This window comes from Dermacentor albipictus, chromosome 6 (genome assembly GCF_038994185.2).
Source record: "Dermacentor albipictus isolate Rhodes 1998 colony chromosome 6, USDA_Dalb.pri_finalv2, whole genome shotgun sequence".
NCBI classification, from domain to species: domain Eukaryota; kingdom Metazoa; phylum Arthropoda; class Arachnida; order Ixodida; family Ixodidae; genus Dermacentor; species Dermacentor albipictus.
In genome coordinates, this window is record NC_091826.1 from 64,764,816 (window position 1) to 64,829,358 (window position 64,543).

At 47.0% G+C, this 64,543-nt stretch overlaps 4 protein-coding genes across 8 annotated transcripts in view; all 4 read right to left on the reverse strand.

Annotated features, from left to right (window-relative positions):
• Positions 1-4,722: 4,722 nt before the first annotated feature.
• LOC135912329 (uncharacterized) lies at positions 4,723-20,565 on the reverse strand. 4 transcript variants are annotated; one of them, XR_010567615.2, is made up of 7 exons: positions 20,133-20,565; positions 17,355-17,482; positions 15,996-16,288; positions 11,539-11,850; positions 10,514-10,593; positions 6,939-7,080; positions 4,723-4,892 (listed from the first exon to the last, which is right to left on the reverse strand). XR_010567615.2 is itself a non-coding variant. In XM_065444737.1 (6 exons), the coding sequence occupies exons 1-5, from the start codon at positions 20,478-20,480 to the stop codon at positions 10,517-10,519; spliced, it is 1,122 nt and encodes a 373-aa protein (XP_065300809.1). In that variant the 5' UTR covers positions 20,481-20,565; the 3' UTR covers positions 6,836-7,080; positions 10,514-10,516. The 4 variants fall into 4 exon arrangements, 3 of the variants coding, with proteins under 3 accessions (XP_065300809.1, XP_065300808.1, XP_065300810.1); XM_065444737.1 differs by lacking the exon at positions 4,723-4,892 and having other exon boundaries at positions 6,836-7,080; positions 17,355-17,446; XM_065444736.1 differs by lacking the exon at positions 4,723-4,892 and having other exon boundaries at positions 6,836-7,080.
• Positions 20,566-28,063: 7,498 nt separating this feature from the next.
• On the reverse strand, positions 28,064-42,311 carry LOC135912331 (uncharacterized). The gene is made up of 6 exons (XM_065444739.1): positions 41,858-42,311; positions 39,819-39,910; positions 38,366-38,655; positions 35,414-35,691; positions 32,238-32,317; positions 28,064-28,518 (listed from the first exon to the last, which is right to left on the reverse strand). Exons 1-6 carry the CDS (start codon positions 42,110-42,112, stop codon positions 28,476-28,478), a joined length of 1,038 nt encoding a protein of 345 aa, XP_065300811.1. The 5' UTR covers positions 42,113-42,311; the 3' UTR covers positions 28,064-28,475.
• A 13,623-nt stretch (positions 42,312-55,934) lies between these two features.
• Positions 55,935-58,891, reverse strand: LOC135912297 (uncharacterized). 2 transcript variants are annotated; one of them, XM_065444687.1, is made up of 3 exons: positions 58,684-58,891; positions 57,455-58,029; positions 55,935-56,946 (listed from the first exon to the last, which is right to left on the reverse strand). In XM_065444687.1, exons 2-3 carry the CDS (start codon positions 58,006-58,008, stop codon positions 56,100-56,102), a joined length of 1,401 nt encoding a protein of 466 aa, XP_065300759.1. In that variant the 5' UTR covers positions 58,009-58,029; positions 58,684-58,891; the 3' UTR covers positions 55,935-56,099. The 2 variants fall into 2 exon arrangements, with proteins under 2 accessions (XP_065300759.1, XP_065300758.1); XM_065444686.1 differs by having other exon boundaries at positions 55,935-56,949.
• Positions 58,892-61,004: 2,113 nt separating this feature from the next.
• Positions 61,005-64,543, reverse strand: part of LOC135912328 (venom serine carboxypeptidase-like) — an 8,662-nt gene continuing 5,123 nt past the window's right edge. Inside the window, exons 4-5 of the mRNA XM_065444735.2 lie at positions 62,982-63,312; positions 61,005-61,820 (exon numbers count right to left, since the gene is read on the reverse strand). Of these exons, the coding sequence (XP_065300807.1) occupies positions 61,015-61,820; positions 62,982-63,312 (1,137 nt within the window). The 3' untranslated portion in view covers positions 61,005-61,014. The remainder of the gene's footprint in view (positions 61,821-62,981; positions 63,313-64,543) is intronic.

Sequence of the window (64,543 nt, forward strand, 5' to 3'; positions counted from 1 at the left end):
ATCGATGGGGGACGAGGGTGATGCCCGAAAGTGAGCGCGCGGGCGATGGCATCGGCCGTCTCGTTTCCCTCAAGGTCCGTGTGAGCTGGAGTCCAGATAATCGTACGGTGTGAGGGGGCACCGAGATAGTCGTTGTTTTGCAAAACTTTGTAGGCAAGATAGGTTATGTACCCCTGCTCAATATTGCTGTAGGCACCCCTCGAGTCGGTGATGACGGCCCGCGAGTGCTGGTCCGCGGCGACTAGCGCGATGGCAACCACCTCCGCGTGTGCAATGGTGTGTGCACGGAAAGTGAGTCCGTTTACTGCACTGTTTTGGTGTACGACTGTGTACCTAGCCCCATGGTACAGGCCGGAGGCGTCCACGCAGAAGACTCCGTGTTTGTGTCAGTAGTGGCGAGCCAAGGCTTCCGCCCGCGCGAGGTGTCTGCCACTATGGTCCTCTCGTGTCATGTTGGCCGGAAGAGGGCGCACGTGCAGGGCATACCTCCACTGCGATGGGATATGTACGCGCTATTCCGTATGTATTGAATGATGGATGTGTAGTGAGGCAAGGAGGCGGCGACCCGACGGCGTTTTAGAGAGTCTCGTGTATTGATTCGTCAAGTGTGCCTCTCGCAGCTACTTAAACGTGTTCACCATCCCCAGGCCCAGGAGGCGCTGGTTGGAGGTACTGACCGGGAGGTCGAGGGCACGCTTGTAGATTTTACGGAGAATGACTTCGAGTGCATTCTCCTCAAATTTGCGTAGGTGGAGGTATGGAGCCGAGTATAGGATTCGACTGCTTACAAATGCATGCGCCAGCCGCAAGGCGTCTTTGCATCGTAACTCCACGCGCATGTTTGAAACCACCGGACCATCCGGCCCACCTGGCCCCCACCTTACGCAATTTAGCCAATGTCGTGTCAGCTGTGCGATTTTTGTGAATAAAGAGACCCAGTACTCGGATACCGGCACAGATTGTTTATATATAGGCCATCAATATTTTTACAAATGTTGATTAAGAAACCACAAGTGTCAAGTTTTCAACTCTGTACGTTCATTACTTCGTTTGCTTATTTATTTATTTTTAATTTAAAACTACAATAGCATCCCCATTCTGTGAACAGCACCTAATGAGACCTTAAATCAGACAAAATTCATGTATTATACGTAGCATTGAAATATTCGACAAACTATGCCACCATGCGGCGAAAGACTGCGGAGACCCGTGCCGCTGGCACGACTACTGGAATGCATTCATCCGCGCACCATCGAAATGATGAGTCATCACTAGCTACACACCCATTGTAATAAAATAAAATGTTAATCACAATGACACCGCCAGTGATCTCCGTAGTATGGATGCGCTACCATTTGTAATAGTGTCTCAGGTACCAGAATGAAAACACATTTATATTGTACCCACCTTCGCCTCTACTCGCAGGAAGAAAAGATGTTGCTGTTGTTTGTGCCATTCGCAGTGATGTAGCTGGAGAGCGCTCTAACTGGGGCTAGTTCTTGAAAAAGTGATATTTTGATCTTCTGTCGTCCAATTTCGTACGTACGGTTATTATTGTATTGAGTTTTAAATACTGTTTCCAAGTCCCCAGATTTCGACTTCGGAAGACATTGCAGTGAGTCGGACCTGTTCTTTTATTTATTTATTTATTTAGAGATAATAACTTCGCTCAGCGGTGGTGGCAATGGATAAAGCGGCTCGTCACTAATTGCTGCCATCTAACTTTGCACGTTGGCGCAAACTTTACTTAAATTGTCATTGAAATTTATGCGGCTCGCCAACGCAGTTAGAATTCTTTCCGATGGATGACCATTGCAGTTGTGGTTTTTGCGTATTTTCTGCTTTTCCGATCGACGTGTCCGAGCCTGAGACATGCTTAGTGAGCTAGTCCCCCCAAAGTACGGCAAATAGTGTCCAACTCCCTCTGAACGCAATTACTGCTATCATTCGGGAACATGCTCAAGGGTGAGCAAGACGGCTTCTAGGGCAAACGATGATACAGTGTAGCTTTTTGAAGACCAGCTGCTCAAAATCAGATCCAATATAGAGGCATATGTACCATAAATACGCGTTGGTTCTTTTATTGTTTGGTGGACGTGCTGTCTCAAAATTATATTCGGTCTGTATCCGACGTGTGTGTCGAACTCATGATTTGTAATGGGACAGTCTCAGTCCACACCAGTCCACATCATATGTCATCTTTGGTTGTTCTGATGAATGCACGTTACAAAACTGCAATATCAATTTTTGGTGCAGAGCTTCTATGTTTTTCTTACGCTTATCAAGTTTCGTGAACTTCCGTAAAAAAAAAAATCAACGCCATAAACGTACATTCTGCTTAAAAGCTTTTCACTCAACTTCCCGAAGTTTTGTTAGAAGCACTTCTGCGCTTTACATGCATTTGAATAATGCGGCGTTGGAGGTGGGACCGACATAAAGCTTCCTCTTAATAGGGATTTCCAACTGTAATTCAGGCATTAGCATTTGCTGCGGCCGTACTATTCTCCAAATTGAACCGTGACCGTCATTTTAGGTGCCGATAAGAGGCGGCCTGAGATATAAATAAAATAAAAGCAAATGATTGAATATAGCACATTGCCTGCCGCTTGACTGCATCAACTGACGATAGAAAATAACATTCCAGGATTGTCTTGTTTATTTTCTCTATTCCGAAGTATAATGAGAAACACAAACAATGCCGCAGGTGCATACACCGGCATCGTTTGTATAATAATTACGTCAAGTGTGCTAAAGCTGACGCCAGTATATTAAGGAAAGGGAACTCTTTCACAGCGCACAAATATTGCGTACCGGTATAGGAACAATACATTTAGTAAAGCAATGAAGGGAGCTAGTTGGTGAACGTTTATGGTTATATTGCGCTCAGTTTTACACCGACGATATTAATTGAAGGACGGGATGTGGACAGACGATTGCGCTGCGTCTGTCCACGTATATCTGTCCACGTATATAATATAACCATGAACAATACATCTTGATGGAGCACTATACGGAGCAGGCTGCGCCCTCTGGAAACTTGAAGCGAACGCGAAGTAAAAATGCGAGGAGAATGCTGTGCTCTCCAGCGAGGAAAAACACGACAGCGAAAAGGACGACCTTTAGATGGCGAGCCCGAGCTGTGTTTGCAGTGTGACGTCGATCGCTGACGCAGACTTCACTGCTTGGAGAATCGGCTTGGTTACGACTGCCAGATTTTCCAATACCGGGGTGTCAATTATTTTTTCCGTTAACTACAGCCAACGGCAACCTTCCTCCCCACGACGTAGCTTTCAGATTATCCGCAAAATATTTATGTATGTGTAATAATCGAGTATGCGTGAAGCCTATTTGCGTATTTGTACATTTTGTCTTGGCGGTTAGCATTCACGTCATTTTATGCGAAGCATATTACGAGGGCTCAACCCAGCTCCTCAGGCGCGGCGGTGACCATGAAATCACGTGACACCGTGACGTCACGACAGAGGAGAAGTGGAGGGCTCAACCCAGCTCCTCAGGCGCGGCGGTGACCATGAAATCACGTGACACCGTGACGTCACGACAGAGGAGAAGTGGAGGGCTCAACCATAGAGTTAGTAGAACATCAGTATAGTAACTCTATGGGCTCAACCCAGCTCCTCAGGCGCGGCGGTGACCATGAAATCACGTGACACCGTGACGTCACGACAGAGGAGAAGTGGCTTTGGCTCAACTCTTGCAAGACGGGCTGGGTGGGAATCGAACCAGGGTCTCCGGAGTGTGGGACGGAGACGCTACCACTGAGCCACGAGTACAACGCTTCAAAGCGGTACAAAAGCGCCTCTAGTGAATGCGGTGTTGCCTTAGAAACGCGCTGTTTCTAAGGCGTGCGTCTCTTGCTCAGGCGCACATTTCGTTGCCGCGCCGAACGCTGCTTTGCTCGACGCTCACCGCGTCCAATGCGGGGCGCGTAGTCGCTGCCCTGTAGCCCATTGTCTTACACCCCTTGGCGGGTCGACGGGAACGCTCTCGCGTTCCACTCTTGAAGGCGAAGAAGTAATGCATGAGTTGTTTCTTCGTCTAGCCGAACCAAATATAGCCAAGCAACAGCAGTTCACCAGGCTAAACAGTGGTTCAACAACTAAAATAAAGGCTAGTATGCTTCGCATCCTGGGCTTAACCTTACCTAAGCCACAGCCATTTTTTTCTTCTAGAAAGCTTCCTTAGGCTCCACATCTTTTATTTTTTCTTTGTCTAAGTAGAAGTCCGTGCACGTGAGCCCGTTGATCCGAAAGCTTCCTTTCATTTTTCCTAATAAAGCAGTGACGTAAAACCTATCACACGATAAGAAGACACACAAACCCGCAATGTACACCATGTCCTGATTGTTTTGCAATAAAGCCCATTGACTACATCGTTGCCTTAGCTGCTAATGGCCAGCTAGCAAATAGCACATTTCACATTTATGTTAGTTTTTTACAGCGATGCTGTTAGCGTCTATTTGGTCGGGATTTTCCGTGTCCGTGTGCGAAGCTTTGCTCACAAAAAAAAAGAATTGCAGCTGTAAGGCTTTGTGCTTGCATATAAGCCCAACAGAATGATGTTTTCGCGTATACTCGAATTACATTCCGATGCTATAGTGCCTGCATGTTCTGTGTAAGTCGTACTTTAGAAGTTTTATGACGCATTTTGTTTTCAGAAATTGAATTCATTCAATAGCGCACTTGAGCCAGGCGGAGGGTTTACCAGAATGAAGAGCATGTATGCTGCTGTTCCGCAGGCATGCGTGCCCGCGTGCACACAGCGTATCAGTCCTTGATGCGCGGGCGCTCTGCTGGTTCCATCGACAGTGGTCATGCCGTTCCCTCTCGGTGGCTGGTGGACGCATGCGGCTTAATTTTCGACCAGCCTGGTTCCTGTAGCCAGGCCATCAAAAGTATTACTTTAATGTACATGGAATGTAGGTGCCCATGATGTGTGCGTGCTCTCGTATGCATGATCATTCTTGCTTATACAAATTTCATAGTATCCCTACAAAATTATATACAATGTCTCTGTCACATCATTGGACATAACCATTGTGTACACTGTTTATATTGAACGTCATTTTATATAACGTGATTATGTGTAACTCGGCATTTCCGTGGGTCTATGAGGTTGCATGTTAGTGAGTGAGGCCTCGGACACTTTGAAAAAGTGCCCTATATACAATGCTTCGTACTTTGCATATATTATCATCCTAGTGGAATTGTGCCGTGATTGTGACTCAGTGTTCGTATCGTCTCTTGTTGAAATAAACTTTTTCTAAACACGAGCGTCTGTTGCACAGCGTGTGCCGCGACCATACTTGATGTTACAGCAAACACTGTTCGAAAAGATTGTGACGTTTCACTTTGTGTACGTTTTCACATTGTACGTTTCAGCTTATGTACGCCGCTAACATGCACCGTGGTCGCGGAGGTGGCAGTAACGTCAACTGTGCGACGCCTGGTTTACTGCCGTGAACGCGCATATCGCTACACATGCAAATATGATAACGCCAAGAACATGCACAACGACTACTGCGGCGTCGAAGCATAAACGTGGTCGCGGACGCTACATTTCGTCGGCAGCTCCACCGTAGATTCACTGACAGGGTGGAATGGAGGCGTATTTTTTAATGAAAGAGAATGTCAGTAATGTTTTCCTTTCTTGTTGCCACTTTATTATCAAAGTTCGCGCTTTCGCGCCATTCTCACGATTTATTGAAAGGTTGGGCAGGGTGTTTCACGAAACTTGAGCCAGACATTAAAAATATGCAAATGCCACATAGCTGGACCGAACCAAGGTAATGTTTGCCGTCACTTGGAGATTCCGCCTAATAGTCAGTCTTAATTATTCAACTTCTGCATTACTATAATTAGATTAAAAGTGTCAAACTTATATCGCAACATGCAAACCTCGCGTACAGCTTTCTGTTGCTCAATACGTGCTACATAAATGTGTTCTTCCCAGTGTGAAAGAAGCCCGCAAATACGCGAACATTACACACTTCACGTGTTTCCTAGTAATTGAACAGCATTACTCAGAGGCAAACTGTACGAGCGCGTGAAATGCAAATCCATAGAAGATTAATTAACGTGAATTTTCTGATTGTTGAAAGGATTATTGCAGGAGGCGAGTTTGCAAGGCGTATTCGCTTGCAATTATCTTTTTTTTTAATTTTGAGGTTTTACGGGCCAAAGCCACTTTCTGAGTATGAGGCCCGCCATAGTGGAGGACTCCGGAGATTTCGACCACCTGGGATTCTTTAACGTGCATTCAAATCTAAGCACACGGGTGTTTTCGCATTTCGCCCCCATCTAAATGCGGCCGCCGTGGCCGGGATTCGATCCCGCGACCTGCAATGATTGATCATTGTGACGCCAGTTTCAACACATTCATTCCCAAAGTGTGCGTCGAAATACATGGACGTTCCAGTTGCCTTTGTGCTTCAGTGCATAAAGGGGCATTTACCACAAGTATCACGGCGCGTATCTTCACCACTCGTGTGGATCTTAGAATTAACTTCAAGTGAATATGTCTGCAAACTCGCCAGCTTAAATTGCAATATGGGCCACAAAGCAATTAAGAACGCTAACTACTAAGTTTTTGCTGATTAGTCAATTACGTATTCAGATTTTTCATGGGAGTAATTTTTGCCGCATCGTGTAATCCAGCTCAAGCACTGTTACGCTATCTGCCAGAGACGATTTGTTTTAATGTTGTATGGTTTAAGAAAGCCTCGTATACCCAGATAGGTAGACCTATAGAGAGACAGTTCATTACACATAATCTTAACAGACACAGATTGATAGGCCGATTGACGAGACCAAGTAGATTCATAGGTAAAGCAATAATATTTAAGCACACAAATTACGAATATATCTTGCGAACAACATCAAGAATCGAGTCCACCAATTCGGCAGCTTCAGTGTAGTGACCTTCTGTCCAGTAGTGGCCACCAGCCCTCTGCCCGAGCAAAAAGCTTGTCTGGACGGTCTAGCTGCCCAAACGCTCCCGACAACAATGCGTCCATTGTGCGAGCTTCCATGTCACCAAGAATGGCTCGGGGCACGTTTTCGCCTGCAGGAGGACCAGAAGAGTCATTCTAGTAAACGTTGACAAAGTTGACAATTGCAGGTCAGAGTCGCCGCGGTACGTTCCTGTCTTGTCTACGCCATGTTCACCCCAAATGTCTTCCCCAAATTTTGCTCGAGTTTATTCCCACACTAGCTAGCTTTTATATCAAACAACAGACGGCACACCGAGGCTAACACTCGAAGAACCATCAACCACAATCTGCCAGCCTGCACCAAACCTGCAGGTGTCATACGGGCAGATTAGATGTTATAGCTGCAGATTTGCTGACGGTCGCGTTTGCACGCATGCCCCAACACACGAATGTGGTGGTCTGTGCTGTAAATGAGCAAACAGTAAACAGAGCACAATTAAAACACAACAAAAAGATCAATGAGACGCAGCAGGCTGGTCGTGCTAGTTGGGCCTCCAGGTCGGCCGTCACTGCCACACGTCCTTAAGCATAGCTCCGGCGCTGCCGGCGTGGTCGTAATCGGGAGGCCTACATGTGACCACAGCGTCTTTACGGAATGCTCGGCACCTGTAACCTCTGCCTCGTCTATCCCCCACACGGATTCACCAAGAAGTGGGTATGGGTGTAGTACTGACAAGCCGTAGCTTACAAAATTTTTGTATCAATTAGCATAGATATATGTACACGGCGCCATGTCCATGCATGTGGACAATGGGACAATCACAAGTTTCGTTCACGCATTACCTCCTCTTTAACCAAACATGAATGAAAATAGCCGAGTCACTGCTGGTTTGATCGCTTCGAACATCATTGGAATTGACGGGTGGTCTGCGCTCATCGTTGGTACCACCGTTGTGTCGCACATAGTGATTAGCCCTGTCTCAAAAGTTATGAGGCAACAATATGATTAAGCCGTGAATAGGTGGCGCCGCCGCGAATTGTTGCCCACTTTTGAAAAAAAAAAGCAAGCGAATGTAAACGAACATGAAAGATGTTTTCGGCAGGATCGAAACAAGATATATTAATTACAGTGCACGTAGCGCACACCTTTGGTGAAGTTAGATGTAGTTAGTGGGATTACTCGGGGAGGAGGGGCTTCTGCGCATTCTGAATGAAAGACGGAACACGCTGTCATTTTCATAACGCATAGCGTGCTGCAGTATGCTTAAAAAGTGATGTCAAGCCGTACTTTCATAGAAGTCAAATTTTCGGCGTGATGCCTGCCGCTGAAGTTGCTAGGCGTTTTTTTTTTATAGCTTACCGTTGCTCTAAAAAAAGGACTGCCATGAAAATTGGTTGTCAGTCTCTTTAAAAACTACCGCTGTGCATTTTTATACTAACGTAGTTAAGAGGAAGGTTTAACTTGGGAACTGCTATATTGACATATGTGAGTTGAATAAATCATTTTCTCGGCTACAACTGCACGAATTTTCATAAGATTTGCTACACGTAAAGAGTGAGAATTTAATAACTGTTGGAGGTGGGTGGGGGAGTTCAATGTTACTAATATTACCAAATAAAACCAAGGAACTTACAGTTTACAAGTATAACTGACAGGTAAGTAAGATATATCAAAATTCTGTAAATTGCACCCAGTAATACACTCAAAGGGGACAAAGTGGACGTATTATTCAGTGCTATTACATCAACCACAATATTGCAAGTAGAACCTTTGCAAAACCCCTGTAAAGGTTGTTAGAATTACACGTGAGCTTTTTATTCCTAAATCAGACTTGTCTGTTTGAGATGGCAAATGCATTCTCTAGAACTGCATGCGATACCTCTTTCTGGTGCAAAGTTAGACATTTGTAAACATTGGGCTTCTATTATATTGAAATATCAATTACGGCTATTTTTTTAGAGGAAGCCAGGTCCTACATAGTAACTAAGCTTCTCTCAGTTGCTAGAATTGAACTTTCTTTCTGGAATGCGATAGAGCTCATTAAAATGATCCCAATGGTTGCGCCATGCGCACCTACGCGCTTTACATGTATCTGTGAATATTGACAGCACAGTTGGCCCCAAGCTAAAGCTCCTTTTGAATGCTCCGTTTTAGATAAAGCCTGCTGGCTACTTGAGAAGCCAGGCAAAAATAAGGGGACGACGTTCACCTCACGGTGCGAAGCAGCGCAGTGTAATGTCTCCCTCTTGTTTTAGTCTGCCTGCGCTGAATTGCTTTTTAAATACGTTCCAAACCCGCCCAGCACACAGCTGTACTTGAGCAGTCCAACCACGATTCAATTGCACCTGCCAAGATATAATACCTGATAAGAAACACTAGCCAAAACGCCGATGCATAAAATTTTTCTTTACACATCATAGGATGCTGAACAATACCAGTTCAATATTGACTGTCCTGCATCAGGCTTGCTCTAGAAAAAACAATACCTACAAAATAGACTTCTCAATGCTTGTCCCCACCATGTATTCGGTTCTCTTCTTTCTCTTCTTTTAACAGAGGACGACGTAGTCAGGCTGGGCTAGGTTGCGTTGTATTAATAAGGTTCTTTTACGCCAATTAGAATATGACGCAGTTGTGATGTTATGATTTGCTGATGCCTTAGTATGATTTTGTGACCTTAAATACAAAACTGATATCTTACGTGGTAAAACCACTACTTGGTTATGAGCTATGCCGTAGTGAGGGACTCAGGAATAATTTTGACCGCCTTGTCTTACTTGTACGTAAATTTAGGTGCCCACAAGTGTTTTTTTTCATTTCGCCACCATTGAAATGCGGCCGATCGTGCCTGCATCCTTGAGTTAGGCTGCGCCATGCCGTGGCCACTGGGCTATACTGTGAAGCCATGTCACAATTCACGTTAAGTAGATTTGTTTAGCGGTTTCTTTTAAATAAACACTTCACGCGTAACAGCCGATGTGGCTGTCATAGCTTAAATTATGAACGTTCAGAGATCCCGCTTGGAATAAGCATACGTTGAAAAAAACCTGCAAACAATTTCATTCTTTTAGCCTTTTAGTGGCTCAATCCTTCAAGTTATGCCAGCTCGCGTCCAGCAGCAGAACGGGAGAGGCTCAAAGCCGTCATGGCGAGACTTAGCGAAGTACTTGTATTAGGCGAGACTATAGTTAGTTAGGCTCGCCCTTTCAAACAGATCAATTTGGTGTGCTGAAAATTCAGTCATATTTACTTTTTTCTCAGAGAGATAGCCTTATAACGAACTAGGCTAACCTAGTGTTTCGTTATCAGCCTGCGCGTTGACTACGTGACATGGGCTTTCTACTCATGGACACAAGGTCGCAGGTTTCCTGTGACGACAAACTGCAAAACACCTCGTCAACTTTGCTTTAGGTGCTCGTTGGGCAAACCCAAGTGGTCACTACCACGTTTTTGATAGCCTACCGCGCAGTTTCCAGGCGTTTGTTTTTTTCTGTGACTTTTAAATATATAGCAAGAGCATGTTCTCGAGATATGGTGCTCCTCATATAGCTGTTGTATATTACCTGTTACTGCCCGTGTCTTCGCACTCGGTCTTCCCTGCGCTGGAAGCTACCGCGGAGCTGGTAGCCACCACCATCGCGTCCTGCGAACATTTAGGCCCGAACAAAGTCAGCCAACTTCCCATCCGCCACGCACCTACATTCGATTATCGCATCGAGAGCCTTCGAACATTATATTGCGGTTTGCCTTTAAAGGTTCACTAAACAGAAACACTGTTTTTCGGCATGCTGATATTCGGTATGCTGGCTAGAACAAGTGGTACAACCTACGCATGCCTGTTCGACCAATGTATTGCACTGAGCCCTCGCATGATGTTGCTGGAATAAATTAAAACCTTACGGTAATGCCATGCTCTCTAATTTTTGGTGCCCACTGTGTACCCGAACACAGCAGCTGGGAGACCGATCAGTGCTCGGCTTGCCCACGTGGTATTCCCGACCACGGCCGTCACATTCCGATAGCTTGCGGCGTGCAAAAACGTTGGAGCGTGTTGAATAACTCCAAGCGGTCAAACTCAATCTGGATGTGGCCACTATACGGACTGGCTGAGCGCAGCTGCTCTTCTAGGACGCTGGCCACACTCAAGTGGTTGATCCATCGGCGAGCGAATAATTGAGTATTCAATCCATGATTCCAGCAATCAATCCATCATTCTATCGATCAATAAATAAATAAATGAATAAAGTGCTCGAATTGGTTAATGTTTCGACTTTACACTTCATTTGCAACAATTTGCGCTATACTCTTTTTTTGAAACCGTTTCAGCAAGGGGGCCTTTAGGAAGGAAGTACAGAACACTATTTGGGACAATCAGGCTTTTGTTAACAAGAAAGGGTCACAAAAATCACATGAAGCACTGGAAAAATGGCATTCGCAAGTTTGAAAAAAGCAAAACATATAAAATCGAACACATAACTATACCGAGCCAGGAATCGTCACAATAAGGAGATCTAATACGCGAGATGGATGTTCTGTCGAGTAATCTCTGAAACTTGGGCGCACAAATTTGCAAGCAATCGATCAGTACCGGTGCCTGCGAAGTCGACGAGTCCGCAGAGGCAGCAGCGTCCTCCGTTATCCGCGTGCGTGCGGAAGTCGTCGCGACTGTGCGCTGCCTCTGCGGCGTCTGGCCGCCGACGTCGAGTAGCAGCGGTTCGCCGGGCACCTTGCAGCCTGTGGGCTCCGACGTCTGCCACGTGGTGCCGGTCGTAGCGAGCCACGACGACAACCGACGACGACTGCGACGACGACAGCGACGACGACGACCACGACGACGACCACGACGACGACAACAACGACGACCACTGCGATGGGCCCACCTTCCAGAACTGGCCTGTACCTGCGCAGGAGGAAACAGTTATGATGGTCGCTCTGCGTAGTGGTGACCGAAATCATCATCATCATCATCATCATCATCATCATCATCATCAGCCTGGTTACTCCCACTGCAGGTCAAAGGCCTCTCCCATACTTCTCCAACTACACCGGTGACCGGAATGCGTGCAGTAAAAAAAAAATGAAAGCACGAAATCTGGGATTTTGCGTGCCAAAACCACTGTCTTACAATTAGGAACGCGGCGGTACGGTAGTCCGGAGTAACTTCGACCACCTTCGGTTCGCTGGCGTGCATCCAATGCACAGTATACAAAGGCGTTTTTTTTTTTGCATTTTGCCCCTACTGACATCGGCCGCCGCGGCCGCAATTCAGTCCCGCCACCTCATTCTTAGCAGCGTAACGCCATTGCCCCTAAACCACAACGGCGGATGTGAACGCTTGCAGTATTATTTACAATGATTCTACCGTATTTACTCGTGTAAGACCCACTCTTGTGTAAAACCTGAAACCTCTACTTTTGAGGTCGAAAACTTGACTAAAACAAACACTTCGGTTACCTCTCACAATGCATGCATTAGCACATGCAACGCCCGTCTATGGCAGTATGCTGATAAATTAAGCAGTCAGTTCGCGAGCATGAGCGTTTCAGTATGAAGCGGAACTATAGCACTGCTTCTGAATCTTAAATAAATGGGCGTGCAACATGTAGCAATATCATCCGCACTTGCAATATTTTTTTTGTCATTAAGGAAGTCGTCAGTAGTGTTAGCAGGTAGTCCCGTGCCTCAATAGTCTGCTGCATCTTGCCGAGCTTCCTACAAAAAGCGGGAGCAGTGCTAAACGCGGTCAATATTAACTAAAGTTCGCCTAGTTAGTGCTTGTTCCCCAAGTGAACATAGTGCGAATGGGAACGCAATAGGTATATAGGCAAACAACACAAACGCTGACTACCAGCTATAGTCTTTTGCACAGGACGTGGTCCATTGAGCGTGAGCCATGGTACGACGTAGCGTTCCATACGTCACGCATTCGGGACACTTCCACTTAACGCCGGCTCTTGGAACCTTGTAGAGAACTTGTCGGATGCGGCATGCTTGTATGTACGACAAGTCATGCGCTGAATCCCATGTGGAACGCTACACTACGCGTTTTCTGCTTTATATGCCTCTTCGCATGGGTTATGATTCGTGCTACAAGTGTCTTTATATCGAAAGACTCGATTTAACAACCGGTTTTGACGCAGGAGGTCCAGCTACGGTTCGTTTTATCATGAAACACCATACGTCAACACATGCCCGCCGTACCAGTCAGCGGGCCAATTGCTTAGGCAGCGTGCTTTGAGTGCACCTTTGCCCACACTGTCGGCGACGCATGTTTATTAAGAGTGGGATCAGAGGAAAAGGTCATATTTCGTCAGTTTCAGTATACACAGCCTCGTATTCGCATATCAAGCTTGAACTATATGCATATATGCGGACGACGTAGTATCCTACAGTTGTACTAGCTGCTATCCCGCAGCCCGTTAAGTTATGGACGACTGACTGTGTACCAAGCGCAAATCGCATAGCAATGGCATTTAGGCTACCAGGGGAACGACGGGACGAAGCGGTTGAGGTGCGAAAGGAAACCATAGTAAGCTGCGTCAAGCACGACACACTATGCTAGGGCTACACCAGGTGCTGCCCACAGTATATCTGATGGTGCATCCAAAGGCGCTCGAAAAGAGAATACATGAACGCGTCTCTCTACGCGTCGCAATGTGGGGCTCTGTGCTACCTATCAAGTGCAGTTCGACATGTTCATACGTTACAGTGTCCAAAACTCTCATAGCATTCACTAGTAGAGGTAACCAATAAATGTCGCAGCCGTGTATCTTAAATAGATGTACCGGGAAACTTTTGCTTGACGTGTACAATCATCCATCGATTGTTAGTCTCTAATGTGATTAGCATTCTTATGGTATCCAGTGAAACTTCAATTCTCAGGTTTTCCGCGCAAGAACGACCACATTATTATGAGGCACGCTGTAGTGTGGACTCCGGAATAATTTAAGACCACCTGGGGTTCTTTAACGTGCGCCCATTGCACGGTACATGGGTGCTTTTGCATTTCGCCCCCATCGAACGGCGGCCGCCGAAGCTGGAAGTTGATGCCGGGGCGAACAGGGCAACACCAAAGCCATAGCGCCAGCCCTTCTGGTTTAAAGTACTTCGCTGATTTTCCGGGAACTAATTGTCTATCCATGGATATATGCATCTTACCGTTTTCCCGCAAACCTTAGCATCTGCGTAGTTCAGGTGAAAAGGGTAGTGCGTCGGGATGCTGTGCTGAGTACGCAGCGTTCGAAACCAAGCGTCAGACCGACTTGAGTCACTAGGTATGTGACTGTGTATGTGTCGTTCTTCACTGGACCTCTATGATGCTGACATTCGTCACTGGGGTTGGGGGACAGAGTATGTGGCATAGGTATGAACGCTATGCAATGAATCTCTTTCACGCTTACATGGAGTACTATGCGCCACATTGTCGATGCTGCTTTTCAATTAACTTATTTGATTCCACACTTGGTTACTGTGTTTGTGCCACTCTTCAATGAATGCCTTTGGTGCCAATATCGGTAACCAGGTCATTGCCACTGCGAATGAGCCGCTCTATTACGACAAGAGAGATCCTTTTAATTCGCCGAGCGCGGGCTTCGCGCAGGCGCCGATAGAGGGTTGTGCAGCGTCAGAGAAGCCCAGCGACATTTCGGCCAGCCGATTTCTTCCGACCGAATGTGCCAATGGGAAACCTTTGAAATTTATTCCGCGCTTTACAGGGGTTCCCCAAGAACAGCAGTCCCACGCTTCTGCAAGCTGTGCCACAAGTACACTGCGTAGCTGCCGCTCTTCAATGATCGTCTTCCACGCCAACGCGTTAGCGAGCTGTGCCATCAATACACTCGGTATGTGGTGCTTTTCAACGAACCTGTCGACAATTCGGGTCTGTGAGTGTGTGCCTGTGCGGCAAGATAGACAAATCTGAAACTTCGCACGCACTGGCGCGCGACGCTCATGAGCTGGTCTCGGAGGCCAGGCGCGCGCTTTTCGGCAGCGCCACTAGAAAGGAATCCCGCTGCCAGATGACGCGCTTCTCAGTGATCACAAGCCCCAGCGGGACATGCATTTCGGATATCGTGCGCAGTTCTTGTGGCGGGGTCGCTACATGGCGCATAGTGTTCATAGAAAATCTCGATTGAGACGAGTCCAGCGGGCAGTTTACGCCTCATATAAAAGGCTTTTCGGCAGTGGCAATGCGTTGTGTCGGAAGTATTGGTTCAATGCTATGCATATTACTGTCGACAAGCGTGAGATGGGGCCTTCCACATTTTTTTAACGGGTTGCTTGTTAAAACTTCTCGTACTGAAAGCATCGAAGATTATCGCTTGTGTCTTAGGATCGGTACAACCCACACGCCTTACTTTAGTGCAGTTGTGAGGAGGAAAGCCATTAGCCGATAATGCATGTGTCTCGTTCACGAAAGATGCAGTTGCCGTGTCACACACGATTCAACCGGAGCTAAATATAGCCTCTCGTTCGGCGTTCATAGAGCCCTAACTCGGCAAGACCTTAGTTTGAGAGCTTACTATGCAATAGTAGGTAGAATTGAAATTCATCACGAGTTATCTAAGACCTACAAGTGCGCCATTTCTTGAAGAGATATTGTGCTTGCTCGGCAAGTCTCTATGCTCCATGTCCCCCTATATGCAATACGTTTGACGGCAGCTTAACACACACATCTCCATAGGAAGTGCAAGCACAGAAGCCCGAACCATCTGCGAGTGCGGCGGGTTCGAGTGTTGCAGGGCCGCCTCGGGCATAACCAGTATAGGGTGTCACTTCCATAGCCTATTACCCAAACACCTTCTGCAATACAAGCGGGCACACTACAAATAAGGACCGAGTACAAATGCAAAATTAGACGATGAGACACCCGCTAGCTGTAACATGAATTATGGATGTAAGGTTTACAGCTCGTGAATAAATTCCTGGCGTGTTTGTCACTTTTGTACCATAGAGATCATACACCCTCTGCAGCACACACAAGGTTCACATACGGAAATACGGTTGCATTCTGCCGTCGGCTATCCAATCTTTTCTGTCACTCACCTCCGCAGCACTTGTAATGACCCGCCTCTCTTGGCGCCGTGACCGTGGAATTGCCCCTGGTTCCTAAGGCAGCAGCAGCAGATGTCGTACTGGTCGGGGAAGACGTGGTGTGCGGCCTCACATTGCTTTCGAGTCCTTTGGCACTGGCGCCCTTAAGCATCAGGTTTCCGGCCTTGACGGTTGCCGTGTCGTTCCTGACACTGCGACCAACACTTCTGGCTACCGCGGCTACCGGGACCCCAACCTTGGCCAGAGCCAAAGCGGCGACCGCCAGGCGGCACATCCTGGCGTAGCTGGCATGGAAGAATCGAGAGTCGAGTTAAAATATTGTTCCATTATATAAACTTCTTATATAATAAGCTAATTCTACAGAAGCTCGCTAGCAGGAGGAAAAATCTTGAAAGGCAATGTAGTGTTATTCTCCCGGCAGTAGTAGAAGAAAGGTTTTTGAGAAAAGGACAAACGCGCACTAGTTTGCATTGCAGACTTGACTATATATATTTCCGGATGGATGACAAGATTTCTGCTTTCATACAGCGTTGGATACGAAAAAAATACTGGAGGGCGTAGAGACTGGACCAATATATAAGAAAACACCCTATTTGACTGTAAGGCCAGCTAATTTCCCAACCGTAGCCCACCAGTTATACCATGCTTAACATGTTTATTCTCTATAGATCCCGGAAGCCACGCAACATTGCAGACGCGTCGTTGCTCAGTGATTGCACATTTCACAACCGCAGTGCTAATATGACTACATTTTACTGCTGATCTTCCATATTGCTGTCAACTTACGGAATGCGGTTCGTCGCGCGACCAGTCATACGAACAACCTCTTTCAACAAGCTTTCGAAACTTTCGAAGAGAACAATACAGTTGGGACACATGTTTCTTACACTAAAGATGTGTTCGTGTGGTACAGCTCCGCGTGCTATTTTACCTACGACTAAAGGGTACGCCTACATCCGAATCAAATGTATTTTCCGGGAATTCGAAGAGATATCTTCTAGTAGAGTTTTGAGAAGTACAAGCAGCCATACTACTACCGCATTGTTCGAAGGACCCGGTCATTCTGACGAACGTGTTTCTGCGGCAATAACAGTTGCATCAGGTGTATTCAATCCGTCGGACGGCGCATTGTAAAGATGGCTGATTGACCTGTACGAATATTTTGGAAGAGTGTTTGTTAGATTGCCAGATGCCTTGGTTCGGCCAATTTCGTGGCATGCAGGCTGTTAACATGGTGTTAACACACGTGTGTTAATACACGCGAAACACGGTGTTAACACACGTGTTTCGCGCTTAACACCGAGCAGTCACACGAAGCCGCAACGCGGCTCTATACTCGAATGTACTTACCATTTGCTGTTCACTGAATCCGCCTCGTGGCGTGGAATGGCAGGCTCTTGTGGCGACTCGGGTCGTGGCTCGTGGTAGGTCCACATGTAAGCCTGTGAGTCAACACGATTCATCGGCTGTCTGTACCGCTTTAAGGAATAAAAGCGATACAGCGCTAATTTTAGCCACCATGCACCATCAACAAGCTTATCTCTTCTGAACTCATTACACAAATTTGCGTGTAATTTTGAGGTCCACAGTTAGAAACTCTTAGCAACGGGTAGTTTCTACGTGATAGAAACTCTAAGCAACAAGTAGTTTCTACATGTCGTATTCGGACGAGGGCTCCCTCGAGTAATAGAGGTTATCTCGAAGGTCACGCTTTCGCGTACTGCAGCTGCCGAAAGCGACGTAACGGCTGCCGTGTCTAGAACAGTTCTTTCCGTCAGTGTGCCTCTTGGTTCAACCATCCCCGACAGTGCCGGACTGCCCGACGCGGCGGTTACAGCCAAGTAGTGCTGCGGATGCAGCGTCTCTGACAGTTCAAGAGGGAAAGTTGAAGACGCTTAACCCCCACATATTCAGAAATGACGTCTGTAGTCAACGTGCCCAGGACGCTGATTGCGTTTCCTTCGACCCGTTCACAACAGGCGTCCTTTAGATGAAGTCAAGCATGGGTGCCAACTTAAGATGCGTTTCTGAATACGTGTCCTTGAACGCGGCATGCCCGGTTTCCTTCGCGGTCAGGAACGCCATGCGCGTCTCAGCGTGATATGGCCTCTATGAAAAGGAAGTAGCAAACGGGACTCTTTAAATAGAGGTAGCACACACAAGGTTTACTAAGTTTACTGCTGCGCTCCAAAATTACACCTTGGAAGTTGCAAGAGTTCACAGAGAACGTATCCTTGCGGGCCCATCCTTAAACGCTATGCACCGGGTACTTTCAACTCAGGAAAGGCATCTCATTACGTATTGCGTTCTCCTGTCCGTGGAATACCTGTGACAGAGCATTACGTGAAGGAAAGAGTAGCAAATATGGTCACACTTGTCCTAGGGAAAGCATTACGCCTATACTACAGCAGCTGCCTGATGCTGGTTGGCGTGAAACGTTTGATTGAAACACTTTCCAGGTTTCAAATCTTTGACGGTTGGCCATCGTAGCACTGTGGCCAAGATCGGCCTTTTTGCACAATTCGGACAATCATGTGCGCACGTTTGGCTTCCGCCATCATGGAGAATAGACACACGGGTAAGGGTGTGTGCAGAACGCTCACTGAAAATGGTGCATCGCGCACGCTCTGCTGCAGGTCTCGTTGAGATTGCTGTGGCAGTTGAAATACAAATAGCATGTTCACCACATAGCATGACCTGTCAACGCAAAACTGTATCACCGCGGAGGGATAAACGAAGACGGCAACGTTCAATAGACGGTAGTGGATAAAATTGCAAGACAATAGGTCATTATACTGTCTATAGATCAGTCTGAAGATTGCTTGTCGATACTGTATAGACAATACTCAGTGAAATGTGTAGGCCGTAAGTCTGCCCAGAGGCTTGCATATATGTACTGTATGAAATTTGTCTATATAATTTGTTTAAACACTGTCTATCAACCTTATGGGCAAATGAGAACGGACGTCCTGTGATTAACTGTCTGAATACGAAATGTTTGTAAAGGGTAATTGCCCCTTACGTCAGGTGTACCCACGCAGAAGAGCTGCGACGATAGCGTCATGTTGATAAAGCGTCAAGTTGTTAACTTGAACGTCTAAACAGCCAATTTACTGTGGTCGGTATGTCCGAACTTTTCACTTCACATCAACAAACATCATCATCAAGTATGCTTCAGTGCATGCCGAGCATAAAGATTTCTGCGTTACCATGTAATTTTACATGAACTCCTCCAGTAAGGCTCCGTCTTACTACTTTCAACTTCAGTGTGCTGTACATGGCCACAATACTGGTCTTGTCAGAAAGCAATCAGGCGCATATTTTTCAGCGCTTTTGATTTCTTAAAAAACCTGAAACATTAAAACAATTTAAACAACGAATCTAATAAAGCAGTGCGCCAAAGTAAACATTGGCCGGACAGGACAAACTGTGGGAGGCAGGGTTTCGTCAAGGGCATTTGGTCAGCAAAGGCGCCCTGCTCAAGACAACAGTGGTTTCCTTGGCAGGGTCATTCACTCTCCCCCATATTGTTTCCTACGAATATCACTGGAAATTCTTGCGCCAGCGTGCGGAAGCTGCAAGTGTGGCGGACAAGCCATGAAGGTAACATGGGACTTGCCTAAACCTCGTCCTTTTTGCGTCAAATGGCTCCGTGACTTTGCAAATTGGTCTTTTCTATCAAGAATTGTGCTCTAAATCGAAGAATTCATTAATCAGTATACATGCCCGCAAAAACTAATAGCCTAGCAACGTTTGAAAAACACCTTCATATAAAGTTTAGAAAGGTAAAATGGTAATAAGAGCACAGAAACGTTTGGAATAGAAGCGCGGAGATTAGGCATATCCACATAATAACTATTACTGCCATGGTAACAGAACGATTGCGACGCTTGAGTTCCATTTATGTGTATGTTACCACGCTCACAACGGGGAAGGACAAACTGGCGCATAATGTGGCGTGAGCCAAGTAGAGACATTTTTCAGAAGCCTTCAGTTAGCAATATCTAGTCTCTCCGATTATGAGGTCTGTGCAGTTGTAGACGCAATGCCTCAAACGCCTCAATTAAGGCAGCACGTAGTACAGTAAAATACGTGCCGTACCGTACGTACAAAAAATCCAGGACGTACCTGCGATGGCACTCCATAGTCTGTCGACATCAGGCCGTAAGCGACGCTGCCGTGAGGCGTTCCGGTAAGCCGGGGCCATTCCTGCTCCTGCAGCTTGATGAAGTACGGACGTGGTGGTTGCTGCACGGGAGCTCGATCTATCGGCGAGTGATACCCGAGGTCCTTCGGGTTCACACTGGACGAATCCGAGCAGTGCGTCCTGTCGAACGTGCCCGGGTATAAGCCCGGGAATGGGCCCCCTATGGTGACGGACATCCTGACACCGCGTTCGCTAAGGGCAAGAAGAAGCGGGCTCTGGAACTTGCAAGGGCTTAGCTTCGCTGACTCGGAACGCGGAGTCGGTTGCATGCGACGAGACGAACGAATCGGTTTCTGGCACAAATTTCCCGGCCTCGTGTCCGAAGGTCTCGAACGCTGGCTCCGTTGGCTCGTGCAACACGTGCAATGCGAGAAATGCGCGTTCCGCACGTTACTGAATGCCGATGGCTGATGGCAGTCTCTTCTGGTCAACCGTCGTATATTATTTACTGTTTTTCGCATATTATGAAGACGACGACGAAGTACGTAACCATCTTAGCATGCGGGTATTTTGTTGGGTTCACTTTTCAACAGCCCAGTGTGGCCAATCACACCTGTCAGCTAGAACATACATACAAACAGCCAGCTAGACAATAGACACCAGGAAAAAAAAGAACTGCAGCTAAGCAGCTTGTTGACATCTGAGGCCCCGATAAAGTGTTCCAATATCGTACAGTCACAGCATGGGAGAATGGCAGTATGGGAGAATGCAATGTCAAAATAATAACGATTCCACCATGAAGAGCACAGTACACAATGAGAAACATCGGGGCACAAGACATGTGAAAGCGCATCCAAGCGAAAATACAAGTTGTGAGGAAATGGTACATTGCAAAACAGCATAAGTGGCTACACTTTCCTACTGAAACCGAAGGAAGCTGGGCTAAGAACAGTGATGCCTCATCTCCTCTCGTTCTTCTCGTAACCGCGTCCTGTTCTTGACGCTGCTTCCTTCCGAGGTCAGAAATACACCAACCAGCCCGATTCAGTGCACTAACATATTATATTATACCGATGCACGTGTTGCATTGTTCATAGAAGGTGATGAAACCATTGCTTAAGATGGAAAAAAACCTCGTGCCTACGATGCAGTAGCCCTCAATACAACCAATTTGCATAGGAATTGTGTGGCAGGATGTGTCTGAAAAAACAGTAAGTGTGAAGTCAAAATAAACTTAAGAAAATTATTCTTCGAGCAATCTTCAGAACAGGCTTTACAGCATTGAATCAACAGTGTACTGCATGGAGGTTTTATAACAAACGTTTTGCAACCTTTGCGCTCGTCCTTCACCCGCATGGCCAGAGACGCGTGGCCACCACGTGCATGCTGTCGCTGAGATCTCGGGCAGCTTTTATTCCGTTATTCATGTTTCCAAAAGTCATTAGGCCCACAAAGCGAAAACACCATTCCACATCAAGGAAAATTATAGCAAATTGTGTTTATTTCTGGGTGTCGAGGGCTTGTTTCCTATAGAAAAAAATTTAACTGAGGAAAATTAACTAGTGCAGTGTTTAGTCAATTAACATGCTTAAATGGGACCTTTTTAACACTTGTTGCAGTGTTCAGAGATATGAAACTCGACGCAGCGAAATTCAAACGTTGGGCTCTGAGGGGTGAAAGCCAAACGGTGAATTGTAGTAAAACATTATGCCGATCCAGGCTGCATACTGGAACCTATGTGGATCGAAGCTGTCTTTTACACGCGGTAATTAAACTCTACATACCAATAATGCGACAGCCACAATTGTCTTTATTTTCTTCTGCGACGCGTTATACACTGCAATGTTTATTTGCAGTACAGGTCACAATTTTAAAGCCAGGCAATGATTACGTTTATTTACTGCAAAGTTCCCAAGCTATGTCAAAAAGCAAACGCCAGTTCAGGTGGACGCCCACAGCGAGACTCCTAAAGTGTCTTATCACAGATGAAGTAAAAACAGAGACCCAGTCCGCAAGCTAGGAGGACAGTGTAGTTCAAACCTCGCGGTATTTTTCACTGTAGCGGCCATGTTGTCGAGGCACAATGGCGACTTCGTTAAGGTGGCGTGTGCTCATGCGTGTGCTGGCCTGTATGTCTCGTACCGTGGCAAAGGTTTCATGTGTGCTGGTTTCCGTTAGTCTCCGTGTTTTCCTCCGATGTGTTATCTAAACTGTGCCCTCCCGGCTGTTGTTGTATTCAGGTGGGACTGGAAGACGTAAAAACGCGTGAAACGAGCATGCATGCAGTGCCGTACGGAACGTACCACGCCATGGACGAAGGACTAATTATTAATTACGCGTATATTTGCCGTCTTCGGTGGATTCATGCTAACGTGTCATCAAAGACTGAAGCATCTGTGCTTAAGAATCTGTACGATAAGCGCCTCGCAATTCAGTGACAGCTGGGAAGGGTTCCTGTTTTTAACAGCGCATGATGCATTCGTGGCACGTCACACAGCCATGTGGAAGGATTGGAAAGAAGCGGCTGCTGTGTGTGAATGACGGACGAATTCTCCTTAGCCAGATATTTGATCTGTCTGCCCCAGTGGCTCAGGGAAGTGAAGGCTGAATGTGGTGCAAGATCTTACGATATTCGGATATCTGATTCTGTCTATTTTCTGTACTTTCACTGTCTCGCATTTTGCTGAGCATTGGGTGATCGCCCTTCCTACCACGTGAAAGTGCTGCTATGGCAGGAATATCTTTAAAGATTTGAGCTTCCAGTTGTGCGGTGCTCGAAACTAACCCCCTGTGGTCGTGACATATTACTGTGTTTACTAACTTCCTGCAAGACTTCTAACCAAATTTAGAGGAAAAATAAAAATATCATATAGCAGCAACCAAACTCGGCGCGCCGCTCACTGTTTACACGTTGCGCTTTAAATTTTGCAATGTTTTCAGCGTCAATATTGTTTCCCATAGCTATTGCCATGGCTGCTTCACAAAAAGCAGCACTTCTACGCAAAAAGCGCTCCAACATGTCCGGCTAAGACATTGAACTATCACTCCGTAACAATTCACTCGTTCCCATCATTAATATGATCGCGAAAAATGCATTCCTTCCTATGTATGAGAATACGTAATGCATGTGATGACCTTTAAAAGTTAGTAAGCACTGCGAAATTCGGATAATAATTTGCACAGGTTGTAAAAAAGGTTTTCAAATTGAATTTCTTGATTATGGCCGCTACATCATCGTAGATCACACCCATACTTGGATGCGATCAAACAGACTGTGTGTACTCTTTCAGAGTAGAGAAAGCTCGCCTGATTGTTGTATAGGGTTAGATTTTGCATACAGTGAGATTTTCTCTAGCGAAATTGGCAAATATTGGTTTGAGTATTGAGCCTACTGTCCCGTGGTACTGCGTTTTATCCGCGAAGAAGCTTCATAATATGAAAATACTCAGAAAGAAACTTTACGTTTCTTTTGAGTGAGCATTGAAGCTCGATACAGGAAGTCGCTGGAATTGTTAGTGACTAATATATTGGCCCGAGAAATTCGTTGCCGCCAATTATCACTTGTAAATGCTCTGATATACTCAGCGGGTAGTGCACCGTCATTTCAGCCACCGCAACTGAATACTTGGTCGCAAAACTAAAGATAGCAGAATGTTATAGCATGCATTTCTAAACGCTGAACTGTTAACGCACATTTTTTTTATTTAATAACCCCTTCAGTAGCAGATTATGATAGATGTCAAGGAATGTGTCGAAGTTACGTAATTGTATTCCAAGGTGCTGCGTAAAGATAGTCAACGTCGCCCTGCAATGATTTCTGGATTTCCTCATTAATCTTCATGTTTACAGTTTTAATAAATGCCGTCTAACTGTACAGTCAGCCATGTCCTGTATATTTATAAAGTAGTTGGAATGCCAGTTTATAGCAAACACACCATGCAGCTAACCATTCGCTGCAGGCATTAGCAGGAAACGAAAAGCGTTCCTTCTTTGGCCTGACTAAAGGCACACTGCGAATACCTTACGGTACAATCAAGTTGTCGTGTGTAGTGAGGCTTAGGACACCGATGTGCTATGGAGTCACATTACGTAAATCCAGGTCTAGCTGACCCACAAGCCATGACCTTCTCGCAACTAATTGGCTGAAATGGAGAAGACAAGTTGCGCGCAATAATGTGCACACTGTTACTCATGGGGAATAAAAATCGCCAGTAACAACAGTGTCTCATAATGCCACACCAAGTAAATATGCCACATGAACCGTATGCTTTCACTTACTACGTTATTAAGGTAAACATAGTCCTGGGAGCTTTATCCAAAACTTGCCGACACTGGTACAACAGACAGTGCCTTGTGTATGCGCACAACAACATAATATATTTAATATTTTGCACTCTTCTTTCTAACTGACGTGTAAACAACCCCTGACTGAAACTTCAATCATGCAATGGCACTTGACCCACGTTGGAAGTGAGAGCGAATGCTAGGATTACCAGCTCATCAATAGGTCAGATGACATATGTTCTTACAATTTTCAATAGAACTAAAGAACAGTCTCATAACAGACCATACCATTTGACTTTGTGTTACAAGTGCCGTGTCGGTCTCGATAGGTACGCCCTGGAAGCTGTGCTTGCATGTACTTGAAGAAAACAGCGCTACGAAGACGCGGACTAAAAGAGGAACATGTACGACGGACTAGGCGCTTGTCCGTCGTACATGTTCCTTTTTTAGTCCGCGTCTTCGTCGCGCTCTTTTCTTCAAGTATGCAAAACCAACTCGCCCACATCAAGCTTCTGCTTGCGTGTACTCTGCTTGAATAACAACAAAGCTAGTTACACCCCATTCGCGTCTTCATAAATCTATTAAGGCGAAACCCTTTAGAGCCTCATGGTGAAGCTTGTGTCAGCAGACCTGACCGCCGGAGTGCCCGCCGAAGCGTCATCCTGCCATATGAAGACAGATTAAGGACAGATTAAAGAATGAAAATTATTGATAGTGCCATTTAGTGAATGGTAACGTTTTAATAGAGATTGGCAGAGGTTAATAATGACTAGTAATGACTAATAACGACTACTAATCACTTTTAATGACTACGAAATGACCAATATATCTAACGACGGCTTGTAATGACCACAATTGATTGCAAATGACTAAAAATGCTTACTAGTAAGCAGTGATGACTGATAATGACTGAAATGACTTGTACTGACTACTAATGACTACTAATGACTACGAAATGACCAATATGGCTAACGACGAATGGTAACAACTACAATTGATCAGAAGGGACTAAAAAGGCTTAGTAATGACCAGTAATGTCTAATAATGACTGATTTTTTTCTATGGGGCTGTGACCTTGTCAAGCTGTTCTGACAAACAGCTTGTTGTCACAGCCCTTCTTTCTGCATCTTTGACAGAATGAAAATAAACTTGATTGAAATGACTTTTAATGGCTACTGATGACTATGATATGACCAACATGTCTAACGACGGCTTGTAATGAACACAATTGATTACAAATGACTAAAAATGCTTAGTAGTGAGCAGTAATGACTATTATTGACTGAAATGACTTAAGATGACTAGTATAATAACTACAAAATTACCAATATGTCTAACTACAACTTGTAATGACTACAATTAATTAGAAATGACTAAAATGCTCAGTAATGACTCATAACGACTCAAATTACTTGTAATGACTACTAATGATTGTGATATGACCAACATGTCTAACAAGGCTTGTAATGGCTACAATTGATTACAAATGACTGAAAATGCTTAAGAGGGAGCAGTAATGACTAAAAGAAGGAAGAGAAAGAGAAGAGGCAAAGAGAAAGAGGCGAATGATAACAGGAGGGAGAGTAGGCTTTCGCCGTTCCCGTCTTAGGAGAGATCTTAAAAAACCCTGTAATTCTCTTTTCAATATTAAAGCATCAGGAAACCTTTCTTGTAAATTTTACCTGCTCTGCGATGTATACCAAAACGTGGTACACTGTGGTGATTTCTAGGACCGTGTGACCCGCATGAATATTGACCACCTGGGGTTTTTAACGTGCTTCTGGGTCTCGGCAAAAGAACGTGGGCGATACAGCCGACTAGGACAGACGCGAGCCTGTTCATGTCCTGTGAACAACCACCGCGGCTGGTAATCTTAATCGCTAAATTGAAATAGTAGGTGGCGTTGTTTGCCTTATTTGTCCGGACATCTAGCTGCGTGTTTAATCCTCAGTGAAATTCCAGAACATTTAAAAGAAGCTAACGTTGCGTTTGGCAATTATTATCAATGGTTTCTGCAAGAATATTTATTGGCCTTTCCAGCTGTACCTTGTGGTCTGCGTCAGTGCAAAGCAACGGATCCGCCGTTCTCACGGTGGGTCTCTGTAAGTGTTCGCTTGGTTGCTGCAAAGTTGCCTTCCCCGCCTTCGTGTCAGTAGAACCTCGGCGATCGTCTTGTCGAGCTCAGCGGGGAGGACCCAGGTCACATACGTGATTGGCTGGATGTCATACGGGATCGGTTTAAGCAGTATTCTTGCGTTGGCTGCTTGGACTAAATCGCTTAAAGCGGTATTCTTGAGTTGGCTGCTTGGATTAAATCACTAGGCTGGTAATCCTTTGAATATCTATAAACGTTGACCGTCCTGTTCCTTTTTATTGGCTTTGCATTGCAAGCAACACAAGTATAAATATACTCATTGATGTCCGTGTCATAATTTACATCCTTGCAGCGTTTCACGAAGCGCCCATGTATTTAGCGTATATTTTTTAAGCTTTTATTTTCTCTTTGAAACTTCCGCAGCTGTAAGATCTCAATACAGGGTGTTTTAGAAAAGACAAAGTATTTTTTAAATCGCTCATGGCAAATAGCATATTACCAGTGGTTAATCCAGATTGCGGAGAGGCGCGCATTCGCGATCAATGAAAAGTCATAATGGACAAATTACGAATTCTATTGCGGTACATATTGTAATTTACGAACTGCAGCCGGCGAGTTCGCAAGGCGTATTGGCTTGCAATTATGTTTCATTGTAGCACCAGTTTCTAACATATTCATCCCCAAAGTGCGCAGCGAAACACACGGGCGTTCCAGTTACTTTTGTGCTACGGTGCATAAAACGACGGTTTAATAAAAGGAAGTGGTACTATAGTATGTCTTTACCACAAGTTTCACGGTGCGTATTTCGATACCCGTGCGGATCGTACGATTTCTTCCAAGTGAACATGCCTGCAATTGCCGAGCCCACTACGGTCCCGTTCTCATGACGCGGGATGTAGGCGTCGTCGGGAGATACTGCCGGCATGTTTGCTTTTGCCTCATCTCGTTGGCATGGTGAACGTTATGAATACAAACTCATCAATACATCAGACGTCATATGTTCTTACAATTTTCAAAAGAACTAAAAAGAACAGAGTGTCATAACAGATACCATTTTAATTTGTGATACAAGTGCATCTCGGTCTTGATAGGTACGCTCTGGAAGCTGTGCTTGCATTTATTCTGCTTGAATAACAAAAAAATGCTAGTTACACCACATTCGTGCCTTCATAAATCACTGAAGCCGTTCTCCAGCAAAGCGCCAGAAGTACGTAATCTGGAGACATGTATACATGTTTGAATAAACGAAGCCAAACCAAACTCATCAGCTAGTACCTAAAATATGCGGCGTCATATATTCAAAAACCTAATTACTATGCATTTGCTTAGTCGATTATGCATTCCGATTTCTCGTGCAAGTGATGTCCACCTCTTGGAGTAATCGAGTTAAATGACTATAATTACGCTATCTGCCACAGACAATCTTTAAAAAGTGTGTGATCTAAAAAACGCCCCGTATAGACACGTAGTCATACCGTTCAACACAGATACTCGTAACAGAGAGACACGGATCGACAGACGAGATCAGGTATGTCACTAGATAAACCGATAATATATATTTAGGCACATCACGGAAAGATATTGCGAATAACAAAAATTTTGCCAAATTCAGCAACTTCGGTGCAGTGACCCTGTGCCCAGTTGTTGCCAGTGCCACTCTGGCCGAACACGAAAGTTGTCTGGGCGGAAATAATGCCCATGTGGTCCCGACAACAATGCGTCCGCATTGCCAGGCTCCACGTCAACAAGAATGGCCTGGTACACGTATTTTCCTCCAGGAGGTTCGGAAGCTTCGTCGTTGCGCGCGCTGAGGTCTCTAAACTGCAGGCCCGAGCCTTCTTGAAACGTTCCAGCAGCTTCCATGCCTTGCTCATCGGAGATGACTTCCCGGAGTTTCGCTCCAGCTTGGACGTCCGAGAACGGACGACGCGCTGAGGCTAGCAGTCTACGGCGAACCGCCGGCCGCGATATGCCGGCAGGCACCATCCCTGCAGATGTCAGACGTGCAATAGCGGAGATATTATAGCTGCACTTTCTACGGCGGTCGCATTTGCACGTATGCCTCAGAGGGTGAATGGGCCGGTGTGTGTCGTAAATTAGCAAAGGGTAAATAATAAGCACGATTACAACACAACACAATAACAAAATTATACGACACCCAGCATGGCCGGTCGTGCTGGCCTGACCTCCACGTAGCCCGTCATTGCAGCAGTCCTTCAACAGAAAGCCGGCGGTACCGGGTGACATGTAGGCCGGTACCGCCGGTACCGGTCTACATGTGACGTACATGTGGCCGACCTGCCGTCACGGAATGCTCGACATCTGTAACTTCTGCCTGGTCTATCCTCTTTACGGAGGTCGCAAAGAAGAGTGTACGAGTGCAGTATCGGCAAGCCGTAGCTTACGAATTTCTGGAAGAAATAGCATTGATACACGAAGTCATCTCTATGCACCTGGACAATGAGACAATGGCAAGCTTTGCTCATGCGAAACCTCCTGTTTACCTAAACATGAACAAAAATAACCGAGTCGCTCCTGAGTTGATCACTTCGAATGGGATCTCACAGAACGATAATTGATTGGCCTTGATTGGCCGTCTTCGTCATAGGCGATACTACCGTTGTGTCGCACAAAGCGATATTTATGCCTCAAGAGTTGATGGAAACGATAGTATTTAGTCGTAAACATATGACGTGGCCGCACATTTTCGTCCACTCTTGAAAATGATGCGCAAGCCAATGTTCACAGAGATGAAAGACGTTTCCGGTAGGATTAAAACGAGAGACATTAATGGCAGAGCACGTAGCGCCAGCCTTCAGGGACGTCAGATGTATTTGGCAAGACTACTCTGATTCCGCGCATTTTGAATGCAACACAGAATACGCTGTTCTTGCGGTAATGTAAAGCATGATGCAGCGTGCTTAAAGTAATCGTTAAAGCAGCAAGTCTCAAGTAGTGTGGAGCCCGACGTTAATATCAGTCAAACTTACAGAATCGGCAAGAGGTAAATGCGATGTCAGGCGTCATCAATTATTGCAAGTATAACCCCTGCAAATTTTGTTTACAGCAATGCTACTTTCAGACAGAGCTGAAAATAAGCAAAAGAAAGAATTCAAAGCCCGCGCTAGCTTTTCGTATTGGCATTAAAAATTACCGGTGTGCATTTTTATACAAGTGCGCTCGAGAGGGAAGTTTATGTAAATCAATTAAATGGAGAATTTTCTTCGGCAACTACTGCGCGAATTTTTATAAGGTTTGCTCCACTTAAAGTAGGCGACAATATAGTAATTGTAGGGAGTAGAGGGTGTAGGGGTGGGGGAAGCTGGGGTTAGTTTACTACTATCTTATAAACCAAATTTTAGTTTGGAAACAAAAACAATGAACTCGTGCATCGAATTTACTGATATAACTCGGCAGTAAATGGGATACATCAAATTTCTGTAAACTGTGCCCCGTAATATATTTAAAATGGACAAAGTTGATGCCTCCCACAGTGCTTTTAATCAAATAACTAAGGTGCAAGTAGGACCTTTGCAATACACTCGTAAACGTTACAAGAATTTCACACGAGCTTTTTATTCCTAAATCACACTTGTCTGCTTGAAATACCCGCTGACTGATGCATTCTATAGAACTGCACGCGACATCTTTCTCAGGCACAGAGTTCCAGGTTTGTAAATATCATGGTTGTATTATATTCAAACATCAATTTTGGAAATTCTTTCGAAAAAAAACGAGTTCCTAAATAGAGCATCTTCAACCAGTTGCTAGAGTTGAACTTTCTCTCTGAAATGCAATAGTAAAAGAATTGCAGTGGTTGCCCCATAAGAGACATCGGAGTTTGCCCGAAGCTAAAGTTTCCTTTTATTACTCCGTTTTTATTAAAGTGGGCCTGTTAGTCGCTGAAGAAGCCAGGCAGAAATATGCGGATGACATTGACCTCACGGTGCGAACTATCGTGGTGTTAATACCTGCCTATTGTTTTAGTCTGCCTGCGCTAGAATGCTTTTCAACTACGTTCCCAACGCGCCCAGCCCTCCGCTGTATACTCCAGCAGTCCAATCACGTGTCAAATGTGGATGCCGGCTAATAGTTGGCAATAAATATTGTCACGTGGTGGGGACGTTGAATAACACAGTAGCAATACTGCGAACGACAAAACTAACTTTTAATGGGGGAACCTGTGCCCACAAAACAGGCTACACTTGTAGCACAACGATAGCTGCGAACACGGTCGGCGATAGTCGAAAATTTGATCAGCGGGTCAAGCGCGTCGGCTTTTATACAACAGTCGTCGAATGTTCCAGACTAATCGTTGGGACCCGCGTGCCTTCCACAAAGTTCTACCCCATTCGCGGCAGGCGATGAAATTAGCATAAGGTTCGGCGACAACAGATAGCGAATAGAAGCATCGATAACTTTCCAGAAACTGCGGATACATGCAGGCGCGTCCTGCGCTGTGCGATAACACTTGTTAGGTGGCGAAACGTGGTCGCCCGATAAAGGTAAGTACACGCGTCAATATTAGCAAATGTACCGATGCATTCTATTTTTTCATGCATCATAGGAACTACTGAATACCAGTTCAAAAGTGACTCCTGTGCCCCGAGTTTGTTCTAGGAAAAAGAACCTGCAAACTTCTGTGTGCCTACCTCCGTCTTGTATTGGGTTTTGTTCTTTCGCTCGTTTTAACACGTGATCACGAAGTTAGGTTTTCTTAGGTTACGTTGTGTGAGTAAGGTTCTTGTACGCTATAGTGATGCTATCGGTTGCTTATATCTTAATATAGTAATATCACGTTAAAAATTAAATTAATACCTTACGAGTTCAAACCACGATCTGGTTATGAGGCAGCCGTAGTGTCGGACTCCGGAATTATCTTGACCGCCGTGTTTTACTTAACGTGCTCCTCTAATTTAAGTACCGCAAGCGTTCTTGCGTTTCGCCACAGTTGAAATGCGACCAATCGAATCCGCGACCTTGAGCTCAGTTGTGTCGCTCCATAGCCACTGGGCTATACCGCGGATAGATTTTTTATGGTCATAGGTTTTTACAGGGGTCTTATGCGCTTAAGGATTTAATGCGGCCGTACGATGACTCACGTGAGGGAGACATGCTTCGGTATTTTAAATATGCACTGCACGTGTCGCAGCCGATATAGTTACTAGCTTAACTGGCGAACATTCAGAGCTCCCGCTTAAAATAAGCATAAGTTGAGACAAAAACCTCACAAGAAATCTGAATTTTAGCTTTAGTACTGCTACCTTTCAAGTGATACGCTCGCGTTCAGCAACAGAACGTGAGAGGCTCAAAGCCATTATTATCAGATTTATTGAAGTACTTGTATTAATTAGGCCAGGCTAGCTTGTAAGCGCCCTTTCAGAAAAATTGATGGTGCGTGCTGAAAATTCAGTTATATTTGCTTTCCTCTCAGAGAGCTAGCTTAACTAATGGGTCTAAAGTAGTATTTCGCTGTGACCCTCCAGGAAGACTCCGTGGCACGGGCTTTCTACTCATGAACCTAAGGTCGCAGGTTTGAGCCCCCTCGTTAGCTCTGCTTTGGGTGCACGTTGGGCAAGCCCAGGTAGCCACTATCACGTCCTTGACAACCTAACGCACAGTTTCGACACGTTTTTTTTTCTTTCTCTGTGACCTCTAACTATAGCAAGAGCCTGTTCTCGAAATATGGTGATCAACGTAAGATTACCTTTTACGGCCCGTGTCTTCGCACTCGGTCTTTCCGGCGCTGGAAGCCACTATGGAGCTGGAAGCTGCCACCGTCGCCTCCTGCAAAAATGTAGGCACGAACCAAGTCAGCCAACTTCATATCGGTTACGCAGCTACCTGCTATTATCCTACTGAGACCCTCGTACATTATATTGCGCATTGCCTTTAAAGGTACCGCAAACAGAAGCAATAAATCTACTGTGAGCGACAAAGATGTTTTTTAAAACTGTTTCGTTAAATTTCGCGCCAAAAAGTTGAATAATGGAAGGAAAAATGAAGAAATTATCACTTAATTTCACACTGAATCTACAATTCCACTAGTTCAGTATGAAGTAAAGAATTTCAAAGCAGTTTTATTTTTATGCGAATGCAATCTACTACTATAGCGCAGCTTATTTAGCCTCTTCATTGTTCCTTTATTCCGTTCAAGGTAAATGTTGAAGTAATCAGGTAAATATTTACATAGTGAAGTAAAATTTATCAATAAGTGCATGCAAGTCTAGACCACTGGCACCACGGACGACAAGGAGGACCCGCGATTTGGTAGCAAAAAATCAATGAATAAAAAACATCAGAAAAACAACAGAAAAGAAAAAAATTAGTACGAAAAAAATAATGAATCAAAAACATACAGAACAGAAAAAGAAAGAACCAACTGCTCGAAGCTGCCCAGCTTTGTCTCGTCATGTTGTTTGTATACCGTGCTTACCACTAGTTTTGCTTATCAAGCAAGCACCAACTACCACCGCTCTCCGTGTTGCTAAAAACCGTAAAGTGCGTTTGGAATACAGCCAAACACCTTTTTAACCAAGCGACCTGGACCTCTGAAATCATTCGCTAGGCAGGTCATTCCATGCCTGCAGCTCACTATGGAGCAGGCTAAGCAGGTTGGCAAAATAATACTTTAGCATGGATTCAAGAGTTCCTCAGTTAAATTAAGTTGGTTGATTTCCCTCTGAAAACATAATTGAACGAAATACGCCCCCTGGCAGCCGTCGGTATGGCGACGAGGTTCGCGGCGTACTCAGCGGCGAAATCCAGAAGTGACGTAAGCTACAGCGGTGGCGCGTCGAACGCCGCTACTGCCAGCGTCAAAATCGCTTGTTAGTCTGCAGGCTCACAGCTGCCTTCATCGACCTTCGCCTCCATCCCCGTCCTTGGTAGCCTTGACGATCCAAATAGATCATGATGTCAATTAAAGGGGACGGGGTACAAGTAGGGGGGCGTGGCTATCACAGCTAATGATGCCCGCAGTCTACCGCATGGTGGTGTTTCTTGCGTGCACCGACGCGCTGCGGTGGCTCCGCTACATGCTTACGTACTACGTTGTAAAGTTGCAAATTAGGCCTCGAGGTCCGCTACATTTTTCGCTGCACAGGAAAATTCTTTGTATGGCTCTTCGCTGCAGGGAGTCTTCGCTGTAGATGCGCTCGAAATTCAAAGGGCAGTAAGGAATTCGGTCGTAACATTCAAAATACTCCTTTATGAATGTCATTTCATCGTACACGCGTTCAACAGTGCTGCTGTACAAGTAAATCTACAATCCACCATGAACATGCTAAACTTAGCAGCGATGTTGCAGCTTCATCTCTGCGATTAGGGAAAGAAAAGTGGCTTTTACTTCAAGAAACATCAGTCAACGGGCGCTCCATCAACGGAATGATGGAGTCACTTTGAGCATCTAACCATGGCATCAAAAACGAAGTTGATTTTTCACGTCAATATAACAAAAGTAAGTGATGAGAACCGGCAATATAAGCGATCGCGTCTCAATTGTCTGGGTAACTTATGAACATAGGCATAATTATAAAACATGCGCCCTGTTACGCAAACATTCTCAGCTCCTCGTTTTGCACATTGTAGCAACGGAATGCTTTTGTCCGCTGTTCTGTAGTGCTGCTCGCCGACAGAAGCCAGTTAGCTTTTACTATAACTTCACTCGACCACCCACTTGTTTGCTGCTCAGTGGGAAATCTGGTGTTATAAGCGATTTGCTCTTTACGTGAACGTGCTTTAATATTTGGGGTTTTACGTGCCAAAACCACTTTCTGATTATGAGGCACGCCGTAGTGGAGGACTCCGGAAATTTCGACCACCTGGGGTTCTTTAACGTGCACCTAAATCTAAGCACACGGGTGTTTTCGCATTTCGCCCCCATCGAAATGCGGCCGCCGTGGCCGGGATTCGATCCCGCGACCTCGTGCTCAGCAGCCCAACACCATAGCCACTGAGCAACCACGGCGGGTGCGTGAACGTGCTTTAACTCGATACTTAAACTGGGGGGAGTTCCTCCTCGGAGATACGCCCTTAAGCGATACAGTTCTTCGTTGTAAACGCACAGTCACGATCACAACTCTGGAGACCACCGATGCCACGAAAGCAAAAATCATTCGTACATTAGGTGTGCTGGCTACAACCAGTGGTACAGCCTGCGCGCTCCTATTCGACCAATGTACTGCACTGATCTGTTGCATGGCTGTGCTAGAATAAATTAGCAATTTTATGCTAACGCCACTGTTTATAATTTTTGGTGCCGACTGTACACTCAAACACAGCAGCAGGGAGCGCGATCAGCGCTCGGCTTGCAGTCGCTGTATTCAAGACCATAAGGCCAAGCGTTCAAAATTAATCTGGAGGTGGTCACTATGCGGACTGGCTGAGCGAAGCTGCTCTTGTCCGACATTGTGACACTCAAGTGGTCGATCGATCAGCGAGTCAATAACTGATTAATCCATCAGTTGTTCAATCAGTCAGTAACTCAATAAATCAATCAAGTGCTCCAAGCAGCGAATTTATTATTAATTTCTCGATATTACGCTTCGTTTGCAGCTATGTCCGCGACACTCTATTGAAATAGTATCACCGTGGGTGATTTCAGCGAGGAAGTGCAAAAGAGCATTTAGGACAACAGTGTGTACGTTATCCACATATCGTGCATAAATGTCCGTTGTGCTGACAATAAAAAAGCCATGATAATCACATAATGAACTGGAAAACAGCATTAACAACTTGAAGAAAGCGAAACGTATACAATCGAACACACAACTTTACGGAGCGAGAACAGTCACAATAAGGAGACGCGTTGCGCTAGCTGGATGTCCTGTCGTGTAATCTCTGAAACTTGAGCGCACAAATTTGCAAGCAATCAACCAGTACCGGTGCCTGCGAAGTGGACGAGCTCGCCGTGGCAGCGGCGTCCTCCGATATCCGCGTGCGTGCCGAAGTCGTCGGGTCTGTGTGCCGTCCCTGCGTCGTCAAGCCGCCGACGTTGCGTAACAGTGATTCGCAGGGCACCTCGCAGCCTGTGGACTCCGAGGTCTGCCACACGGTGCCGGTTGTCTCGGGCCACGACGACAACGACGACGATGACTGCGACGACGACAACGACGACGACGACGACGACAACGGGCCCGCCTTCCAGCCCTGGGCTGTCCCTGCACCGGAGGAAACAATTATGATGGTGGCTCTGCGTAGCCGTGAGGCGAACGCATGTAGTAAAAGAAGAGCCGTAGTTTTACGTACCAAAACCACAATCTACGAGGCACGCCGTAGTGGGGACTCCAAATTAACTTTGACCATGTTGGGCTTGTTAACGTGCAGCCATTGAATGGCCTACTGGCGTGTTTAGCATTTCGCTCTCGTTGAAATGCAGCCGCCGCAGCCGGGCTTTGACCCGGCACCGTGCGGCTTAGCAGCGAAACACCAAAGCGGCGGGTTTGGGGTACTTCACGCATTTTCCGGGGCCCAGCTGTCTATTAATCTTGGTATATAACTGTTTTTCCACAAACCTGGTCTCTAGATAGTCCATGGCCGAATGGGCAATGCATCGAGCTCCTGTGCAGTGGGAGCAGGGTTAGAAAGTAACCATCGAGCCGACTTCGATCCCTAGGTATGTGGCATTGTGTACTGACGTGCCGCTCTTCAACGAGCCTCTACGAGGTTGACATGGGTCGCTGGGGATGTGGCTCTCAATGTGCTGCATACGTATATACCGCTTTTCAACTGATTGCTACCCGCCGTGGTTGCTCAGTGGCTATGGTGTTAGGCTGCTGAGCACGAGGTCGCGGGATCGAATCCCGGCCATGGCGGCCGCATTTCGATGGGGGCGAAATACGAAAACACCCGTGTACTTAGATTTAGGTGCACGTTAAAGAACCCCAGGTGGTCGAAATTTCCGGAGTCCTCCACTACGGCGTGCCTCATAATCAGAAAGTGGTTTTGGCACGTAAAACCCCATAATTTATTTTTTCAACTGATTGCTTCCACGCTTACTTGGACTACCGCGTATGTTCCACTCGGTCTGTGCTATTCTTCATGAGCATCTCTGATACCAAGTTGGGCTACTGGGTTTCTGCCACTCTGCAATGAACATCTTTAATGCCAACTTCGAAAACTACGCAATTGCCACGTGGGACGTGTCACTCTACAATGACAAAAAAAATACTTTCAATTTACCTGGTGCTCGCCTATAGGTGGTGCAGTGTGTTCAGTTGGAAGCAGCGTGCACAAGCAGACCAGCCAATTTCCACCGGACGAATGCACCATTCGAAATGCTTTGAAATCTCTCCAATGCTGGGCAGAATCGAAGCCACTTCACAGATGTTCCGCAGGGGAAGCAGCCTGATGCTTTAGCAAGCACGTCACAAATGTACTAGGTTATGTGCTGCTTTTCTATGATCGTCTTTCTCGCCAACGCTTGAGCGAGCTGCGCCACGACTGCACCAAGTGTGTGCTTCTCTTCAATGACCCCTGTGCCATTGGGTATGCGGCCGGAGAGGGAACAATTCTCAGCATTCGCACCAACCGGCGCGCCACTGTCTCTCGCGTCTCGCAGGCTGCGCGTGGACTTCTCGGCAACACCACTGCATGGCTAAGCGTGTCTAGAAAAAAAGCCCGAGAAAGGAACCCGGCTGCCGCATAATGCATCTCGGAGGTCACGCGCAGGCTTTGCGGCAGCGCCGCTAGGAGGAGGAGGAGGAAGCAGGAATAGACAGGAAGAAAGGGAGGTTAGTCCATTCTCAGACAGGCTGGCTACCCTGTAGACGCCGCTACGTGGCGCATTGTGTTCACAGGAAAGCTCGACAGAGAAGTTCCGCTGCAGCACACGCCTCATCCATAAGGCGCTTCGACAGCGGCAATACATTGTCACTATGCTGCTTCAACGCTAAGCGTCTTACCGTCGTCAATCATGAAATGGGTTCTGTCGATGCTTTTTTTTTGTGTGTGTGTGTGGGACACGTCTTTCGGTTGGGTCATACCAGGGGATCGTTTGCTAAAACCGCATGTACGGAAAACATGTTAGGTTCTTATCGCATATACCTTTGAAACCGTACTGCCCACGCGTCTTACATTGATGTGGTTACCCGATCGGGCATGTTTCGCGTGCGCGAATGCTTTCGTTGCCGTGTGACACATGGTGCGATTGGAGGTAAAAACATAGCCTCTTGCTCGGCGTTCAGTGTGTCCTTACTCCAATGTAAGCTAGTTGATTCGAGCAGGAGGGGTCGCGTTTGGGAAGTGACTATACCAAAGTACGAAGAATTCATCAAACTCAGACCAGTGCTCATCAGGATATAAGGTCTGCAAACGTGCAGCTTGTTCCAGAAATTCCCGCTTGCTCGGCTGTGGCCCCCTGCATTCAACGCGCAGGGTCTATAAACGGCGTGGAGAGACTCGGGTAGCGAAAGACATGGAAATATCCAGCCCCTTTGACGAATGCGGAACGTGTCCGTCTGTACAGGGAGCGCAAGCGCTGGAGCTCTAACCGCATACGGCTGCGGCGGTTCTGAGTGGCGCGGTGCAGTCCCGGACACCACCAGTAGGGGATCATTTTCCTACCCCATGCCCAAGCACCTTCTGCAAAGGGCCCACTACAAGTAGGCAGCGAGCACAATTGCAAAATTTGACCGTGAGACGCGCACTAGCTGCAACATAAATCGTCTATGGAAGCTTTACATTGCGTGGATAAATACCTTTTAGCATTTGGTTACGTCCTTTTCACACCATAGTGGCCATAACTTTGCAGCACGCAACAAGACGTTTCCCGTACCCCACTACAGCCGCGTCCCTGGTGCAGCTTATCCCTTCTTTTTTTTTCCTGTCACTCACCTCCGCGGTGCTTGCAACGACGCGCCTCTCCCGGCGGCGTGATCATCCCAACGTCCCTGGCTCCTGTGACAGCAGCAGGTCTCGCGTGGGTCGAGGAACACGCGGTGTACGGCGTCAGGTTGCTTTTGCAGGCCACGGAATTTGCATCCCGGAGCACCACGTTTCCAGCCTTGACGGTCGCCGCGTCGTTCCTGACCCGACCAGGCACACTCGGGAAGACGACAACCAGCGGGACTGCGGCCTTGACCAGAACCATGGTAGCGACCGCCAGGCGGCACAGCGAGTCGGAGCTGGCGTGCCCGAATCGAGGATCGAGTTGAAAATGTGGTTCTACTATATAACTTTGTAATATCAGAAGCCAGTTCTGCAAAAGCTCACAAGCAGGAGGGAAAATCTTGCAATGCCATAATATGTCATGCTCCCGACGCGGAGCCTACAAGTATGGGTTTTTGAGAAAAGGATAAACGCGTAGGAGTTCGCATAGCAGCGTCGCCTGTACTGCCGGATGGAGGACTACATTTTCGCTTTCATACAACGTTGGTTATAGAAGAACGCTTGAGGGCGCACAGGCTGAACCATTATGAAAGAAAACACCTTATTTGATTGGAAGACCATCAAAGCCTTCAAAATGTCGCTCACCACTTATTCCATGCTGAACATGTTTGGATCGCGGAAGCCAAGCAGCATGGCACTCACGTCATAGCTTAGCAATGAGGCCTTTCACAAATACAGTGGTAATATGACTATTTCACTGCTGCTGTTCTATTTTGTCGGAAACTTTTGAATGCGGTCTGTGGTACGACTGTCATACGAATAAACTCCTGCAACCAGGTTTCAACAGTGTCCAATAGAATCAGACTGCTGCCGCACAAATGTTTTCTACACTAAACATCTGTTCAAAAGGCAGCACAGTTGCACGTGATATTCTACGTACGACTAGTGTGTGCCTAAAACCGCACTGAACGAATTTCCAAGGGATTCAAAGAGGTTTTGCTTACAAGTTTTTTAAAAAGACAACCAGCCATATTTGCAACACGTCGTTCGAATGGTCTTGTGATTCTGAGGCACGCGTTTCTGCGGCAATCACAGTTGTGTCATATGAATCCGAGCCGTCGGACGGCGTATTGAAAAGATGGCTGACTGAACTATGAACCTTTTGGAAAAGTCATTTGTGACTTGTCAGGTGCTTTGGTTTGGCCAAGTTGTTGGCATGCAGATTTTGACACACGCGTTTCTGTGGCAATCACAGTTGTGTCATATGTATCCGATCCGTCGGACGGCGTATTGGAAAGATGGCTGATTGAACTGTGAGCCTTTTACAAAAGCTATTGTTACTTGTCAGGTGCTTTGGTTTGGCCAAGTAGTTGGCATGCAGAATTCGACACACGCCTCTCGCGCTTAACACTGAGCGCGCATGACGGCGAAACATGGCTCTGTACTCGCACCTACTTACCGTTTGCTTTTCACTAAAGCCCCCTCGTGACGTGGAATGGCAGGCTCTTGCGGCGACTCGGGTCTTGGCTCCTGGCAGGTCCACATACAAGCCTGCGCGTCAACACGAGATACTTCCATCGGCTTTCTGTATCGCTTTAAGGAATAAAGGCGACATAGCGATAATTTTTGGCCACCATGCGCCGTCAACAAGCTTATCTCTACTGAACTTATTACACTATTTTACGTGTAATATTGGAGTCCATGCCACAGTTAGGAACTCTAAGCAACAGGAGTTTTTTACATGTCATATTCAGGCGAGGGCTTCTTCGGGTTGGAAACTATCTCGAAGGCCACGCTTTCACGTACTGCAAGTCCCGAAAGCGACGAAATGGCTGCCATGTCTAGGACACTACTTAACATTTATTGCCGTCATTGTGCCTCTTGGATCATCTGCACTTGACAGTGCCTGACCTTGTGCTTTCCGCCAATGGGCGCTTCGTATACTGCGTCTCGGGCCGTCCAAGACGGCTAACTGAAGAGGCTTGAGTGTGATTGTGAAGAGGAAGAGGCGCTATTTTCTGCAGCCCTTTAGGGAGCACGATTCAGCGCCTGAAGAAGCTTGTCCCCGTATTCAGAAATGGCGTCTGTAGTGAACGTGCCCAGGACGCTCATTGCGTTTCGTTTGGCGCGTTCGCAACAGGCGTCAATTAGATCGAGTCAAGCGTGGACTTATGCTCAGATGATTTCTGAACACGGGGGTAAGTCTTGCGTGCATTTAGTAAAAAGGTGCTCGCCCGGTTTCTTTTCCGGTCAGGAACGCCATGTGCGTCTCAGCGTGACATAGCGTTCCTGGAATGGAAGTAGCTGACGGAAGGTTTTAAATAAAGGAAGCGCACACGTGTTTTTTTTTTACGTTTACTGTTGCAATACAAAATTACAACTTCGGAAGTTGTAAAAGACTCTTAGAGTTCACAGAGAATGTTATTCACGCCAGGCCATCTTCCTAAACGCTTTGGTCGGGTGTTTTCCTCTCAGGAACGATATATCCTTACGAATGGCGCTCCTCGGAGCGAGCAGTACCTATGACAGGGTTATATGAAGAAAAGTTTGTCAAAAGTGGTGACAATTGTCATGGGGACACGCATTCGTGGGCATTCGTGTGCGACTGCTCGGCGCCGAACTTTTGATTGAAACACGTTCCGTGTTTCCGTGAGTGCAAATCCTTGCTGGTTAAACAATGTTGTTAAACGAATCCTTGCTTGTTACACAAGGACATTAAAACCAACTTTGAACGAGTCTACTAAAGCAGTGCGCCAAAGTGAACATTCGTCGTACATGATATCACGCTGGGAGGCCTGGTTTCATCAAACTGTTTCGTCAATCTTAGGTCAGAGAAGGACTCTCGTCAGGACAGTACTGCTTTCCTTGGCAGCGTCATTCATTCTCGCACACACATAGTTTCGTACAAGTGCTACCAGCGGAGATTCTGGCACTAGTGTCGGCGGAAGCTGCAAATGTGGCGACTCAGCCAGTAAGGTAATCATGTGCAGTATAAGCGATGTGCTTGAACCTCGATCGTTCTGCTTCATATGGTACCGCTATATTGCAAATTGATCATTTTCTACTTATAGCGCTTAAATACAAGTTTATCTATCATTATACATGCACGCACAAACTAATTACCTGGCAACGTATAAAAAATTTATTCATTCCAAATTTATATAGATAATAGAGTAATAAACAACGGCACATTAGCATTTGAAGTCAATCGCGGGGGTTAGACAAATCGACATAATAGCCGCCATTGCCATGATAAAGGAACGATTACAGCACCAAAGATCCCTCTAGTTATGATTGTAGATTCCCACACTCACAACGGTGTAGGAGAAAAGTTGGCGCGGGGTGTAGTGCGGGCCAGGTATAAGAGAAAGTTTTCGCGAAACCTTTAGTTGGCGATTTCTAGTTTCTCCGAGTAGGTCTGCACAACTGTAGACGCCGTGCCGCAAACGGTTAGATAGGGGGAGCACGTAGCGTACGTAAAGGGAATCTAGACCTTACCGGCGATGGCGCTCCGAAATCCGTCGACACCGAGATGCAAGCGACGCGGCCGTGAGGCGTTCCAAGAGCCCAGGCTGGCACCCGCTCCTGCAGCATGAAGAAGTATGGCGCCGGTGGTCGCTGCGCGGGAGCTCGAGCTTTGGGCGAACGATACACGGAGTCCGTCTGATTCCCGCCGGACGAATCCGAGTAGTGCGCCATGTCGAACGGGCCCACAAAGAGGTCCGTAAACTGGCCCACCGTGATGGCGGACATCCTGACACCGTGGTCGCTGCTGGACAAATGGGAGCGGGCACGCTAACTTGAAAAGAGCTTAGCTTGGCTGACTCGGAAGGCAGAGTAGGTTGCATGCGACGAGACGAACGAATCGGCTCCGGGGTCAGAGTGCCAGGCTACGTGTCCAAAGGTCTCGAGTGCTGGCTCGCGCGACACGTGTAACGCGAGGGAAGCGCGTTGCCCACGTTCCTGAATGCCGATGGCAGTGCCGATGGCCGATGGCAGCCTCTTCTTCTTAACCGCGACAGATGATTTACTGCTTTGTGGGTATTCTGAAGAGGACGATGAAGTACGTAACCGTCGTGGCATGCGGGTGTTAGTTTTTATTCCTGATTTAATTTAATTCGTCGTTTTCTTCTGATTGCTTTTCTTCCTCTCTCAAACGTTTACTTTTTAATTTCTAACATCCAAATTGTAAATTCGCTTGTTTTTCCGGCTCAGCTTACTCACTCGATTCATGATCAATCCCCAAAATCGGCTCTTCAACTACTTGGAGTGGTGTTGAAAGAAAGCGCTTACAGAGTGTTGGCTCTTCAAACTGCCGAGTGCAAGAAAACGGCCACCACCACATCACATTTCAGTGGATTCCCAGTCACTGTGGTATACAGGGCAACGAACTGGCCGACGCCGAAGCGAAGAAACCACTCGAAGAACGAGAGTCACTGGTTTCAATTCCTTTTTCAAGAGCGGACGCCAAATGTCTCCTCTCCAGTGTCGTCCGAAAATTGACAGCAAAGCACTGGGAGAATCCGGATAATCGCCACAGACGACTCCAGAGATTGGACCCTACCATGAATTTTAGGCCACCACCAAAAATTCAACGAAGCTGCGCCAGTCTTCTGCACAGACTAAGGCTGGGGGTAGCGTTTACGCGCGGATACGTGCACCTCATGCGACGCACCGAGTGTCCACACTGTGAGGTATACAATGTGACTGAGACTATAGGTCATGTGCTTTGTGACTGCCCTAAGTACGTGGAAGAGCGTGGAAGGTTGGACAACGACCTTACGCGTCTGGAAAGCGCACCGTTGTCGGAAGATGTTATTTTAGGCCCTTGGCCCGATGCTCAATCGAGTTTCAAGGCCATCCAGGCATTACTGAACTTTTTAAAAAATTACGGACCTGGAGTGCAGACTTTGAGCATGCCAAATTGCTTTCCATATGTTCTACATCTTCCTTCTGTCATCATCGTCACCCATCATGCACCTCTTTCTTCCCTCTTTCTTTCCCTCTTCCCCTTCCCCCAATGCCGAGTAGCTGGCTAGAGGAATATACCTCAGGCCGACCTCTCAGCATTTCGTATCATTAAACTTCTCTCTCTTTCTCCCCCAATCCCCCACTGCTGTATGCCCCACAACTCAGGTAGACGACATCAGCGAAGTTCGTTAGCGCTAATCTGACTACACTGTGGTTACATGGTGATGAAAAAATGAATAGTATTATTCATTCCAGTCAGCTGTTACGTTTCGCCTATGACGCGCGGTGTAGCCGGCGCGGATTCAACGGACGCCGGGGCTTCGTTCAAAGCGGCGGACATTTTAGCCCGTTCGGAGCGGCCGCGACGCATCCCCGCCGAGCGCGTCCCGGCATGTTTCAGTGCCACGTGTCTTCGTGTGTGCGTGTGTGTGTGTGTGCCCACGCTTGTCAAAGCGCGGCAGCCGGGGAGAGGAGCTCCCCCAGTGTGAAGCGAGGAGGTCTGACCGGCGCCGGCCCGGCTGATGCGTCACCTCCTTGTCTCTACACGTCTCTCAGTCCGTCAGTGTCTCGCTGTCACGTGGTGTCATCCCGTGACCTTCCTTCTTGCCCGCGACGCCAAGAGTATAAAAGCAGCTGCTCCCGGACGCCAAGAGAGAGGCTCCGATTTCTTCTGTTGAGTAACGTGCTCTCCCGTCTCTCCACTTCGGTCGACCTGACCGGCCGCTCTTTTGCGATGCTAGAATAAACAAGTTGTTCTGTTAGCAGTCGACTCATGCTTTGCCAGGACCTTCGGATGCTTCCAGTGGTGCCCCAGGCCGCCAGGCCAACGCTACCCTTGGGGCTTGCGACCCATTTGCAACAACGGGCGCCAGCGGTCCGACTGCAATAACGGGTGTCAGCACTGAGGTTCCAACACAGCTAAACAGTCGACACCAGGCAAGAAAGAACTCGAAGAAAATTTCTTGGTGACATCTAAGACCCCGAAACAAGTACAGATATCACGCAGCGGCAGCATCCAGGCACATAGCAGCATGCGGTGTCAAAGTAGTGACGATTTAACCATCATGAACACAGGATATAATGAGAAACATCGGGGCATAAAACATATCAAAGCGTACCCAAGAGAAAAGATTAACTGTAAACAAATGGGATCTTGCAAAACAGCAGTACCTGGATACATTTTATTACTGAAATCGAAGGAAACAATGCTACAAATAGGGCTGCCTCCTCTACTCTTGTTTTCTAGTAACCATCCTGTTCATGGTGCTGTTTCATTCGAGTTAACTGATATACCAGCCAGTCCAATTCAAAACGCTACTACCAGGGGCGTAGCCAGGGGGGGGGCTTATGGGGCTTCAGCCCCCCCCGAAATTTTTTCGTGCTGTCCATGCACCGCTGACCAAAGCAACCCCCGGCGCCGGAAATCACTCTGGATTTTGTCCAGAATGTCTTTTTGACGCTCTAAAAGACATTTAACCGCGAAGATTGCGAACTCGGGCTGGATTTCGTGGCAACGCCCATGCACCGGCAGTCACATAACGCCAAGCAGTTCCATCCGAGCACAAAGTTTCAAGGGCGCTTTGATGGTGAGCGGGCTCGCCGCGGCATCTCACTGAGGCCACGGAATCTATGGAGCGCATGGATATCAATTGCGTAACTTTATGGGTATAAATCTCATAAGCTCTTGATGTGAAACATGCATTGACATTTCCAAAGTTGTGCTTTAAATTTTCAATTGCGGAACTTTGTTGGTTTAATGTTGTTATAAACATTTGACGCCAAAGGTCCATTGACTTTTCTAAAGTCTTACATCGGAACATACAACGGGACAAGCCAAATCAACACACTAGCAGACGAGTTGACAAAGCATGCAGCGAGGTCCAATGAGACGATGTGTTGGGGTGAATTCATTTGTGCCGTCATGTCACACAAAAAAATATCAACACTTTTTTAACCTACGCCAGAACATCCATGTCAAGACACTAAAGCCAGCCAAAGTAACTACGTTCTTATTTATTTTTTCTACTTTGACTTTTATTCGCCGAGGACACATTGAGCCCCTTCAATTTTTTTTGTTCTCGCTACCCTACCAGCGGGCTGCCAGAGCGAGCCAGAGCACATATGTTTTTTTCGTATGGCCCCGACCACCGCGCGGTGCACTTCGGTGGGCGTTCGGTTTGCTCTGGCTGAGCGGATTTTCACCTGACAGAGTTTTGGAAGCTTTCTGGCTAGCAGACGAGAAAAAAAAAAACAATGGTCGCTCGCCGCCATCACTGCGGGGACTCGAAAGATTGCACCGCGTTCCTTGAGCGGAACCTTTCCGGAAAGTCTTGTTTCGCCGGTGCGGATTTGAGCAATATGCGTATGGTTCTCAGTGGGCCAATCGTCTCATGTTTTCTTCAGTATTAATTCTGTAGCCCCATTAGGTGCCCGATGTAGGCATTCGATTCTGGCCAACATACTTTCCTATGCGTTTTTTTTTTCCATTTCGGTGCCTCCGCCTCACAGAAAAAAAATACATTGTTGCTGCGCAGCGAATTGTCGCATGGTGAAAGTTCGATTTTGATACATCTTTTGCGGAAAGTAATGGGCGATGGGACGCTTTAGTTGCCGGATACGTTTATTGTATTATTGCGAAAGCAATTACATGGACACTCCAGGCGCATTCCTGCCGTCGCCGTCGCCCTCATGTTTCGTGTAAAGTCCAAGGGTGATAAAATCGTGACCACGCGCTGCATGCTGTATGTGCGAATGAAAGCGTAGGGGGGGAGGTGGAATGGGTGAGCCGACGATGGTGGCTCAGTCTTGTGTGCGCAAAGGAGAAAAGCGGGGAGCAAGCGCGCCGCCTTTCGTCGCACGCAATACATCGGGGGGAGTGGATGGAATGGGGGCGGAATCTAGGATTCTGTGAATCTATGATTGTACAACATGTTTATTTGCCTTGTTTGACGCATTACATACAGTTACTTTTTCTTACATACATAGACTCATTGGAGACTTATACGGATACTTAAATATCTTGTTGCGATGTTTTGTGTATACATGCAGTGAACTATGTTTCCAGTGACACTTTTTTGTCCTTTATCAAGCCGTATTTTCACATTTGTATATCCCATTGTATCTTTGCATTTCTAATGTACGAGGGCGAGTCAAATGAAAGTGCGCCTACCCTAACCACGCAATAATGGTTCGGTTGATTATCTGCGAGGCATGCGCGTAGGAGAACGGCATGTCTCATTTACAAAAGTGACACGCAGGTGTGAAGATAAATGTTCTTTAATGGTCTCATACACTGGGTTGAATATGGTTGCGTCACATAATGGACACTTCAAAAGTTGAACAGCTCGGTGTCGCGAAGTTTTTGACAGCTAAAGGTGTTTCCGAAACAGAAATTATACGCCGTATGGCTGCCGTTTACGTTGAACACGGCATTTCGTTGACCACTGTGAAGCGTTGGAGCAAACGGTTTAAAGGACGTTGTAAAGACATTCCAAGACCGGGCCAAAACCATCGTGCAATCACCCCCCCCCCCCCAATTTCAAAGGTTCATGAGCTGATGAAACAAGAACGGATGATAAGCATCGATGAACTGGCAGACCGTCTGAACATCAGTCACGGTTCGGTTCACGCCTTAATTCGTGAGCTTCTCGGTTATCGGCTCTTTGGTACGCAATGGATCCCCAAGATTTTGATCCATAGCGAGAAGACGTAGTAGTTTCGCGCTGCCTTGACTCATCTGATCGGGTATCACAATAAGGATGACGACTTCATGTTTGCAATTGTGATCGGGGACGAACCTTGGCGCCACTACTACGAGCCTGAAACACGACGGCAAAGCTTACAGTGGAAACATTCGAATTTACCACGCCCAAAGAACGCAAAGGCCATCATTTCCGCTGGAAAGGTGCTGTTGACTTTTCTTTCGGTTGTCAGGGTCCATTACTGATAGAATTTGCTAAATCTTGAGAGGCTATCAATTGTTTCCGATATTGTGAAATGCCAGAACGACAGTGTGTCGCAATCAAGAACGAACAACGTGGAAAATTGACGAATGGGGTCATCTTGTTCCACGACAATGCCTGTCCCCACGTCGCTTATGTGGCTAATACAAAACTGGCAAAGTTCAAGTGGGAAACGCTGCAGCATCCGCCATACAGCTCAGACCTGTCATCTTGCGACTTCTACATTTTGGGGCAACCGAAAAAACAGCTCAAGGGAACCAGATACAGACTTTTTGAAGCAGCAACCCAAGGAGTTTTATAAGACGGGAATCACGCGACTCGTTAGTCAATGGGACAAATGTTTGTTAAATGGGGTTTAATGGCGCAAAAGCGGCTGAGGCTATGCTGCGCCAAACACGAGAATGCGAATGTCTAAATTCTCATGAAGACTACTTTTAAAAGAAGTACCCCGTTGTTGGCTCACATTTATTTGACTTGCCCTCGTATATCTTGCAGAATTCCTGCTTTTTATACGTGCCCTCTGTTGCGACTGATTTCGGTGCAATTACTCACGATACACGACCGGTGACAGCTGCTTCTGCGTAATACTTTAAAACAAATTACAGCGTCATTGAGATTTTTCACTGGCCATTGCATATATACAAGAATGTAAGCACGGTTCTTGCATGGCAAAGTTTCATTAACATATTTGTCCTCAACTTGTTCAGTTCATTGCCTTTTAATTTTTCATATCAGTGGCATGCACTGCTTTCTGGTTTCGAGCTGATATAGTTCTAAATTTCGTGTGATATTTTCTTTACTTAAATAGACAAAAATATGGAAGCATTGATATCAGTTATCTTGGGCAATATTTTTGGCACATACGAGTACATTCTTTTATGAAAAAATACATATTTTATTGTTTTGACTGTGCGTAGCGTTCAAGAATTCGTTTGCAGCGTCTTTGGCAATGACAATGCAGTTATTCATGGATTTGATCCCTTGACAAATTGTTTAAGAGGATGCTTGAGCTCGGGCCCAATCCGACGCGGCCTATTCAAATACTTGTAAAACGCAGAAACCCTTTTCTTAGGTAATCCTGCTAATCGCTTTTATTGAAATTCGTTGCATTTGAGAGAGAAAGTTAAATCCTAGTTCTGTTGGAAACACAACTTCGATTTAGGGCCTGAATGTTGTTTAAAATATTTTGAAAAATTCGAAAGTTTGAAAATATAGAAGCACGACGTTTACAAACTAATAGCTATGCATGAATAACAGATATTGTGGTTCTGTAAACGGCATCTATTATAACAGTCAAAGCGGGCAAGTTTGCTATGTCAATTTGTATCTTACGTGAATTGGTTACGTTGTGTACAAGGGTTCTGCACAAGCCGTATTTCCACAATACTAAATTTTTTTTGAGATTCATGTGTAACATATCCATTTTGTCCGCTGTAGATGTACTATTAGATGCAATTCACAATTGTGATATCATTTGTCATTGTTGAGTCACGGAGTTTTAAACTGGATAGCTTCGCTTTCTGAAAATTTTTGATTTGGCCAATTTTTTAATAAATAATTGACCGCCTAAATAAAAAATTTGAAAGTAGTAGTCACTAGAATTAAACGTTTTCTTTTAAATGCAACAACAAAATTTCTGGCTACGCCACTGGCCCCATGTGTGTACATATATATATATATATATATATATATATATATATATATATATATGGGGCCAGTGGCGTAGCCCCCCCCGAACAAAATTTCTGGCTACGCCACTGGCTACTACATATTTATTATAACGATGCATGTATTGCGTCGTTCATTGCGGATGACGAAACCGTTGCTTAGGATGGAGAGAAATATCGTGCTTCGGGTGCAGTAGCCCTGAACACACCGGACTTTTAGAGCAATTTCGGTGCAAGATGTGGCAGAAATTCTTGAAATTTCACAATAGCCCCGTTAGCAAAATAACCGTACGAGCAATCATCAGCACATGTTTCGTAGCATTGTATCAGCAGTACACTGCCAGGAGGTTGCATCACAAACGTATTGCAACCTTTGCGCCCCTGATTGATGCGCATTGACCGAGATCGCGGTCAGCTTTTATTCCGTCATTCATGTTTCCAAAATTCTTTAGGCCCACCGAACGAAAACACCAATCGACGCCAAGAAAAATTAGAACTTGTGTTTATTTCTGTCCGTCGAGATCTGTTTCGCTACAAAACAAATGTTAACTGCGCAAATTTAACTAGCGTAGTGTCTAGCCAATTAGTTTGCTTAACTGGGGCCATTTCAATACTTGCACCAGGCTACCAAAAACGCTACTGTGTGATTTGAATTAAGTTTTATGCGTTTATATAAAGATTAAGGATAAAAACCTCAAGGCATCAAAATTCGTATGTTGGGCTTTGCGGGTTAAAAGGCAGGCGTTGAATTATGGCAAAATGTTGCGAAGATTCAGCGCGTATTTTGGAATCTATGTGGAGCGAAGTTATCTTGAACACAAGGTAATTAAACGCTATATACAGATAATGTGAAATCACTTTATTCTCATTATCTGCAACGTGTAATCTAGTGCAATGTTTACGGGCTGCATAGGTCATAATTTTATTGACAGGCAACTTTTATGTTTAGGTTATTTTGTTGTAGCGCAAGCTGAACAAGGACAACAGAAAGGCACATCTGACACATAAAGCGCTGCGTGTGTCAGATATGCCTTTCTGTTGTCCTTGTTCGGCTTGCGCTGCAACAGAAATAGCTATGCCGTACCAACAAACCCCTTTAGCTATCCTCATCGACTTTTGCACTGCCCTGTTCACAAGCTGTGCCGAAATGCAACCACCACTTGAGCTGCACGCACAGAGCGAGACGTGGGTGATGTTTAATACTTGTCGGGGGAAAAATGACGTAACTTGGCTTATTTTCAGACAATAACGACACCCATACTTTACACCATGCCCCTTACGTTACAGCTGAGATGTGCAAATGTATTTAAGGTTTCCACTCTCTCGGTGTCATAGTGAGACATTCACAAGTCCTACTGTGGCACATATTGCACCTTTTGGAAGAAGACGTGATGGAGGACATTTTCTGTATAAGCTTCATGCGCGTGTGTATATATATATATATATATATATATATATATATATATATATATATATATATATATATATATATATATATATATATATATATATATATATATATATATATATATATATATATATTGCCACATGCTAGTAACGCTGGAAGCGGCAGTGAAAACAAACTGTGAACGACCGTTCGCTAGGAACTGACTGCCATGCCTTGCCCGCTGCAGGGTACACGTACGCCCTATGCCTGCTGATCCTGTACCAGAAGCTACCGACGCCAGTACCTCGGAGATGGCGGACATCCATCGAAGCAACCGTCGCATCCAAGGTCTTCCACCGCAATATTCCCTGGCAAGCTCTGCGAGGAAGATGTCGACAACAACCGCAAGCCAAACCGAGAGGATCCCAAGTGCTGCTGTACGATGCATTGTCAACGCGTCTCGCGCGCCTGACCCGTCCCACGGCGACGCCTTTGAGGACGTCGAGGACTGGTTAGACCCTTTCGACCGGGTCGCCCCATTTAATGAGTGGGACGATCGCCGTTAGTTCAAGAATGTTTGCTTTTCCATTTTAGACGTGACAAGAGTGTGGTACAAGAACCACTAATCTTCATTTACTAGATGGCTGCAGTTTTACCGACTGCTTCGCAACGTCTTCAGCACCCCCTAAAGGAAAAAAAAGAGCTGAACAGGCACTATCATCGAAGTTCCAAATGCCGAACGATACTGTCGCCATGTTCGTCGAAGACATGACGCGATTGTTCCGTAGGGTCAACCCACTAATGCCAAAAGACAAGAAGGTGCGTCTCTTAATGCGAGGCGCAAAAGACCAGCTTTTTCCGGGTCTCGTGCGCCATGTTCCTACAACAGAGTCTGAGTTCGTCCGTGAGGCAACAGTCATGGAACGCATGCTTGGGCAGCGGCTCTCGCAGTATGAACGCAATACCACCATGGACTGCTGAATGCTTGCTTGTCCCTGCAAATGATGACACGGAGTTCCTTACCGAACAAATAGGGCAGGTTGTTCGAGAGGTACGCCAGAAGTATTGTCATCGGCTCCGGTACCTCCGAGTGCCGCGTCTTTAACGGGCGTCATTCAAGAGGAAATCACGCAGGTGGTTCATCCCTCGTCACCAACACGAACCGAACCTCCCACGTTCTCGTAGGCGGATGCCCCTCAAGTTTCTACGCCGTCGACGGCACGTTTTCCGCAGCCACCAGTTGGGATTCCTCAACGCCTCCCAAGTCCAATCTAGCGCACAACTCTGCAAGCAGCCTTCCATCCTGGTCCACGGAAGTCCACGGTATGGCGCGCTCCCGACAATAGTCCGTTGTGATACCACTGTGGGGAGGCTGGACATTTGTACCGTGACTGCCGGTGCCGACGGATTGGTCTGCGGGGATACCGACAGGACGCCCGTTGCCCGCGCTATGGCGAACGCCCGCACGAAAAACGAGGTATACTTGGATAGCAACCGCCTTCCTCCTGCCCCGCTGCGAAGACAGTCACAGTCACCATCACCTCGTCGGCACGTGTCACCGAACCGCGCTCGACCCGCCTTCGATTCCACTGGAGTCAACAGCGGAAGCCCGTGCCAGGGAAACTGAAAACGGCGACCTCCGGGGGTGAGGCCGCTTCCATGCGAGCCATCAAATATCCTCCGCCGACGCCACGCTCTCGCGACGTACCGCTGACGCATTTCTTCAAAACCGCCAAAAGAACTTCCGCTGCTATTACTGTTTCCGTCGACTGTTATCCGGTAGCTGCACTTGTCGATACGGGAGCTGGTTACTCGGTTATGAGTGTCTCACTGGCCACTCAGATACTCAAGGCGCTTACAGCGTGGGACGGGCCCTATCTGATCACGGCTGGGGGACACCTCGTGTCACTCATTGGACGATGCACCGCCAGGCTTGCAACTTTTACGTCGACCTTACTGGCGTCTTTCCTTGTGCTGCCCAAGTGTTCTCAGCTGGTAATATTGGGCATGGATTTTATTCAGAAATGTGGCGCGATCATTAATCCGCGTGACTTGTTCGTGACTTCGTTCTGTTTCTTTGGATTCCAATGTGGCGGATCAATATAATCGCTCGGCTTTACGCGTCGTCGATGACAGCGTACCGTTACCGTCTCGATAGATATACGCATTGCCGAAGACAACCCCACCATTTCGCTAAATCGAGAAGTCGGCGTCGTACGCGGTCTCATAGAGCTCCAAGATGGGCAAACCACGATCCTAGTTACTGACCTAAGTGGTGAATAGCAGCAATCTCACTGCCTTATCTGCAAACAACCAGAAACGATAGATCACGTTTTTCTTCATTGCTGGGGAGGGGTTCTTTGAGGGGGGGACGTACTACAAAGAACGTTAAAGAAACAATTTCCGCTCGACCCTCATGGAATACGGTATCTACCGATTACTGACGAGGATGGTTTTCCATTTAATTTAATTATGTTAATTGGCCTCCACAGTATTTGGCGCTCTCGAATAGCAGGACACTACTGCGATCCCGACGCACGACCTACGCGAATTTATTTCCGAGAAACTGTGCATCGGTTTGTTGAGATTTTGAAGGCCGGTGGCGATACCCCCGAGTGGCTGTCAAGGGTAAAGCCATTGATGGCTCTAAATGAATTTTAATGTGGCGAAGCCAGCCCCCTACCAGGTTGTTTATGTCAATACGACGTGTTCATTGTATCTTTTATGTTTTGTTTTGTGTATTGCTATTGCTGTTCTTTCTTTGTCAAAGTCAGGCAATAAAGAAAAAAAAGGCATACCACCATGACCTACGTGCTTCAGTAACGACAATCTCGATTTAGGAACAGAGCGATGTGGACTTGGCCAGTCATATCAACGTCAATTCACAGCTGGAATAATCTGAAAAGGTGAGGCTCCTCAGTCTACTATCATCATTTAGCGACTGTTTCGCCACCACGTAGGAAGCCAAGCAGACTCCTCTAACTAAACACAGAATCGTCACTGACCCGACCGTCCAACCTGTTCGCTAACACGCTTATTGCGTGTCGCAGAGAGAACATGCTTAAACAAGTTAAACAAATGATGGATGACGTTGTCGTTCAACCATCGACAAGTCCTTGAGCTTTACCGGTTGTAATAGTTAAGAAGAGGGTCCACTACGATTCTTCGTCGATTATTACAAGCTGAACAAGATCACGAAAAAAGACGTTTATTCCCTTTCTCGGATTGACGACTCTTTGGGTCGCCTGCGACATGCCCGTTGCTTCTCTTCAAAGGGTCTATGTAGCGAGTACTGACATATTCAGGTTGACGAACAGGACTGGGAAAATGCGGCCTTTATAACACCTGACAGTCTCTATGAATTTAATGTTCTCTCTTTTGGATTGTGTTCCACTCCGCCCACATTTCAACGCATGGTGGACACCGTTTTATCTGACCTCAAGTGGCACTCGTCTTTAGTTTACTTACACGATGTAGTTGTTTTTTTCCACCACGCTTGAGGATCACATCGAGCGCCTTGAGGCGGTTCTTCAGGCCATGGGCACCGCCGGCCTGTCTCTGAAGCCCGAAAAATGTCGCTTTGAATACGGCGAGCTTACATTTCTGGGTCATATTGCCCTCATTCTTGGTCATATTCGCCCTGACACTGACAAAGCCACAGCAGTTGCTTTGTTGCCGATAAGGAAGACAAAGTATGATGTAGGTCGATTTTTTGGGCTGTGCGCGTATTTCCGCCGTTTCGTGCATAATTTTTCTGAGACTGCCGAACAGTTGCAGTGACTCATCAAGAACGAAGTCACATTTGTTTGGGGCCTGGCACAATCCGAGGCTGTGCCCGACTTCCAGCGACGCCTACAAACACCGCTGACCCTTGGTCACTGACACAAAGGCCGACGCAGAAGTACGTACTGATATTAGCAACGTCGGTCTCGGAGCGACACTCGTACAATTACAAGCTAGTGTTGAACACATTATTGCCTGTGCCGAGGCACGTTGTCTGCTGATGAAAATACTACTCAGCAACTGACAAAAGAATATCTGGAGGTCGCGTGGGCTATCCAGAAGATCTGGCCATATGTGTACGGGCACCCCATCCGAGTCCTCAGCGACCACCGCTCTCTCTGCTGGCTGGCGAATCTCAAGGATCCTTCAGGCCGCCTCACGAGATGGAGCCTTCGGTCGAAGGAATTTGATGTGACAATTGTTCGATAAGTCTACTCAGAAACACACTGACGTCTACTGTCTCTCCCGCGCCCCCGTCGAACCCGCACCACTAGATTTTGACGAAGACTGCGGTTTTCTTTGTACTTTTTGTGGTAGCTGCTGCGAAAACGAACCGTGAACGACCGTTCGCTTGGAATTGACGCGCTGCCTTTTCCTCTCGCGACAATATATATATTATATATATCGACAAATAGTCACATCGGTGGTCGCCTATGCAAATAAAAATTCGTTTTATAATTGTGATAGATAGGAGAAATGCGTTTTTAACCCTCACCAGAAACACGTTATTTACGAAAATATATTACGCCCATGTACTGAGTAGGTGGAGCACATTTCTTGCGTGTAATTTACTGGTTTTGGAAGTGAAGCTTTCTTTGCCATAGTATTCAGCCCAGGGCCTAGCTTTCAACGGCTTCTTTGATTTCGTTATATTTGGGCTGTAGCATTCATGGACAACTGGTAACGTGCCACCATATGCTCCATATATAACACTACATCCCAACTGACAAAGAAGTGCCGATGACGATACCTCCTTTCTGCTCAATAAAAAAAGAACTCATCGCCACAAAAAAGGATATCTAGATAAAATCTCGGCTCGTAAGTATCTTTAAATCAGCCAAACCTCCCAATGTAATGTCGCATGACATCCAATGGTTGGTTTAAACTGCTTAATTTTTTTTTACATTTTCGCAACCCTATTGTTGACCTCTCCCCCCCCCCCCTCCCGGCATTCTCCTATTCTTGTCAAATCCCCTCGGTGAGTTTTGAGCCACTGTGACGCAACGTATATAAAAGGCCTTAACGTATTTAAATATGTGTCGTAGTTCTCGTTCCCCGTACATCTGCTATCACTATTGTTCCCTCGACCAGCATCACAAACCACCCGGCATTTTTCCCCCAAGTGTCATAACGCTACCGCTGCCACCTCGCTAAATCAAACAAGCTTCCATTAATTCAGATTCCAAGACTGCATTGAATCTGCCGATATTTAGTTTTCTTCCTGCTTATCTAAACCCGTTTTCGTCATGCAATACCGAAGATAGGTGGCCTAAAAACGAGGGCCAATCCCGAAGGTAGGGCACTCTAAAAAAGTGGGCCTATAACATCGTTCACGGCGCTCTTCAACGAAAAAAGATCTATTAAAATTTCTCCGAAATCCTTTAAGCCTAAAAAGAACTCTGTTCACATACTTAGTTATCATGGACCTGATACTGTGAGACTGTGAGCTATGTCCGAATAGTTACAGCATTATTGCAACATCCATAAAATATTCTACCACAAGTTTGGAGCCGTTACCTCACTTATATTCTCAGTTACTACTGGAGTATATCAAATTACGCCGGACACGTTCTACACAAAGAACGTTATAGAATCGTACTAGTTCTCTTTATTAAATATTGCTTCACAGCTGCCGCGATGGCTTATAACGGTCGCACCGCACTATTACGTGGCGAGGGTCGTACTGATTGGTGTCGGCCCTCCACCATATACGTGTGGCGGCCGTTCAATCTGCACTGCGTAGACGTTAATTATTGCGCACCAGTGGCAGTGCGCGTAGCACCAGTCGAGCCACCGAGTTCGCCTGACGTCATCCCGACGTCGGTCTTCGCTGCAGCTCTTGGCGTTTGCCGGTCACCGTACTCGTTGACCGGCGGCCTCTCCGGCTTCCCGGCGGTAGCCTCCTCGATTCCGTGCTTCACGATCGCCCCCGTCTTCGAGGACAGGGGGGTCGTCTTCGAAGTGCTGGTCTTCTCGTTCGTTCCAGTGGCGTGCTTGAACGTCGTCCGCGATCTGGCTGCGGAGTCTGGTTGTGCCGGGTTCGCGTGCGTCTGTACCTGCCGTGCCGCTCGCGTACCGGTGTCGTTCTTCGCCGGCGTTCCCGACGTGGGCGACGTCCGAGGGCCGTGTTTTCGTCGGCCCGGCCCGATCTTGTACGCGACGAGTGACTTGGGGGCCTTTTCGGCGACCTGCTGCGGCACGCCGTCGTGGGCCGAGGCATCCTCGCCGCCCACGTGTCCGTCAGAGGTGGCATTACCGCCGCCGGCAGCCGCAGCTCTGTCCGGGCTAGCCGTACCGCTCTTGAACGGCCCACTGGCTGCCCCTCGGTCTGAGCCGTCAGCCGTCGTCAGCCACTGTGGTTCGACGGTGGTGAGGCGGCGTAGGTCGACCGGGACAACGTCGGAATTCGTCGTGCTCGTGCCGCTGCCGTTGGCGCATTTGCACTGTGGCGGTTGCGAGGTGGTCGCCTGCTTGGGCAGGACGTAATGGCGCGGCTCGTCCGTCTCGGCGTCGGCGGCGCGCAGCGACATGCTGATGGCGCTGGCCGTGGTGGCGGTCAGCACGATGGCCACCACAGAGTACAGCCAGAACTTGCTGCTGCTGTTGTTGCCGAGAAAGAAAGCGAAAAAGAAAGGAATGACAGGGAGGATTAACCAGGCGCACGTCCCGTTTGCTCTCCTTTGCTGAGAAAAGGCGTAAATAGATAGTAAATGAAGGGAAAAGAATGACACTGGGGCTGCGGGAGCTCGTGAAAGCATACACGACGCTTACGAATGGTCGCAGTGACCTGTCGGATTGAGAAACAGTAGCATGCGTTCTTTGCTGCCTGGACCAGTTGACGCAATGCCTGTACGATTACTGAAGTAATGACCGAGTCATGGATTTGTGTACCGTTGATACTCCTGCCATAATTGCTGTAGCTGCACATTGACAGCTGTAGCGTATCGCAATGGAAGAAAGGTTATTAAAAGGCCAGAGTTTGGGGCCTCGCCATAGCCACTACTATTTGGTAGCTGGCACCGTACACTGTAGTCTGCGCTCTAGCTTTCAGACCTGCTCTTTCTCCAGAGTGTAAATTCATTGAAACCAGTTGCTCCAAGTTCACCTCTCTGGCTCTGTCATGACGCCGGTGTTGGTGCAGTATGGCCTCTTCCTGCGACCAGGGTAGACGGTGTCGCTGTACCGGAGCCTGCGCTTGCGTCCAACAGCCTGGCCTCTTCCGGTCTGGAATGCCGCCGTGCTGGTCGACGAGCTGGTCGTGTCCACGGTGCCACTGCCGTACTCGTGCCGGCTAGTGCTCGACGAGCTCGACGTCGAAGTGCTGGTGCTCTCGCTGGACTCACTCTGCGGCAGCACGACCACTACCGGTGTGGATGAGGCCGCCGCCACTGCTGCTGCTGCTGCTGCTGCTGCAGTGCGCTGTTGATGCTGTGACTGCGAATTGGGCTGCGGCTGCCGATTCGGCTGCGGCTGCGGATTCAGCTGCGGCTGCGGATGCGGCTGCGGATGCTGCTGCGGCTGTGGATGCGGCTGTGGATGCGGCTGCGGCTGCGGCTGCGACTGCGGATTCGGCTGCGGATTCGGCTGGGGCTGTCGATGCGGTTGTGCATGCCTTTCGTTCTGACCTTCCTGCTTCGGCTTGCTGGATGTCTTCTTCATGGTGTCCGTTGACGTTTACCTCTGCGAGAACGATATGCAATACCTGCTTTGAGAATGCGTTATGTGCATCTGTACTTGTAGCCATAACCGGTGCGGGCCCAACGAATATAGACTGATACTCGGAAGATTACCTTTTTGAGCAACTGAGCAACGTTTTGCAAGAAAAATTGGCTTCGTTAGTCACACATGAGGCAATAAAGAGACATGCGTTAGTACGTAATTGGCAGTGGCCAAGCCATGGAGGAATGATCCCATCAGAAAATGTGCAGTCGTGCGCAGTACAACCGTTCTACAAGGGGCTGTTTGGGAGCGTTCCCTGTATAGTCATCAAATCGTTAAAATTCGTAATAGAAAGTTTATGCTCTCTGTCAGCTCAGACGATTTCAGTATACTTTCTGTTCGAACACTATTGGATCTAAAGCATAATTTTTTCATGGGTGGAAAATGACCATTGTCCCCAAGTGGCCGGAAAATCTAGATAGGGCACGAATATGCGGTCCAAATTTCGTCCGTCCTCATTAGCCGGCGCCTACGAGACAGAGGTAAAATTAACCGATCACATGAAAACGTGCCAGATCGCCAATCTCGACGCTGCTGCTTCAGTTTACCCTGGGCAACGACGCTTACAAGAAGTTCCTAGAAAGAAGACAGCGCAGGAAAGAAAGCAACGTATACCTGGTCGAGTCAGTCCTCTTTCTGTAAAATAATGACTTGGCAGGACAACGCCTCCCGCTGCGGCTGTTGCTTTGCCGATGTGCGTAGAAGCCAGACTAGAAAAACAGCAGCTTGCAGAGGCCTTGGTGATGCCAGTGAGCGGGCGATCCAAGGAAGCGTTCGATATTGAACCCGTTGCGCGTGAGAAATAAGGCCGTGCCCTCGAGTGGCGCACGCTCTGACCAAGCGATGTAGATGTGGATGTAGATGTAGTTGTTGTTGTTGTCCTGAGTGGCCGTGGCACATACCCACAGTGGGGGATTGGCCAAGTATCGGGTGGTTTAATTAGGTGCATAAAAATAATAATGATAAAAAGGGAGTTAACAATTTGAGCGTGTGAGTTTAAAAGTTAACGATTTGTGTTTGGAGAAAAAAGGAAATAATCAGATGAAAACCGGGTATAAGATAATAATAATAACAATAATTATTAATAGATAAGAAATAAAAGAAAGCTATGGTTGGGAGGGAGAACGATCAATCTAACGTGGAAATCAATTGGTTTCAATTAGGTAATTTTGGATCGCCAAGCAAACATTTCTGTGGCTGAACCCAACAATCGAGGCTCCAAAAGATAGGATCACAGCCATTGATAAAGTTAGACCAATAGAGCGAAGCGGGATTTCGAGTAGACGTTTTCTTATAATAGAAAAGCGTCTTCAAGACAACAAGACGTTTATGTAGTCTACGCGATGCTTTATTTTGTTTTTTTTTCCCAAGTAATAGCTCCTACCCACTACGGGGATTTAATAGAATTGTAACTAAAATAAAGCTTACCTTATTAGAGTGTGGTTAAGAGGAAAATGTAGAAATTATAAGAAAGCCTTATTAAATTTTGAGATAAAGCAGTTAAAATATAACGAAGGAATGGACAGATAAATTCTGAAATTTAATATGGTAGTCGTGTTGTGTCCGCGATAAAGTTGCAAATTGCAATAAAAGCGTCCGTGTGGCTGAATTCCAACGAAGGCGCCGAAAATGACACAATGGCTGGTGATGTTTGTGAAAGTCCAAGCTGGGGAAACTGAACTTCGGAATGCTTTCTTTGGCTTGAAAATTCATGACAGGGCACAAAAATATCCTCAATACATTCAATTGTACATCGCAAAACTAACATGTATTGGCTACCAGTGCAAATAAAACTTTAATAGTAGAATGCAGTAGCGAACTTTCATAAAATAAACTTCAAAGTTTACAGATGATGGAAGCCGGTGGATGTGAGGCTTGGTTTTGCAGAATCTTGACATATGGAGAAATTTCGGTACCTGACCGCGGTAGGCAGAACAGTGATTAGAGGTCCAGCGTGGGATGCTCACGTGATTGAAGTCACCATTTTGGTCAAGTGACTTGTTACCCAAAGCAAACGAACTCGCCCCAAGTAGGGAAGAGTCATAGCCTGCATAACTGCCAAATTTAGGAATGCAGTAAGTGAAAAACGACGCAGACTCGAATAGAAATCGTATTGGCGTGACCGTTGTCGCCCGAATGAGTGAGTGAGAGCAGAGTCCTTCCATGTTTTTTTTTCAAAAACATGGGAGGACTCTGGTGAGAGTTTATTGATTAAAAATGGCGGTTTGTCTACTTGTCTCCATTAGGAAAAAAAAATATAGTAGCGTAATACGTCCTTCATCAGTCTACTAGTATTCAGCCATGCAAACATATCGGCTCCTTTCGTTTCCTTCTAAAAACTGACGCATGCGCAGTACAGGGTATTGGCCAAGAATAAAAGGCTATACTACAAATAGAAGGCGTTGTGCGGAACCTGGGCCCTGCGCGAATCGGCGTACGCAAACTTTTCATTGGTGTGTTTATTAACTAACTCGCCGGACGCGAATCGTTGTGATTCGACACAAATTTCCTGCGACATAATGCACTTTGTACATCGCCAAATCTTGACCTTCTGTACCTCGGCAGTTGACATCCGTTTTCACTCATGGTATTGTAAAAAAAAAATTACGTTTTTCTCTGTATACTGCGTTCCTGAAGCTGTCAAATGGCAGCTGTTAAAAGCTAAAGATAATGTCGAATCTTAGCCGCAGGACTACAGTGACGTTCACAGTGAACACAGCGGCAAATACGAGAGAGAAAGGGATGTAAGGAAGGCAGGGATGTTAACCAGTCTAGAGTCCGTTTGGCTATCCTACGCTGGGGGAAGGGAGAAGGGGAAGCGATAGAGAGGGGGAGAGAGGGAGAGAGGGATGGAGGTTACAGAGACGTGCACAGACAAACATCGAGTCGAAGTCGCTCGTGCAAAGGCAAAACACAAGAAACGAGAAACGCCCAGATGCGACAAACTCACGACGCTCTGTATTTTCTGCCGTGTATAAAGCTGTACGTGAGGTCGAACAGCGCTTCGGGCCTGTCGAAGGTGGCGTGATGGCCGGCGCGAGAGACCAGCACGTAGGTCAAGTTTCGCGCGCGAGTCACGTATCCCGCGGGCGTGTGGGCGTCGGCGAACGAGTACCACGCCTCGCGCTGCGCGCACTCGAGCTCGCGCTGACCGCTCCACTTGAGCCGGCGCAGGTAGCGGTCGGTGTTCACCGCCGGAAAGACCGTGTCCATCTGCCCCGTGTACAGAAGCACCTTGCTGGAGTCGAGGACGTTGGCCAACGTGTCGCTGATGTCGGTGAAGTAGTCGCTCTGTGCCAGGCTCAAGCCCAAGGCCAGCATCTGAGCCTCCAGCGGCGTCGCTCCGCCGACGTGAATGGCCCTCTTGAACGCGTCGCTCGTGACGTAATCGCGGTACTTGCGCTTTTCCGGTGCCGGCCTCGTCCGCAGCACGCTCCCGTGATCCGTGTAGCCCGTGAGCTGCTGGTAGAGGGTCGGCTCGTCGTCGAATTTCGCGTTGAACACCGTCTTCAGAAGCAGCGCGGCGGCTATCGTGCGGTTGAAGCCGGCGGCGAGCTTGATCTGCTGGAAGCGCTCGGCGAAGAGCCGGTGTCCCCGGCCATCGATGAGTCCGGTGCTGTACAGGTAGTCCGAAGAGTCCATGAGGTCCAGGAGAGGGGCGACGAAAGGAACTCCGAGGATCACCCCTGATACTCTCAGTGGAAGGCTCCGGTTAACTTGCAGCCGATTCACGATCCCAAGCGCTGATCGAGCTGGAACAAACGAAAAAAACGGGAAAGGAGGAGTTGAGATTCGAAGTCGAAAAACAATTACGGGGTTATATATTTTTCTTTCTTTTAGGCTGCGATGAAAACTTGCGCGAGTAGTCGAGCGTAAGAACTTACGTTAATTCTAAGGTCTGGTTCCTTTAACTTTTAACTCTTTACACCACAAAGACGTTAAACACTTCGATGCACAAGTTTCCAAGTGTCATTAGTTTTTAACGGCTAGATGCTGCATGGGTCGTAGATTACGAAAGGCGGCGTGAACTTGTTATCTCGGATGTCATGTGCGTGTGCGTGTGTGTGTGTGTGTGTGTGTGTGCACGTGTGTGCGTGTGTTTGTGTGTGTGTGCGTGTGTGTGTGCGTGTGTGTGTGTGTGCGTGCGTGCGTGCGTGTCTGCGTGCGTGCCTGCGTGCGTGCGTGCCTTGCGTGTCTGCGTGCGTGCCTGCCTGCGTGCGTGCGCAAAAAGAACATTACTCGCTTTCAAGTTTTCATTTGACGAACAAAGTCAGAACAAATCGTTTGACTCTCATACTTCGGACTAAAGCGCTGAGGTACGAAACGCTGGGGATACATGGTTTCCGCGCGTTTCCTGGCCTCCTATATTTGCTTCGTGGACCCAGAATATACAAGAAGTTCGCGACCACGCTGGCGGTAAAAAAACGTGAGCGACGGAATTAAGGCTCGCTGCAAGCGCGCGTGGGCATCGGCACAGCCACATCAGCGGGCGTCCCTTCCGCTTGGTTTTTCAAGAGACGGCCTCAACACTTCGCTTGTCTCAAGTGGCGTTTGACAACGACACCGCTCGTGCAGTCGAGAGAAGGGGGCGTTTCCCTGCAGCCCGCCTGCCGTTGTGAAAGATTAGATTACTTTTATTTAATGGCGTTCGGCTTCTGCGGTACGCCGCGAAAAATAGCCCCAAACAGCACCATTCGTTGCGGGAAAACGTCAAAAAACTTGACGTACTTCCGCTTCCGCAGGGCACGTTCTGCCACACGCGCCACACTCGCGGCCCCATTCTATTTTCTTCCCTCGCTAGTGTGGGCGTGCCCTTGGCCCCAATTTTTTCTTTTCACCACTTTTGCTTCCTCCTCGTTCCCGATGACATTGTGCAATCTGGCGACAGATCACGGTCGCCCCCTCCTCCTTACCGCCGTACGACTCTCCGATCGCGTAGAAGCGCCTATTTCTGTTCTCTGGAAACAGCACGAGGAACTGCCGCAGGAACTCCTCGATCGAGTCGGCGATGTCGTCCAGCGTGCGGGCGAAGCCACGACGGTCCGTCGCGAAGCTGTAGCCGCCCCCGACGGGCTGGTCCAGGTAGACGACGTCCGCTTCCTCCTGGAGCGTCGGCCGCCGCCGATAGAGCTGCCCGTCGGGCCCGATGCCCAGCGGTCCGCTCTCGAGAAATTGGCCGAACAGCGCCGACTTGCCGGGACCGCCTTCGAGCCACAGGACCAGAGGCGTCTCGCCGCTTCGGTTCTGTGATAAAGGGTAGGAGGAGGGGGAGAGAAACGGTAAAAATAATTGCGTCATTTGCGTGCACTTGTATCGATTGGTCTTAAATCTCCCGAGGCAGCACGTGTTTTATGAAAGACGGTGTAGTGAGGGCTTGAGAATAGGCTCTTGGCTCCTAGGCTCTTGGATGTGCAGACCCGAGACAAAAGTTTGGATATCGTTGGTGCCACGAAATATTTTTTTTTTGTTCTCACTCTGGACATGCTGGTTGAAGTCAGGTGGTTCAGCCTACGCGCTCGTCTTCGTAAAAGTAAAGAATCTAGCGCGTATTGAAGCAATTCCGTGTTGTGGAGCAGCTCTACAAGAAATATCTTAAGTTTTTGTTGATGCTGTGGTCTTCGAACTTTTGCTCGCATTTGTGCGCGTAAAAGGAAGCTTTTCCATTTAAAAGTAACCCAAGGTGAATGTGCAGAAGACAAAGGTACTAACGGTACTATTCAATAACCTGGCAAAAAGAATTTGTGACTTCGATTTAGCCTCTAGAACCGGTGAAAAAGTACGTTTATTTACGTCATTTTTTCAATGACGCCCGCCTTACACAATGCTCCCATTGGGGCCTGTAAGGTACTTTGAAATAAATAAATAAATAAATAAATATGCTCACTGAAGACCCTGGTCATGATAAGGAAATTTGAAAAAGATTAAAACGGGTTGGGGCGCAAGCCGCAGGCATTACCAAATCATTACCGGTAGCTTGCCGTTATCATTGAAAAAAAATCGGTGCAATTACTGCATTCGACCTGTAGGAACATACGGACCAGGAACGTGGGGGTTAACAGAGAAGGTTGAGATGAAGTTAAAGACCACACAAAGAGCGGCGGAAGGAAAAAAATTGGCAGTTTCGCCCGAAGGTTAATGCATTCACAGACATAACGAGGTCTGGTGTTGCGCTCCAACTCCTCGGGCGGTGTTCTAACCATAGGCGTGTACCACATGCTGGCGCGACGCAGCATGCAAAGTGACTATGTGTTTGTTTTTTCTTTTTTTTTGCAGAAGGAACAACCTCTCGGCAGCTGCCAGGCGTCTCACAACGCGGGCGTGATTTATAGGACGCCGCCAGTGGCGCTGCGGACGTCGCAGCTGGATGCGAATGCTAGAACATGAACAAACATTTAAATTAAAATTTACAAAAATTATATCACGGGGTTTTAGGTGCCAAAACCACTTTCTGACTATATGAGGCACGCCGTAGTGG

Bases quoted from the DNA above. Each gene is read 5' to 3' on its own strand.
- LOC135912329 (XM_065444736.1), bottom strand. From the start codon at position 20,480: ATGCAACCGACTCCGCGTTCCGAGTCAGCGAAGCTAAGCCCTTGCAAG. The intron at 16,289-17,354 runs GTAAGTACATTC...CTTCCATGCCAG, and splicing joins GATTCAGTGAACAGCAAATG to CTACGCCAGGATGTGCCGCC. The intron at 11,851-15,995 runs GTGAGTGACAGA...CCTCCTGCGCAG, and splicing joins TCATTACAAGTGCTGCGGAG to GTACAGGCCAGTTCTGGAAG.
- LOC135912331 (XM_065444739.1), bottom strand. From the start codon at position 42,112: ATGTCCGCCATCACGGTGGGCCAGTTTACGGACCTCTTTGTGGGCCCG. The intron at 38,656-39,818 runs GTAAGTAGGTGC...CGGGCACGCCAG, and splicing joins GCTTTAGTGAAAAGCAAACG to CTCCGACTCGCTGTGCCGCC. The intron at 35,692-38,365 runs GTGAGTGACAGG...CCTCCGGTGCAG, and splicing joins TCGTTGCAAGCACCGCGGAG to GGACAGCCCAGGGCTGGAAG.
- LOC135912297 (XM_065444686.1), bottom strand. From the start codon at position 58,008: ATGAAGAAGACATCCAGCAAGCCGAAGCAGGAAGGTCAGAACGAAAGG. The intron at 56,950-57,454 runs GTGAACTTGGAG...CGGCAACAACAG, and splicing joins GTCATGACAGAGCCAGAGAG to CAGCAGCAAGTTCTGGCTGT.